This window comes from Melopsittacus undulatus, chromosome 3, assembly GCF_012275295.1.
Source record: "Melopsittacus undulatus isolate bMelUnd1 chromosome 3, bMelUnd1.mat.Z, whole genome shotgun sequence".
NCBI classification, from domain to species: Eukaryota; Metazoa; Chordata; class Aves; order Psittaciformes; family Psittaculidae; genus Melopsittacus; species Melopsittacus undulatus.
Window position 1 is genome coordinate 27,043,888 of NC_047529.1, and position 72,089 is coordinate 27,115,976.

Sequence of the window (72,089 nt, forward strand, 5' to 3'; positions counted from 1 at the left end):
TCAGCTTCTTGCCAGCATTCTGCCACTGAGATAACAAGACCCCACACTTTAAGGCTCTTCTTAAGGGTACATGATAATTTATTTCCAGATGTTGCAAAACAGCTGTATAGAAGTGGAGCAAGCAGTGAAGAATGAGAATGGAATGAGGAGGGTTGCAGGGGAGGTTTCAGTTTCTCATTGCAAGCTGGATAGGAGATAGTTCTTTCTTTGATGCTCATTTCTCTGTCCAGCAGACTGGGACAGTGGAGGAAGAGACCCAGTCCATCAGAAAGGAGGGGGAAACAGAGACACTCCTAGGGATGCAACTAGCAGAGCAATAGGAAAGCCTTCCCATTACCCCCAAGGGAAAATCAGGACCTCAGATTGTATGAATACAGTGGAAGACCAGGTGTTGCCCGCCAAGAAACATTAGTATCACTCTTCATAAAGGAAATATATGGGAGAGAGATTGCTATCTGTCATGAGGGGAAAGGAAAAGGCTGAAAAGCTGACCTACAAACAGTGGATGACACACACAATGGGGAACATGCAAAAGAATGATGACAGCCTTAGGCATGACTTCAGTATAGCCTAATAATTTAAAGGAATGGATTAGTTGAGAACATCCCATAAAGAGTGCACAGTGTTTTCAATTAATACTTAGGTATATACCATGATTATAAAATACCTTAGGGCTATCCGTTTTTAAATGATGCGTCTATATTAATCTTGGGTTTTTTTTTCACTAAGTGATGGCTGCTGCTGACTGCTACGAATGTTCTGCTTCAGTAAACTTTGATTTCAGTTGCAGTTGTGCATTTATGAGGCAAGATTATCATCATCCAAGTTTCCAGGGTTGGGAATTCGTTTGAAAAATATGGTCTATTTGCATTTAATTATCACATATTTACTGAGGAAAAATATAAACATGCCTGGTTTATGCAAGGAATGGAGCCAGTAATGTACTGCAGGCTTGGGATTGTGCTTTTTAATATAATCAAACTACTGTTATAAATAATTCACAGTTTCCACTGTGGAAAAAAAAAAAAAACAACTGAATATGGTTTTCCTGATAGGTTGTTAAAAAATGTCTAAAAAAAGCAAGGATATTTTTCAAAGTATTAAAATTACTGAGACAAAGTCTTCATATCATGTGAGATACTATTAAAATTCACCTTGAAAGAGGATGTAAAGGGGGAAAAAAGTTCCCCTTATGAGAAGTAGCTGCCAGTTTCAGCTGCTAGAAGAAGAAAAAAAAATATTCTTATAAGATACTAAAACAAAACAACAGGACAACAAGATGAGGAAATGTCAAGTTAACTTTTGGAGAACAAACCTTCTGTCTATATAGTTCTAATCACTGCACAGAACTCTTACAGTGTCCACAATATAACTGCCCAGAGAAGCTGTGGCTGCCCTGTCCCTGGCAGTATTTAAGGCCAGGTTGGACAGGGCTTTGAGCAACCTGGTCTAGTGGAAGGTGTCCCTGCCTATCGCAGGGGGGGTTGGAACTGGATGATCTTTAAGGTCCTTTCCAATCCAAACCATTCTGCCATTATAAAAAAATGGAGATGAGGGATTCTCAGTTCAGAAAGAAGAAAACAATGGAGATAAGGGATTCCTACATCAGAAAGACAGAATTATTTAACATGTATTAGACAAGAGAAAAAAGACTCATAGCACTTAAAAATTCCTGCTTGAGTGATTTTCTAGTCCATCTGCTGTGGTGTGCTCTGTACAGGTTTTGGTGGGCTGAAACAGAAAGTACAATCAACTTCTTTTCAACAACAGACTTTCATCTTTCCACAATAAGCTGGAGAGACTGTCATTGACAGTTACCAAGCTGTTAGTCAATACCTAACCAAAAACCTCCTCTTTCTATGCAACATGCTTCACTCAGATTGTGCTAGGCTAGAAAAGATAGACCCTGTAGGGTACTGATGGGTTTCTGGGTGGGTGCTGGCTGCTAAGCCAAGCTTGGGGGCAAGTATATAAGACTGAAGTGAGGGGTAATATACTGATGAGAAGTAAAGCTGAAGATAGGCAGTTAGTAGACAGTTGTGAAACATCTCCAGGAGCCTTGTGAATGTGGCTAGAACAAGATAAACGGCTATTTGGACTCCACTGATAGTCTAGATACTTAGCTCACATGTAAACACCTACACTGTCAGAGACCTAAGCAAGTGTCATGATTTTTGAGATGCGGAAGATGTGCTGGTGTGACAGACATGACACAAGGTCTGTATTCTCTCAAGCAGTAGCTGAAAACTAGGCAGGTTAGCCCAAGGAGTCCCAAACAGTGAGAGGCACCTATGTTTAGATAACTGAACCCCACAATGGGTGAGGAACATATGTGTTGCTTAGTGGCTCCAGAAAGGGGCCCTGAAGCCAGGAGGCACTCATATTACCAAGGTTATGACATATCAACAAAACGGGGAGGCATCCCATGCACTGACAGCTATGGAACGGGCAGTTGATCCTTCATGACAGTAAATTCAGGAATCAGCATAAGACTTCTCCAGAGAGCAGTCATTTAATTCTGATAATCCTCTGCTGTGATACTGCTGAATTAGAAAAACAAATAATTACTGCCTAAAAGTCCAACTTTAAGCAATTGCAAAGTGGATTTACCCCTTTTCAGTTTGATTTTATTTTGAGAGTCCTAGAATGTTTGTTTGAAAATTGTTGTAAATATATTTATTACTACAGGTTTTATTTTTATAACTGAACAAACTAATACTAATGCCAGTTTCAGTTACTGCAAAAACTATAATATTCCTTTTCAATTATTGCTATGTAATTTCTAATTTTTATTTTCCAGCTTTCTTCCTCACTTTTGTATGTTGTGGACGTTGTCAGTTTTGTCATGTCTGTCAACAGTCTTGAACTTTGGGTTTGGTGTATCGTCAGATAATGATTTCTCTACACTGGTATGTTCTTCCAAAAGATTCAACACTCAATGAGATGCTCATAGTATGAAACAGATCCAACATTATATTTTGCTAAACATTTCAAGAGCCTCTGTCATTGCCCTAACCACATCATTCCTTGCATTTGAAATTACTTGAATCTATCTGACTTTATACAAATTAAACATAGTAAGGGTGTATATGTTTTCAAAAGCAAGTGAATTTATACCATCAGCTGAAATTTGCACTAGAACTTCAGTCCTAGGTTTAAAAGACATTATTGCATAGCACAGGGGTTTTTTAGTCTTTTTTTTTATTCAGTTCACTGCTACTGTCAATAGGTCCACTTAGGTGTAAGACTCATTCATATGAATAAATACTTACAGTTATGTCCCATGACTTTAGGCAATTGGCCAGCTGATTTTTGATGACTTGACATTTATAGAACCCATTCTCCTCATGAACAATAACATTTATTGTGCTGAGAGTCAGGAACTAAGTATAACAGGAACCAGCAAAAGATGGTTGAAATTAAAACAAGGAAAGGAAGGCCATAGTGTAGAGCCATAGCTGTTATTTTATTTCCCTTCAGCAATACGAGGGAAAAACAGGACCATTCCTTCATCCATTCTTCTCTGAAAGAAAACCCACAAACCACCACAAAAACTACACATATGCAGACCACAGAAACTCTAGACCCAAGATCCTGGTTTGCAAAGATTCAGCTTCTGCCAAATGGGGGCAATTAAGAGTGTCGGATGACTCTAAATGAAAGCAAGACTTAGCTGAATATGAAGTGTCTCATTCCAATATCCACTGGTACTAAAGAGAGTGACATCCTGAGGATCGAAACCATACCTATTGTATGCATAGCATGATATGCAAAGGGAATGAGATATGGCAGCCACATAGAAAAGACAACAAGGAAAAAAATATCACTTTCCTCTTCTTTTTTTTTTTCACTTTTCAGGAAAAAAAAAATAGTAGATTAATCCCAAACATTTTGCCCATTAAAGAACCAAATTCTGAACAGATGTAATGGATTACTTTTGAGGAATACTAAGCAGTTTTAAAGTTTTTAAAAATCTTTAAATTTTAATTTACGAATTTGAAAGAAATGTAATTCAGTGGACCTATAGAGCAACTAAAATTAAATTCTGATCCCCGTAAGCTCAATGACTGGGCTTTCATTCCTTTCAACAGGTCCCAGAGTTTCACCACATAACTTCAAAAACCCATGCAGAAGCTACATGGCAGATTCAGCCTCATTTTTTTTCAATATTGGTGAATATTTGGCTAATTCACTTATGATATTCAACCAGAAGAATCTTTAGTTCTCAGAAAATATGTAACTGATTAGAACTAAGTGGGCATAAGAAGCAGAATGTATGTCTATGGTTTATGTTAGTAAGTTGATTTTTGTGATTGCCATAGTGCTGTACGTAAAACATAAAATTGTAGGTCATAGAGAATGCCTAAAAATAGAGGTATCAGCATGAATTTAAACTGGAATAGCTGGGATATCCTGATGCTGGTATAAGATAGAGCTTTGTGCCAAAGACAGTTTCTTTTTTAAAGTGTGCATTCTCTTACAGCATCTGGGCTGAGAAAATTGAAGTACAGGTCAATGCCAGCAAACTTATCCTTCCACCTGAAAAGTACCTTGAATATGTACAGCTTCATATTTAATTTCATTTTTGATGGTGGTTAGTAATTAGCAACATCCTATTCAGATGATCCCATAAAGAAGTTAGTACTTAACTGTATCGACCAGGAAAGATTAAAACCATCTTTCTTGTGAGCTTCCTGGCTCATGCTCAGGTAGAAAAATATCATAAGAATTCCCTGTCATAGAGCACTTCACAGTCCTGCTTTCAGAGGTTCTTTGAAACAAAAGCTAAACAGCTGTGAAACAATAAGCTACAAAACCACCAAATAAATAAGCAAAAATTCCCTGATGTGTTCTGATCTTATTCAATTCAGGTTGAGTAGTTTGGGTCATTTCTTCTTTTATCAGCATGGTTCACATGTTGCTACCAAGCATGTTTTGATACAGACTATTTGCAAACTATTGCTATATAGAACAGAAAAGCAAAGCAAAACTGTTAGAACAAGTGTATTCTTACTGCATGCATGTCAGTCCTACCTCATCAAAGAAAAGCTTTATTGTTTAACAGATTGAGACATACTAAAGCAAAATCAAGAGACTTGCTGTCTGCTAAACAAATTATTGACTGGAACATTATAATTTATGCTGATTGCAAAAGGCTAAATCTTGCAAAATCTAAATGAATTTCTGCTACAGTGCATTCAATTTTGATTGAATGTAATAAGAGATGGGGACACTGGTTGTGCTATAGCATAAAGCCTGAACTGTCTTGAGGCAATTATGAAAATTAAAATTTGTCCTCTGTTTTCATGTGTTTCTACAAACATGTGGGGAATAGAAGGGGAGGGGTGATATATTCCTTTAAAACCATGAATTTTGAAGGTGAGAAACTACAATATTTGCTTTTCTATAGCAATAATTTTATTTGTCCGATCACTGCACCCCTCAATTCCTGATTCAGGAGACACAGAGCCATTCACAGGACAGCAAGAAGCACAAAGGGAGCAAATGTGAGGTAGAAATGGGACGGGAAAAGGAAAGGGAAGGAGAAAGGGAAATTGGAAGGGGAAGAGGAAGTGAAAGTAGAAAGGGAAAGGGAAGGAGAAAGGGGAAGTGGAAGGGGAAGGGGAAGAAGAAGTGGAAGTAGAAGGGGAAAGGGAAGGGGAAAGAAAAGTGGAAGCAGAAGGAAACAGGGAAGGGAAAGGGTAGAGGAAAGGAAGGCAAAGGGGGAAGTTGAAGGGAAGGACAAAATTAGTAGGTCCAGATCAGGAAGATGCCAGATAACTGTGGAGACTGAAGTTCTTTATATCCATTTGCTGTATTCCTTCCATCCAATTTTCTATCTCTTCTCCTGTTGGCATTAATGCAACCAGTCACCTGAGTCATAACTGCCCCTGAAGTTCCTCAGCGTGAAAGGAAAATCTGTGTGATGAGGCATTTGCAACCTGCTCCTTCCTCTGCTTAGCCCTGTTTATATGAGAGGAGCTTCATGGAGCAATCTGATGAAATCATGGCGTGTCATGCACCATGAGAACAACTTGTTCTCACCTAGCTGAATGGAAGAGACTGCAGAATGGACTCTGGTTTTGTCTATACATAAATGCATTTATGTAAATACATGAATAGTTTCAAATTGCATGCATGGATAAAAATATATTTGTAATGTATGGTATATATGACGTATGATTAATGGTATGTAATATTAATGTAGCTGTAATATATTAAATAATACCTTACTTATAAATATAAACAGTAATATGAAATACGTACAAATGGAATTAAATATTAAATAATTATGTGGTTAATTGTTCAGTACCATTGCCCAAATGATAGTGAAAATCAGTATCTGGCACAGCTATTTCCAAACACAGATGTGAATTTGACAGACAGCTATGTTCAACATCTCACAGTCCAGAAATGGGATCACAAGTCCTGGGGAGTAAAAAAAATCACTCCTGAAGATTCCAGTGTGAAATGCCATCTAAGTGCTTTTCAAATTGCCCTGATAATGTGCATAATTTGCATCATCTTTTGTTTCTGACATTTGGGATGTTTTGTGGAGGAATATTGAGTTGCAAAGCAAAAATGTATATCAATAAAATCACTAAACCACAAAACTTTTAAAAGCCACTGCTCTTAAAAGATATAATTTCTGAAATGTGTAGAAATTACAGGGAAATTTAGTCTCCTGTTCTGTCCTTCTGGAACTCACTTGAGTGACCAGTGAAAGTCAGCCTTTGATGTAGATACCCAAAAAATGGTGATGGCATTTTTTTGCCAATTAAAAAATTAACATTTTTTTCACAGGAATAGTACCCATCCAGGGCTGTGTTCCTTTCAGGGGTCATATAAAGCCCCAGCAGTTGAATGAAATAAGATTACAATGCAGTAGTTGTGCTTACAACATTCCTTGGCTTCTGCAGTTCAGTTCAGTTTCAGCACCAAAAATAACAAACAATTCAGGCTTCCAAAACACACACAGGTTGTTTAAAATTGTGAACTTCAAAAAAATAACACATCTGAAGATACTTTCTGCATTTTTGTCATTTTAGCTTTACTGTACATAAGAGACATAAACACAAAGTTTAAACCAGGGACAGAAGAAAAAACTCCAGAAGATGTGGTCTTGAGAAAAATCCTAAAACTACAAAACTTTTGTTAAAAGGTGAGAAAAGGCAGCACTACAATCCAAGCTGGAAAGACGTCATGTGTGAATCAGTGAAAGTCATTTACGTGTTGATTACAGCCTGGAAACTGTGCATTGCTATGGGAGGTGGGAAAAGTGACACAATAACAACAACAAAAGAAAAGATTATGGAACATATCCACCTGTGGTAGGGGAGAAGAGAATGCTCTGCATTCCACTGTGTCAAATTTCACATTTTAATTTAAAATAAAAATTTAATTATTTTTCAAAAATAAATAAACCTCTACTTTCCAACCCTCACAACCTCCTCTTTGTGAAGGTTGTACATTCTAAGTAGAAATATGAAATGAAAGAGGTCCAAGAAAGAAAGAGAGGGGAGTTTTATAATTAACCTACTATAATTAATAAATCAGTAAATGTGTATTGGATTAACCTCCAGCAAGTGCCAAGTAGAGGCAATTTGCAGCAATATCCCTTCACAATAGCATTTCATATATCAAGAAATGCCATGCTGGTTTTTAAACAAGAGGACCACATGCTTCACCTTGTGAAGATACTGAGTTTGCCCTCACAGCACTTTTTTTTTCACATGACACTATCTAAAGTTAGGGTGAGGTGTGTGTAGCAAAAATGGGCAATGCCACAGCACTGCTTCTCAGGGCTTCTCTAAACTACAACCCTGTGCACCCTCACAGTGCTGCAGTCACAGTGCAGCTGTGGGAACCCCAGTGGCAGCTTTAGTCTGATGCTCAGGTGGGTCTGCCATTGCTAGCTTCAGGTAAGAAGATGCTTTGAGACCCCAAGCAAGGGCTTTGCAGGCTGCCTGCAGCCCAAAAGAGACCCTTGGAGAATTCTTGCTCTGGAGTATTCAGCTGGGTCTAAACATTGGAAATGAATTGATATGGGCAGCTCACTAGAGTGGCACAGGCACCTTGCAGGCAGAGCTTCGTGACGATGACTATCATGACAAAGCCTTGTTCCTGGCAGCATTTCCACTACTAGTCAGGACTGATCACAAATAAATACATTTGCAACATGATCAACAGCAATAAACCAAACAGAACTCCACAAAACATTCGCGTGGACCAGGAAGGATTGCTGTTGACACTGCCACCCCTTGTTTGGTTTTGTAAAGCAGTATACCATGCTTATCAAACCAGTAAATTTAAACTTCTCAAAAATCTCCTGCTCTTTCTTTTTTCATAAATCTGAAGAAGGTGATTGCTTGCTCTGAAGTATAGCACTATAGTATGTAATGTAATATAGTGTTGGATATATTTAAAAATATTATTGCTTCAAAAAATCCTTCAGAAACTATACTGGATGGTTTCTCTTGGACTGATATTCCAAGGTATACTGGAAGCATCTACAATGACAAAACAAAACCTCAGTTTATGAGATTTTTATGTGACCTTTTTTCAGAGCAAGACCATAAAAAGAAAATTATTCCATTGTTTTCATTTATCCTTAATAGATTATCTTCTGAGTACAGCTGCTGAAGTAGATTATATTTTGCTTTCCTTTCAAAAGCGGGTTAAAACCTTCTTAGGTTCTGTGAGAAATGGGGTTTGAAATATTAGGTCAATTGCAGCTAAAGTTCATCCATAAAATTTGTTCCCTTCATACAAAAAAAACCCAAAGAATTCAATTAGAACAGAGCAGATGCCTTGTCTGAAGAATAGGAAGCTGCTGATCTCATATAATAGAACATATTGTACTTGATCTTAAAAATATTCAACCATTCTACTATATTACTTTTACTTCAGTAGTCAGAAGGATCCACAGTCCTAGGCATATCCAGACTTTATTATGCTGCTATATACAAACATGGAGAAAAAAACTGACTTTGTCCCAAAGAACTTTCAATCTAAGCACACATTTTAATAGGATTAGCGTATGAATAGCTACACTCTACCTCGTTATCTACTTCTGCATATAAAAATACCGGTTTCTTAGACTTTGTCAGGCTAGAAGTAGGTTACAGCTCTCCTGATTTCTGGTGACTACAAGCCTGACATCTATATTTGAGCTAGATGGTTTGGCTTCTGTTTTAAAAAATAAGAGTCCCCAGGTGGTGGGTGTAGGGTGCCACTCATCTGGTTAAATATCAGTGTCTACCTTGGGATGAGATTAATTGCTCTCTAGGCTACACAGGTTGTGCTGATGGGATATCCATGAACTGTATGGGAACTGAGACATCCTTCCTGCAGAAACCTAAAGCTCAGGGGGCTGAAACCTACACAAACTATTTAAGAAATCCAAAGATTGAATGAGTTTATTCCCTATTATTTCTGTATGTAGGCACGTTAACACAATTTTACAATTCCAAAATTCAGATATTTGTATGGGTAAGGATTTTCTGAAAAAGCAAAAAGTGTCCTGCCACCTCCCATCCGCCTCCTTCTCAAACAGCAGGCACAACATGTTGCAAACCTCCAGCCTACAGAAGTGCCAAACCTTTCCCCAGCTCTTCTTGCTGAAAAAAATAAGCTGTGATGCTCTGAAGCAACTGGGGAATATGCCACTATTTCCTATTTCAGCTTCCTACCCAGCTTGGTGCAGAGGCATGTGAGAAGCAGAATGGTACAGTCCTCACCCCAACCTCATTCAGGATTGCTCATTTGTGTGTGTGCACACACACCCTTACACACACATGCAGGCATGCAAACTCATCCATCTCCACTTTCACATAGGATATTGTGTACCCAAAAAAAGAAAAAAGAGAAAAAGTTCTAAGCCTTTATTTTATCAAGAATAGAGTTTTGGAACAGTCACAAGTGTAATTTGTCATGGGTGATGGGGTTGCAACATCAGGTATAAACCAGCCCATCTATAGAGAGCTGTCTTGAAGCAATTCATGTACTTCAGTACCATTGGCTAAAGGTGAACAGACTGCCAGGATTTTGTTGCTAATTTCTGGGGAGGAGAGAGTAAAATATATCATTGCTAGGACATCATATCAAGGTGGAACCTTAACAATTGTAGTCCTTGATACTCTGCTGATAACTGGGTAATGCAGAGATGGGCATAAACGAAATGCCTGAGCTGCACTGATAAGTAAATGGGGGTTTTATATGCCATTTTAAATCTACTATTAGACTTTTTTCATTGTTTATAAATATGGATTTTCACAAAAACAATGAAAATAAAAAGAAGACCCATTCAAAATCCCACACTCCTGTAACAGATATGGGATGGCTCAAGCTGTAAACCCAGCTCTGCTCATCAGATGGTTAGCCACACTTATCATTTGTTGTGTCTGCATATTTAAAACCCAGAAAGCAGACACATTTCAAGTTACCATCATGATACTATTTCCATTTTTGCTTTGCAAACCAAAAAAATAATGTTATATCCTCAGCAAAAAATATAACACCAAATAAATATTATGTAAGAGCAGTACATAAATAGGTTATAGAAGGGCAGAAAAACATCATAAAGGGAAAGTATTTGTGACTCATTTTTTCTAATTTTTAGGAGTTTTCCTAATATGCAGTGTACAATTAAAATAAATGGAAACTTTAAGAAATATTCTACATAAGGCAGAGTCCAAAAATGCAGAAGGTTATGCAAGGCTAACTGTAAAAATAAGCAGATGAGTCCTCTAAAATAATATTGCAACATTTTTTGGCTTCCATTTATTGGTTGCCATAGGATTTTTACTCAGTGAGCAACTGCTAAACACAAAGGCTGCCTCATACCATAGCTTGGCTTTTAAGAGTAGAAAAACATTAACATTGTTTAATGAACACACTTGTCTTGGTAAGTATTAGCAAATGCTAGGAACTAATTTTCCTACTGCCTGAAACCAGAGAGATTTGCAAGAGTTGTGCTCATTGCGCTGTGCCTGATTTGAACCTTCCTCTCTGACAACACACAGATCTCTCTCCCAAATAAGAAGCAACTTATTTTTGTAGGATGTTGTGGGGGGAGAAAGTCTAACAGTAAGCTGGTTAAAGTGCCACAAAAGAAAGGATCACAAGGCACTTCTAATAAGCTATTTGAGTTACACCAGCTGCTGCTGGAGCCAGAGTGTATCCTCTGGTGGATGCTAAAGGAAACAAACGGGAAATGCTTTTCTAAAGTATTTACTTAACAGGTGGTATTTTTTGATTTCACTACGTGCACACCCTACATGGAAGTGTAACAAGAGGAAGATAAAATAGTGACATGCAATACAAAGTAAATGTGTTTCCTCTTCATCTTTTATTCGGTTTCCCAGTATCTTGATCTACCAACATTCATCATACCTATTTTTTATTATGATGGCTTGTGCTCTCTCTGCAGTTGGGTTTTTCTGGGTTTTGTCCAGCAGCTACATAATGCAAAATGCTGAAAGCAGCCCACATGTACCCATGGCTGAGCACTTGCTCATGTATCACCAAAGGATCAGCCCTCCTTTGGCCTGGAACCCTTCTGGGCCAGCAACATTTGCAATATGCTTCACAAATGGCCATTTCTGAAGATAGAAGAGTATTCTCCCACATAAATTACAAAAATTTATTTACATTTTTTAAAGATATCCAAATGTTGACACCTGGAAAACAAACTTGTGAGAGAGTAATGTTCTGAACCATATGTTTTCAGAAGTTAAGGTCTTCTGGACCACCCTACATGGATGACCGGATAGATGTGCCCACCCACTGCCATCTGAACTGCTTGAGGGCACCCCAACACACTGAGTCACATCTGCAGGCCTTGTGTAGATGTATTGTATTCCTGGTGTTATCTCAAAAGGAATGACACATTTCTGTGTATGCAAATGATTTGGGCTTCTGGCAAGCAGGGAGGATTAACCCCATCTAACTTTAGATATTACGGCTCAGCTAGTCACACTGAGCTCATTTTATAGTCATCAGAGAGAGATACAATTGACAAAATTTAGCTGGACAAATCCCACCCCCAATTTTCACTTGTGAAAGCCGTAACTCCCAGCTTCAATAGCATTAGATGGCCTGAATCTTGTCCTTGTCTTCCCTGTAGATGTAAAACTGGCAGTGAGTTTCTTTGCCCCTCTTCGTGGAACTTGATTTAAGAGACAGGAGGCAGAATAAAGCTTGGTCTTGTCTATACTGACTCCAGAACTGCAGTCTGCCTCCCCTGCTGTGCTCTGACAGAGTAACCTTTTGTTGTGAAAACAGTCTTGGAATAAGCTTTGAGATACTCTAAATAACACGGTCTTCAGTCTAGTTCTGCAGCAAAAGCATGATGATTCCACCACAATGAAGCCTACAGCCTGCCTCCAGAAAGGTCTTTCTTAGGTCTCTGTGGACTATATCTGCTACTGATGTAGCTGACTGGAACTCACAGTAAATTGATGGTGTCAAGAATTTGCAAAGAAATATTGAAAGACATGTTTTAAATACTTTTTCCATTTCTCTGAACAATTAGTATTCAACAGCTACAATGTTAGAAACATTACTTATGGATGGGAGATACAATATTTAGATTCTCACAATCCCATCTACACTTAGAAAGAAGATGAGAAGCCTTCTACCCTTTAGAAAAGTCTGATGCTTCTGAGATAGATAGCCTTTGGATATAAAACACACATTTCTCCCTTGCTTAGATGGTGTGTTCACCATGGTGCTCTCGAAATGCACTCTGAGTGACCTAGCAGCACAAACCCCAAGGTAGAAAGTGTTACTTATAATTGCAGTTGTCTGAAAACAAAAGCAAAATGTGTTGGCAGAATAGAAATTAGAACATAAAATTGTTTAAACATAATGACTGAGGTATTTTGGTCTTTGTTCTGCAATTCAGAAAAAGCGATTACCAAAAGTCAATGGTTGCTTCCATAAAATACCCTCTATCTGCTACATTTGTTATCTTCATGCCTTATTTATCGGCAAAACTATCTCAAAAGTAAAATTTTAACTTCTCTAATTATTACTAGCTGCAGAAAATGTTATTGAAAGAGAACTGTAGAAGAAGCAGAACGATATGCTTGTTAAATCATGGAGGTACATCATCAACTGATTTTGAGGCATTTGGCAAATCAGTTGTACAATCCCAGTTCACTTGATGGAAAGAAATAAGGCATGGGATTCCCTTTGCTCAGCTAGCAAATGAGTAGGAGTCAAAATACCACTTGGCCATTGAACAGGCCAGTGTGCAATTATTCTGGAACTGGTGAGCAATGTTTCTCCTGCAGAAGGGGCAAAGGGCATTATCTTCTTTACCTTTACCTATGCAACAGACTAATCTGATAGAAAAAAAAAAAAAGGAAAGGCACAACCATTCTGTACCTGAGGATGCTCTGAGGACATAAACGTAACCTTGACCTTGTCCTGGTTTCCTACATGCATCTAAATTTATCCTGGAAATATTCCATCCGGCAGTGAAATGTGGGTTATACTCATGGCCTGATCAATCAGCAGAGATAAAATCAGATGATTTTGACTATTCCAGTTTTATCAGCTGCAGACAACAGCAAAATGTCAGTGGATTTCTCTGAATAATGCATTTCATGCTGCCTGATGTTCCTTTCTTAAATTAAAGGCAGCACATTGCTAACTTTCTGACAAATCTTGCTGCTGTCCTGAGGTTACATGAGATCACTAGTTATTCATGTCAGCAGCTTCTCAGACACAGCAAAGACTCGGCATTCTACACAGTACCAAGAAAACAGATTTCTCAATGTTTCTCACCATGCTAAAATGAGGGAAAAAGAGGTATTTTTTATCTTTCTCTGCCATAAAGTCTCTTTTGCAATCATGCTATTGCTCTTCCAAGATATGTTCCTTTGACTGAATTGCAGAGTTTCTAAAGAGTAACAACTGGTAAAATGTGCATGTACTTACTCATCTTTAGCATGTTGATTTGATTGACCTTGATTTGAGCTACCAAGGAGAGTATGCACATTATGTAATTTTTGAAGCAACATTTATTCTAATAAAAGGTTTGTATGTAGTAAGACCTTTTTACCCTAATACAGCTGAAGACCTGTCAGAAACTCAGGACCCTGAAGAGCTGCAATTTTTGCCCACAGATACATTCCATCTTACATCTGCTCTAAAGGCTGTTCACATGGACTAGGCACATTTCTTGCTAATGTGAAATCTAAAACACTTAATTAACAATTACAACACTTTGAAATTACTAATAATTTGCAGGTATGATGATTACATAGGAGGGAGTAGAATACAACAAAATATGAAGTAAAAAAATGCCCATTGGTGACCAGTATGCACAAACTCCCCCTTTCCAGCAGACAGATATCAAGATTTTAGCATTAAACCGTAACTGCATGGAATCAACCTTTTTTTTTCACCCGTGATATTCTAATTCTGACTAAAATATATGCCTAAATTTTATCCTTCTTTTCAGTGACTGAATTAGATCAATTTTTAATCATAAACTGTCATGATAAACAATGTTAGTTAGTTCATAAACAATGAACTAACTTGGAAGAAAAAGAGACAACTAAAACAAAGACTGGATTTCATCAGAGAAGTGGTCATTAGCTGGGATCAGTATTCTTTATGGGGCAACGAGATTCCCCTCTTGTGAAAGCACACACAAATATCCAGTTCAGGTACTAGGACCAAACACTGAAACTGTCCTTTAAGGGTAAGCATAGAACCTAAGTGTGCACTTAATGACATCTTCATATAGTATAAGTGTGGGTTCTTGAATCAGGTCTCATTATGAGCAGAAATAGACACCTACCACTGCCCATACCTTGAAGACCTTGGCTTATGACTCATAGAGCACACTTGGTTCCCCAGCACAGATATTTATAGTTTATAGGTGAAAGTGTCTGCTTTTAGGTGTACATTCAGTCACAACTGAAAGAAGATACCTGTTTTCTGTTGCTGCTTTCCATATCTCCAGCACATTCCCACAGACTGGGGAAGTGGAGGTAGTGGTGCTGCTCTGAGCTCACTGCAAACACACACACTCAGATGAGCAAGCAGAAGAGAAGATTAGCATTTACATTGCTGTGTCCCAACATCCCTTTTCGCTGTCACTTTTACTGGCTTTGAGGAGAAGAAAAATTCAGACAACAATTTCCCTGTGTGGAGGGGATGCCCAACACCCCCCTTCTCTGCTTGACACTGATGTTTTTAAAGATCAAGATGAGAAAAAGTCAGGTCCAATGGTAACTCCACGGATTTTTACAGGGGCCTTATCAAGCATGAAGTGTTTCAATCTTTCCAGGACTGACTTCAGTGTCAGAGGACGAGTTGGAAGCACAAACATACCATTTCCTCCTTTGTGTGGTGCCTTTGCAGTATGCATTTCGCTAACTTAATCAGATGAAGATAAACACCTTGCAATATACTGTATAACTGACGTCAGCTTTTTGTATGCTTGGAATGATGTCAGCACCAGCTTTGCAACTATGCTTTAATCTCCTGAGCAGAAATAAATGCAGCAGCTAACCCATTACTTTCTACAAGCTGCCACACTAAGATTACTTTATTTTTCCCCTGCTGGCTATGGATGTTGTGCAAAAGAGTCAGGAGAGCCAGAACAATGTGATCCACTCCCATACTCAGCCATTTTTAGTCAGAAGTCTAAAGAAACTTAAATTGAATAACAACTAGAATAAATAACACTTCTCAGCACACAAGTCAGGCTAATTTAGGCCCTTAAGAAATGGATTCCACTCATTTACATCAGCACAAATAAAATCAGATGAGTTTCTCAGGATGTACACTACTATCACAGTAAAAACATTTTTCCTCACATTTGCATATACTCACTAATATATTTAAAACTTTCCAAGCCAAATACGGCCTAGAGTTTCAACCTTGTATAGAGGCTTCTGGGGAGGCATCTCAGGAGGATCAGTGCTTCAAGGGAATAGCCTAAATTTTCATAATTCAGAAGTCAAAAAAGCAGAAACAGAGGCATGAAAACTGGTCCCAAGAATGTAACTACCAAGGACATTGGGGAAACCCAAAAGTCAGTGCCAAAACTGGCCTGATTTTAGTTGTTGGTGTTTTTAAAGAAAATTTCCTCAGTCGTTTTTCATGTTCCAATGGAATTACACCATATTACAGGCCATTTATACCCTGCTTTACTTAAACTTTGATTTCAATTTGTCCCATCATGTTACCAATTTTCGGCATTTGCTTCTACTGAAAGAATAGGAGAGTTACAAGCTAAAGTTGTTAGCTATTCTGTCAGTTATTAAATTAGCAAGTTCTTTCATAGAAACCTTAAACAAAACTTCAAGAATTAAGAACTTATCATTACTAATTCTTTTGGTATTCATTATGCTATTAGTCACAGAGCTCACTCATACATTTCCAAATTTCAACATAATCATTTCAGGATGAGGAATATTATTTTTCCCCCTTCCCAATCATTTTTCCTTGGCATCAGATTTCATACCCTTTCTCTCTGACTGCCAGGTTTGGGGTTTTAGGGGCTTGGGTTGAGCTTGTTAATTATTATTTTCTCTTTTCAGATACACAGGTTTCCCAAGGTTATTTCATCTCTAAGAGAATGCATTTTTAATTGACTTGTTTATCCCCATAACACACACACACCTCACTACGGCTAAGGGATCCGGTTATATGACATCATGGTGCCAAAGGAGTAATTGTCACTTGTTTATGCAGTCCTGAAGAAAAGCCTGTAGCTTGCAATCACACACAGTGCTGCAGTGGCAAAATAAATGCTGTGGTAAACAACAAATTAAAAATAATAACTTTTTTTTTTTTTTTATTGTGTTGGGTAGAGGAGACAGAGGTGCTGGGGGACCTCCATCCCAAAGTCTGCCATAAGGTCTCATTCTATGAAATGGCTTTGTTTGTAGACATGTCTTTTTACCCTGCAGAAAGATCACCCCCTCCCCCCGGACCAGGAGGCAGCTAAACCCATCTGACAGTCTCTGCACAGCAAAATCCCTCATCCCACTGCAGTTGCTGCCCAAATCAAGGGTTGAACAGCACTAAAGCAAGCTTTGGAGGCGTTTCTGCAGCAAGCAGTGTTATGCCCCTACTCCACTAACAGCACCCATGAAGCAGGAATGAAGAGTCAGAAATCAGCTGTTTGAATCACAGATTCCCCCTCTCAGGTTTCACTTTAGGAACAAGGAAGCTCCAAAAACAAGGCATCCCCCTTCAGCGTTTTATAAAGCTGATTTCAGCTGCCAAAGGATTCCTCCACAGCAACACCAAGAAAGCTTTTGCCTCAAATAAAAAATTCATTGCAAACGAGAAATCATTAGTCAGCCACATTTTTCATATAATTACTGGCAGTGAAAAAGCAAACCTGCAAGTTGCTGTAAAATAAGGTCTAACTACTTCCACCCAAACAGAACAGAAGCCATTCACATAAGTTTTAGTGGGGGAGAGGGAAATTCTCAGCGCTCTTCCCCCCCACCTTCTCTCTATGACTGATTACAATCTGCTTTCTTCTTTAAAGCACATTTATTGTGGGAGTTTGATTTGAAAGAGCTTCAATTAATTGAAACTTTGGCTGCAGGCATGCAAATAATTTAAAAACTGATCATCAAAAGAGTTTCTACATGTTAATAGCATTTCTGGTTAGATCTGTAATCGAGTTTAATTCTCAACCTATCAACTGAAATATTAAACACATGCCAGAAATTACCTAGGATGAAATCATGTAGTACGAAGTTAGCTATCCTGACAGTAATCCCTGTGCTAGCAGTTTGTATGTTGGAGAGGTTTAGGAATGGGGAGGAGTTTCTTTAGGGCTGATCATCAGCCACCTGTAGTTTTTTCAAACCAGTGAACTGCTGAAAAAAGACTGTCCTGGTTCAAATCAAAGGCCAATTCAAAAGATCTTTTCCTAATGGGCCAGGATTCATCTTGTCCTGTCTCATGTTCACAATGCACCTTACTACTCCACATGCATCTCTAAGTGTTCTCACTACCTGCATCTACTAATTATTATCCAAGATGCATGGCAGAAACAGAATCTGGTCTTAAATAAAAGTCTGTAAATTAGATGGTGCTATTACAGATCCATCCTACCTGAAGTTGAGGTGTAAATGCAAGATGCATTTCTCTAACATTTTGGAAAGTGTAAGTGCCAACTTGCTCCATTGTGGTACCTTTCTTCATCAGCCAAAGAGCCGCCAATCACCAAAAAGACATAGTTCTCACTACATTTCAATGCCCTCCTTGAACAAGGTAAATGGGCTCAATAAGTGGTAGGGACAAGCCAAAAGAAAATAAACAAAATAAAAGCCAGTTTTATTCATAGCAAATGGTAAGATTTTCAATGAAAAGGCTTACAGTGTTAAATTGCAAATATAAGTTGTCTCAGCTCACTGCTCTGGCACAAGCTTGTTAGGCAGCACAAAAAATACCAGCTAAATGATCCTAACTGAGCAAACCCCTGCAGCACCTCAGACATTCAGTAAGAACATCGGTCACCACTGAAATTTAGTTAAATATGCACAATTTTATTTATTGAAGAGATTAGGACAAAAACATTAAACCAAATACATGACAAAGCACCAGAGGCAGTAAAACCCCACCATGCACATCACCAATCTTTCCTCCTATAAGGTACTTATAAAATAAAAAAAAGTCCTTCTTGACACAGCACCATCTTCAGAGTGTAAAAACATTACTCCTTTATATTCTTAGTTACCAAAATAGAACCAAGGCAGGTCAGCTGCAGCTAGCTTTGTCTCTTGATAAAGAACTGTGAAACATCCTCTTGAGAGTGGGACCATAACTTTCCTGCAAGGCAGGCAAATAGCATCCATACGTCAAATGCCAAGTAGCTGTACGCACATGCCACATACTATAATTAAGCACAAATTCAAGTAACATTTACATACTACAGAGTCCACATGTACCTACCCAAAAAACATGACCACTTCACAAAACGTATACAGGCAGTAATATCAGAACAACTGAGGTACTGGAAACACAAATATTTATGCCAAGAGATTTCAATATCATACAGCAATATAAAAGCAGTAATAAAAACATTTGCCAGTCTAAATCAAATAAAGCTATCTAGAAAAAGAAGCTAAATAAAAAGTTATTTAGGGACAGAAATACCTGAACAGAAAAGAAGTGTGTTAACTACAGCATGTAACATGTCATCCCAAGTCAACCCGTAATTGAAGTACTGGCTTAATACATCACTACTGTGACATTTTCTTCAATAAATAGAATAAGTCTTGACAATACAAAAGGTGCATATTACTGTGTATGTTTCAAGAGGAATATCTGTAATATAAATGTTCAGCTTATTAATACCCTCTTATTTCTTATTCTGGACATAAACAAAAATCAAACCCAAACAATTCTTTTCCCAAGTTGAAAGGAACTCAAAGAAAAAAAAATCCAACACAATACTCTTCTTCAATAATAAAGAGCCCTCTATTTACACATGGGCCAGTCAGTTAAAGAAGAGATGGGTTCTCAGATAAAGACACAATTAAGAGCTTTCTGCCCTCTCTAGTCATAAACGTGCAGCATGGCAGATATGGAAGCCAGTATCTCATATCTTTAAAAAAAAAAGAAAGAAAAAAAATAATAAATTTTTCTTCTCCCCACCCCCACCCCCCCATTATAGCAGTAATGCATCTGGAAGTTCGAGTTATAATAGCTTCCTGCAACAAACCATTTGACACAAAACAGAACAGCTTCTTAAATGACAGTTACTTCCCCTTAAGGGAACAAAGCATTAAAATGTCATTTCCTGACAAGAATATTAAGTAGTTTATATAGAAGAAATGAATTGAAAATAGTTATCAAGAGACATGAACTGAAATTTTGTTTGTTTTTAGCACCCACTTTTCATGTCCATCTTTGTGCACCTAATTTTTTTTCTTAAATTAATCCCATTAATTATTAGACATCTGATTAAAAAAATGTTAGCCAATTATACTTTCCCTGAAAAATGGCTGAAGTTAAATATCTAACAGTGCGATGCCAAGATGTGAGCTGAGGCGAAAAAGTTTCTATTTGTTGTGAGTTACCACTATTTTTAATGGAACAGAAATAGGAGTGATACAGCTGCACCAGGATTGGCATGTGCAGTCTCCTTGGCTCCAAAAAGGTGAGAAGCTACAATTGCTCCATGCTGCCTTTTCTCCTCCAAATCAATCTAACCTGATAGCAAGCTCCCCCCACCCCCCCCAGTCTGTCCCCATGCTACATTTGTTTTATTAGCTCCTTGTAGAGGTTCCTTCTCAATTTGAGGACCTCTGAGTGTCTTTTGCTACCAAGCTAGGCTGATGCAGGATGTGATTTAACACGGTCAGGAAGGGCTCCTTCATGTGTCCATCTCCAGGTTGTGTACCTTCTGAACAACAGTCTTTGTGCTCAGTTAAAGAATGGGTCCAAATCTTCTTCCATGTTGACATCAGGCACCAGCTGATCTGATACTTCCTTAGCACCATATCCTGAATTTGATACATTAAAATCTGTAGAAAACCATGGATGGTCCAGAATTTCCTGTGAAGTCAGCCTTTCCGATGGCTCCCGACGCAGTATGCTACGTATGAGGCATTTTGCCTTGGGGGACAGAGTTTCTGGAATGTTAAACTGCCCACGACGGATCTTGCTGAAGAGGGAACTAGGCTCTATGTCATGGAAAGGATAGCGTCCAACTAGCATGGTATAAAGCATGACACCTAGACTCCATACGTCCGCTGCTTTGCCAGAGTAGCTGCCATTTGTGTTCAAGATCTCTGGACTCACATAGGCTGGGCAGCCGTGCTTATCAGAAAGAGAGTCATCATTTCCTCTTAAAATATAAGCATCTTCTAGGCTTTCCAATTTCACTCTAGTCCTGCAGGTAAAAGAAAACAAAAAATCACTGAGGTAGGCAAACATCAAAACACAAATTCCTGTCTGTTACAATCAGACATACAGGGAACATTGCCACACATTTACAGAGCAGTAAAATTTCAAATATAGTTATGTCCAGTAAACTCGTTAGTAAAGTCTTAAAAAGATAAAAGCAACTGTCATATTCATGTGCTTGGTAAATTTTACATAGACACAGTTTCAAAAGAGGAGACATAAACCTCAAGATGTTTTCTGTGTTGGCTGCACTCTAATGTACCTTAATGTAGGACTTATGCCCAAACACAAGCCTAGCCCTGACAAGGTAATTTTTACACCTTCACAGTAGTGAACAGTTGCTTGTAATTCCACAATGTTCAACAGGAATAAAATAGTCAGTCTGACCCTAAATCATCCCTCTGACCAACCAGCATTTTTCTTTATTCCAGCATTAAGGAAGAGCAATTTTAACAGATTTCAGTCTTCCTAAATAGACCTTTGGGCAAGGAGAGATCAGGTGAGCTGCATGCTGCCAGGATTAACAGCAAGGTTATCTACCCAGCTGAACCAGAGGAGCTCCTCACATTGGAATGACAGAGAGGCTAGGAAAGGGCTTGCAGAGATGACAGGGATGCCTTATCTAGACTGCAAACTCCTTCTGCCTGCAAAACACTATGAACTTGTCATTGTGCTGCAGTAATTATCTCTGCAAGAGAAATTTCTTCCCTTATGGATATCACACAGGAGCAGAAAATATGATGCAGAGTTGCCTGCCATAGCACTAGATGAACATAACCTTTCTTCCCTTTTCATCCTCACTGCCAGCATCTGTAACTGTATTTAAAAATCTGTCCCTGTTAAAAGCATCCAAAAGGATTTTCAATTAGCCTTTAGAGCATTTGCTAGCAATGGTTGGTTTTGAGAGTGGAATCTCTACAACACAACAGGACTTGTCCAGGGCATCTGGATGGAAGAGGGACCTAGCAGTGGTGCAGGCTTTCTTTTCAACAACTCTGGATCATAATTCAGCTTTGGGTATTATCATCCTCGTCCCTCAACCTCCCCAGGCTGTATGGTCACTCTTTTAGCCCCGTTCCCTTACAACAGACTGGCAGGGACTAAACACCCCAGAAAGCAGTACTCACGTCTCTTGACTGAAGTACATCATTTAACAGTCATTAATAGAGACAAGGAGAGCCCTGTTTCTTAAATGTTTATTGAAGACAACATTGCTTGGACTTGAGCTGCAAAGACAGCTGGGCCAGCTTTGACTTAGACTTGGTTCCAGGGCAGCTCAGCATTATCTTCTCTGAACCAACAGAAGAGCATTCTACTCCACGGAGTACTCCAGAGGCAACTGTGCCATAAACTCTCATAATGACACTTGGGCTTTTTCAACAGCTAGAGACATTTACCAGCAGAGGTGAAAGTCCCTTTGGCAACATGCCTCAAATCAGGAAGTCATAAATACAGAATTCAGAATACCTGGCTCCCAAGCACAGTGTGTCAAGGCAGCTCCTTCTCTCCTTAAATAGGCCAGTGTTTTCTCCTCCAGTTCGGATGCTGATGGGGTTTGCACAACACATCTGCTTCCTGATTAATTACCCATTGCCAGCCTAACAGCACTTCTCCTGGCTATGGACAACCACCTCATTAGCACTCAAACAATTCTTTACTGCAGCAATACCTCACACAGGAAGCTGTTGCAAGGAGAAACATAACTACAATTATCAATATCACAGCAATCCCCTTCTGTACACAACTCAGAGGGTCCAAAACAGGAAGGAGAATAACTAGAGAACAAGTAATTTACGATGCTCAGCTTTGACAAGTTCCTGCACCTGCACAACATAGAAAAAGCAGCGAGAAGAAATGCCCAGAAGAAAAAACAAACCAAAGAGGGCAGAAGCCAGAGAGGAGGAAATGAAAAGGAAGCTAGGGACATAAGCTGTGGTTCCATTTGCATTGCCCACCTCAGTTTTTCCATAGAAAAGTATGTGTAGCAATAAAACAGTGAGGCCAGCTACTCAAACATGCATTAAGTCGCTGAACTGCCAAACAGGAAAGCATCGACTCAATCCCACTAACAGAAGCTGAACGCACACACACAGGGAGTAAGCAGCTTACAGGAGGGAATTCACCGCACACACATGCTCCCCTGCCATCCCAATGTCAACAGTGCAGGGAAACATTGAAACTTTCCCATCCTATTTCACATTTCAGAGAGCTGCCAAAAAAAATTAGAGAAACAGTTCAATGAGAAGCTTTTATGTTACAGAAAATTACTGGAATTCCCTAATCTTTTATTTTCTACAACGGATGCTGAACAAAACCACGAAGAGCACATTGCAAGGTGTGTCAAAGAAAAAAAAAAGACTTTTTTCTCCAACAGAAATAATTTTTCAATAATAAACCAGAAGCAGCATACAAAAGCCTTATCCTTGCCTTGCCTTGCTTTTTCAAGGTGCTGCAGCCTACAGCCCTCCACACATGCTACAGTGGGTTTTGTTTAAGCAAGCAAATGGAACAACAGCTGGCCCTTATCTGCCTGCTCCTACATAAGCTGTGGCCAAATGAAGCAAACGCTCAAACCAGGTTTTTTATCCTGCTGAGTTGACAGGCTTTGAGGAAACAAAAGGTCCCAAATTAAACAAAACCACAACCAACCTTCGGTCCTCCTCCTCACTAGTGCCCAAACCCTCAACAAGTAACAGCCTCCTCTATAAAGTAACAACTGCTGAAATGGCTCCTCTACAACGAGGTGATGCTCCAGTGCAGGCATGGCACTGGACGCACAACTCCACGCACATACACCTTTTCCCTTGCAAACTGCAGGAGCTGCATCTCTTGATGTACTACCAGGTATACAGCCTCAGCATGACCTTGTCCCCCTCCCAATTATCACCAAAAGTAACTCAGGTGTTCCCCTCTCTGTGAGCCAGCAGCGCAGCTGGGGAGACCCACTCCAGCCCGTTTTCACCAGTGATGGATGACTTCCCATACCTCAGCCTTGCATACAGAACACAGCCTGTGACCGTGCTACGCAGGTGTAAACAGCAAGTCTCGCTCTCCTTTTTACAGTCATGTCACGTTTTCTCAAAGAGGAGCAGCCTGGCCCAGAAGCTGCTATTTCCCAGCTCACAGCACCCCATCTCTGTGAGAGTTTCCAGCTCTCACTAGCCTTCCCTTCCTCCACATTTCAAGCACTGCCTAAAAAAAGCTCTGTTTTCCGCAAGCCAGAAATCTTTTTTATTCTTTGGGGGGGGAGGGAGGAAGGGTGAGTGGACGGGTGGAGGGGAACAGGGAAGAGGGGAATCTAAATACACAGAAATGCAGAGACATGCTAGATGAGAAGCAATCTCTCTCCCCCGCACACTCTCTCTCTCAGAGGAAGCACTGAAATCAAATACCCAGGAAAAAGAATAAAAGCCAACAACAACAAACAGACCCTCAAAATTACAAGTAGTTTCTGAGAACACAGAACATCCACAGCAAAGGGTGGGGAGTGCATCCAACTGCAGGGTAACCGGACAAGCCTAAGTTCAACACTTGGCAGGCAAGGAGAGAGATTCAAAACAGAACACTGAGATGTGAAATCGCAATCAGCTTCAAAGTGCCTCCCATCCCAGAGCAGAAAAAGGACAAACAAAAACCCTTCACTTTTTTAAAAAAGTCACATTTCTAAAAAGCTCTCATTCTCTAAATAATTAACTCACATCAGTCAGTTGAAAGACCCACACAAGAGGAAAAAAAAAAAGAAGCTTCCCAAAAGCATCAGCATTTGAGTTTGACCATTTAAATGGTTGCAACAAAATTAATCCCTAAAGTTCAAATGTAAGCTACTGCCAAAGCCGGATGAGAATCACTTTGTACACATACTGTAGGGCAACAAAGACTTTTGTCAAGGCTTACGTAATTACAGTACATAATTTCAAGTTTTAATGCAGACCCTGAATAAGCACTTGGAAAAAGAGCATTATGCATCTATCAGATCATTGATAAAACACTGCATTAGTCTAATGCATTAAAAAAAAATACAACCCTGAATCATGGCTATTTAAAAAGGGGAAGCTATTCTGCCTATGAATGCTTTCCCATTACTGGTGAATGAAACCACAGAAGTGCAATCAGAGGGCAGCAGCAGCACTCGGACGGGAAATGCGTCTTTGTCCCCATAGAAACCGTCAGGGAAACCCATGAAAAACAATACCACTCTGAATTTCTTATCAATATGCCATTCATTACTTGACTGCATTCAGACTTTGCTCTTCAGTAATGTAACAAAACCTAATCAATTAAATCTCTTCCAGAAGATTCTTCAATGCAACCTCCTGAGTTAGTACCCATCTCTGGCAGACAGCTTTGTTGCACATCCTACACTTTTTGCAGAGTGATTCGGCTATTCCTCCCGGCAGAGCTTTGGGAATAACGGCAAACTGCTATCCTGCCTTTTGACACTGAAGCCAGGACTGTAAGAACTCAGTGTTCAACTTGTTCTCCAAAAGCAAACACGATTTCCATACCAAAATCAGTGGAATTATTCAGAGAGCCCTAAGCTCCTAAAGTTGGAGGGGGGGAAAAAAATAAAAATAACCTGGATCATTTAAAGCAGAAATACTGACTGAGAGTTTGGGAAAATATTCCACTGCAGTGAATAAATAGTGAGTAGTAAAGAAGCCCATGCCTGAATCAATGGAAACAGTTGCTTCCATTCTGTCTCCAAGGCCATCTGTCAGGGAAATAACACCTGAACCACAGCTGAGCCACTGCTACCATTTTGGAAAGACTAACAGCACACCAGACTCACAGTTTTAGGACAACAGCATACCCCAGACAACATCCAGATCAGCTGCTTTGGGAAGACTTGGAAGAAGCCATACTGCTATGTACACTCCAGGTACACCATTAACTTCCTATTCAGGCTGGACTAAATGATGATCATGAGATGATCCAGGTTCCTGCCTCACACCTCCTGAGAACAACCAACCGTCATCCAAAACAACCATGATCATCATCTGAATTGCCATTCTATTATCATAACTGCAGGCAAACACAGAACGGCAACTTCTAAAGGGAACAGGTGTCTCCCAGTACTCCCCCTACACAAAAAAATTAAGGCACCCAAGCAAAGCTGTCTCGTATTTCAACATTATTCTGACTGAGGCCAGGAAAACTTTCTCTAGGTAGAGGCACTCAAGCCAGCAACTGCCCAGTAGATCAGGGATTGCTCCTGTGTGGCAAATAATTTATAGGTCATTTAATCAAGGTCAGTGGGTAGCACCCCATCATAAAGACGAAACGATCACAAATGCAATCACACCATTAGAGTCACAAGGAAGGGAAAAAGAAAAAAAAAAGAAAGAGCAGCTCACCACTGGAAACAGTTATCTTTTCTAATTGATTTTTTTAACTAAGGGAATCTCTCCTAAATAATGCAGAAGTAGGCTGCTGTTGCAGACACAGTGAGATGGGGAAGGCAGCTAAAGAAGCTCTGTGCAGATGATTTGCAGCTTGGTGCAAAGGCTTGTTCTGAACTCAGAACTACCCGATCTCCTCTGGGGGCATCAAGGCACACGGGATCATAGGGGAAATGTTATGCCATCAATTTAAATCCTGCTCCTTTCACCGTAAGATCCTTTCCAGTGCATAACAGCACACAGCCTGGGAATTCACCACGCAACATCCTACACAACTTCAGAGGAAATAAAAACTAAACACTGCACAAAGGCAGGCAGACAAACTGTCTCTTGCATAATAAAAAAGGTTCAAGGATATATTTCTAAAGACTACCGGGACTTGCAGGCAGAACAGGTTTATAGGATGAGCCTTGTTCCTAAGGGAAGATTCCCTCACTGGTACTTCCTCAGAATGAGGAAGCCTCTAAAAATTACACATCCCCCACCCTTCCTGAAAAGAAATGCTACCAGGACATGAAGCCCAGACCCACACCCCCTTCCTGATCTGCAGGCTTAGGGCTTTGAACTTGTTTTAAACTAGATTTTTTTTCTACAAAATTCCACTTTAATGCTCTGAGATCACCCCCTTGCACACCTCCAGAAAAGGCTGGGGCCCCAAAGACCTCAGCTTTGCAACACTCAAATAGGACTGCTGGGAACAGCCTGTCTTGTAGGCCATATACTGAGTTTCATCTGTGCCTTAACTACCTAAGGAATCAACATGTTCCTCAGAAGTAGGTACAGGTTATGTGTATGTTTGAGTGCAGGTTCTCAAATCCAGTGCAGACCCTTCCACAAAGGGTCTTGTTTCCAACACTGTGAGGAGCCCATTATCTGATAAGCACCTGGCTCAGGGCAGCTCTATCTCCTCACTTTTAAGATCGCATTGAAGGTCAGAGTTATAAAAGACTCTGCTGTGAACTGTATGCTGTGTTCACTATCTTTTCTAGTCTTTTCATGCAATGCACAGTGCAGCTCCATAGGAAAAAGAGACCAAAACTTTATTTTGTTAACATACTGAAAGTTGTGAAAAATGCCTTACACTTTCTGAGCTTGCAGTAAATGCTCAGCACCTCCAAGATAAAGTAGTGGCATTATTTCACAACCCCACTGGAAACCTCTCACTTAGATGTCTGTAAACCTGTCTCCAAGCAATATATATTTACCAAAAAGCGGGTGCTTAAGATTAAATACATCCCAAGTTGGCTCCTGTTTACAATCTCCACCTTTCCTCTCCCTCCCAAGCCTGAAGCAATCTAACAGTGTGGAAAAGGCAGCAGCAGAATTTCACCATGACAGTCCAGAGCAGCTGCCACTAGCTGGGCTCCCTGCCTCCCCTCCTGGCCCCCAGCACAGATGGCTACAGACAGCCTCAGTGTCTGCTCTAAAGTCAACATGGAGTGTTTTGGATCAAGTCTGTGGATGGAGCCTTCAAAACAACCAGCCATTGAACTCTTAATGCAAGATGTCTCAAGCGACATCTACTTCCAGGGACTGCAAAGCACTTGTCATCAGAGAGCTCAATACTGTGATAGGTATCTCATGATGGGCACCCAACCATGCCAAACACATCTGGCACTGCAGTCAACACATAACACAGCATTCCACCAGAGGCCCCTCTCAGAAAGCCATCTGTGTGCTGGGGTGGCCAGGGAGGACATGGAGACAACCTGCAGCAGCGCAGCCCAGCCTAAAGGAAGCCCCCAAGCAGGACTTCCCTCCAGTTTCAAGCAGGGCACTGGGCTGCACCTCTATGACTATCTATGCCCTTGGGAGAAGACTGAAGCATTTCACAGGCCTGGTGTGATGTTTGAGGTCTGCAAAGGGCCTCCCACACCCTACTGGGAAGGATACAGGACACCTAAGAAGTCCAAAGTGCACTGCTTCCAGGAACACCAGAACAAAACAGAGGGAGCATGAACCCTTCTGTGGAAAACAGTTATGCAACTGCTTCATCCTCTACCCTAAGTCTGACAACAGAGATTTGCTGCCTGTGAAGAAATTTGCCTTCCTTCCCATATTCCAGCAATAATAATTTCTAGGTTGAAATCTGACCTATGACTCTCTACTATTGAAGAATTTACGCTCTTTGGTCCTGTGGCCCCATTCAGGGTAATGTGAAGAGGTTAAATGACAAAACAGATGAAGACTAGTTTTATTTTTAATCTTCTGGTATTTAAAGAGCACTTCTATTTTGTTTGATTTTCTTCCACTTTAGGACTCTTTCTAGGACTTAGAAAGCATTAACTTACCTGTTCACTGTGGAATTGTAAGCAAAACAGCACGTTCTAACACCACAGGGAAAAGCAGCTGATGGTATTACAGCTGGGGAGGAAAATTACTACCAACTATAAGAAAATGAAACGTCTACTTCAAAAAAGGTTGGTAGATACATTCTATATTTATTTGTGGGATCAGGTATGTATCATTAGAAGTGCAAGCAACATAACTAGGTCATCTTAAAGCACCATCCACTCAAAAGTGAGCAACTTTAGAGGAAAAAAAGGAAAAAAATCTACGAGAGGCAAATAAATATGTTGTGCTAAAATTAAATTAGTGTATTGTACTGTCTGCATTCCCCTGGTGCAGAGCAAAAAGTGTCAAACTCCATTTATTGAATCCCACCTGCCTCATATTTACTCAAAGAATACAGGAAAATTTCAATATCCAAATATCAAAATTATTTTAATTTTCCATTCAACAAGTATGATAAATGTGCAAGGTCTTTAAGCTTCAAATATTATGTATGACAGCTAATATTTTAATACAATTAAAGGCTTAAAAATGTACTAAAGAAATTAATAATTCCCTGACAGCAAAAATGTTCTTGTATTAAGAAAACCACTGGAACAATCAACACAGAAATGCTTGATTTAATTCTGTGATCTTTGAGGTGGCTCTTTCTCAAAGCATCTACTATGTATCAGACTGATGAACTGCTTTATTGGCTATAAACTACATATAGTGCTATTTTTAGCACAATCCAAAAAATCTTGTCTATTTTGCAACATGGTTGTGGAACAACAGCTAGGAGAAGGGCACAGTCAGTCTGCCCAAGGGCCTACTACAAGGACAGACTGTACAAGGAAAACTGTAAATATCATGACATGAAACACAGCAAAAATAATTATAGGCAAGAGCCCCACAACATTAGCACTGACCTGGTTTAACATCCAGGACAAGAAAGAGCTACCAACAGGGATGGAAGCAGAAAACACAGAAAAACACGTGTTTTATTTAGCTCATCTCCACTCTTTCAGATTCAAGTTTTATTTAGAAGTTAAAGGACCCAATTTTTAAAGTATTCAAAAATCTTACATGTACCTTAGAAAGTCTGGTGAGACCCAGCATGGCATTTTCCGTATTTTCAGCTCTCCAAAAGTCACTGCCCTTATTTAATGGATGTGCTGCTGCTTTTGAACCTAGTCTCACAAAACATTTCCAGCCATGCTGTAATGTCTTAGAAGTTCTGCTTCATCAAAATCAGCTGCAGATTTAAGGAGCTTAATTCTGAAACTGTAGTACTAGAAGACTGGCCATTTCACCTATAGCTGATGAACAGAACCACAGACACACCTCCTCCCCAAAAACACAACCTTGACCCCAACCTTCTTTTACACAAAACAAACAAAAAAAACCCACTGAAAAGAAAGACCTTAGGTGCTTGGCATCATTTTAACGGAATGCAAATTACCCTGTCTTCAAAATTTCTGCAGTTCAGGACTAAAAGAAGCTATAGATAAAGTACCTTGAAACACAGACAAATTGGTTCTGCTTGTTTTTGCACTGTGGAATTTTTTATTTCATTTTAAGTGCTGATGTATTTACACACAAGCAGTAGTAAGAGGTAGCACATCATCACAGTCTACCTTTGACTTAGCACATCAAGAGAACGTCACTAGTAAAATTAGGATCCCTACTAAATGCTCAGCACTACCAGGCTCCAACATTACTTTCTCCCTCCTTCCTACCTCCCAGCTCATTACAGACATCCCAAGGCACTGCAATTTGCAACATCCAAATAACATGCATTCTTAGCTGTGACCTGAGTAGGATCACTGAGCACTCATGATGCTGCTAGATCAGGAGCCTGAATCTTTGCAAATTCCAGCTGTAATTTAGATAATAGGAATGGGGTGGAAAGAATTTCAATGCTGTATGCACCCATCTGTGCAAAATTTCAGGAGCTCCGATTTCAGTTCAAGCTACCAGAGTATTACTGAGATCAATTGAAAGAGTATGCACTAAGAAATGCTTTAACTGATTTATTTTTAAACAAATGGAACTGCTTCCTTATATCCTTCACTTTCTCTCTGGCTTCTCCAGTCTGACAGCTATTAGCTAAGAGCAGATGAGTATCTTACTCAAAATAAATAAATAAATAAAAAGTGAGTTTTCCATTCATGTGTTGCCTGCATGCTGGATTTCCCATCTTCTACCAAAAAAAGCTGTGAGTATTCAAGAAGAGAAAGTTTCAAACCAGTAGGTACTTAAAAGCCAACTGCAGAGAAGACAAAATAGACTTCAAGAAACAGGGAAAGAACCAAGAAATAGCTCTGCTGAACAGGCAACATGCAGCACTGGAGTTCATATATATTTCTCAAAACATCATTTTCACCTCTGTCTTTTCTCCTTGGTTCATTACTGGTGTCAAATAGAAGAGATCATGTATATCCCCATATTCCCAGGCACTGCCACTGATGGCAGCTTCTGAAAGGCAGGCTGCTCAGCACATGGGCATCCTCACCAGAAGCAGCAGCCTCAGAGAACATGAGCTTGGAAGGGTGCAAGCAACACACAAACACCTTTGTGAACCCAGAAGGATCAGGAAGATTTTTCAGCATAAATATAGCATCAGATTGAAAGTGATGACTGATTACAGCCTGATGATCAGAGGATGTGAAAAAAACACAGTCTCTGGTTCTATTTCTATCTCACACTATTTCATCTCTGTTTATTTAGCAGAGGAAGAATTACAATACCACAGTACTTACAAATGAACATTACATCTAGAAGAAAACCACATTGTGATTATCTTAAAAATAACCAACAAGTCCTATCTGACCTTTAAAGTGAATTATTGTATAAGACACTGTTCAAAAGTGAGTAACTGTGATTTTGCAGAGGACAGTTATGTTAAAAACATTCATAAAAGCAAACACTGCTATTATAGTATGCACCACTCTTCTTGGGTGGCTAAAGGATTTGGCCCTGTGCCTCTTGTTGCATTCAGTTCCTAGTGAGCAGCAGGGTAGGAGTTCAGAAGTATTCAGCACAGGCCCATGTCTGCTCCCACTGCACTGCCCTGGGCTCACGCTGCCTCCACTTGGAGCAGCTTTTCCAAATCCTATCCTTCATGCAAAACCACACGAGTTTATATATATCCCCAGGAGAGAAAAAAAAATAAAATCCATTTTAACATTAAGGCTATCAGCTACAACAGAAAACAATCCCTTCTTCAACTAGGGCACAGGAAAAAGAGAAAGGTGCTTGGTGACAGCCAGCATGGCTTTACTAGGGGAAAATCCTGCCTGACCAATTTGGTGGCCTTCTATGACAGGGCTACAAAAGTGATGGACAAGGGTGGAGCAGTTGACTTCATCTACCTGGACTTGTGCAAAGCGTTCGACACTGTCCCACATGAAATCCTTGTCTCTAAATTGGAGACACATCAATTTGATAGGTGGACCACTCAGTGGATAAAGAACTGGCTGGATGGTCACACTCAAAGAGTTGTGGTCAATGGTTCAGTGTCTGGCTGGAGACCAGTAACAACTGGTGTCCCTCAGGGACCGGTGTTGGGACCGGTCTTGTTTAATATTGTTGTCGCTGACATGGACAAAGGAATTGAGTGTGCCCTCAGCAAGTTTGCCGATGACACCAAGCTGTGTGGTTCTGTTGATACGCTAGAGGGAAGGAATGCCATTCAGAGGGACCTTGACACACTTGTGAGGTGGGCTGATGCCAACCTCATGAAGTTTAACCATGACAAGTGCAAAGTCCTACACCTGGGTCGGAGCAATCCCAGGCACAGCTACAGGTTGGGCAAAAAGGAAATTCATGGTAGTCCTGCAGAGAAGGACTTGGGGGTGTTGGTCAATGAGAAAATGAACATGAGCCTGCAGTGTGCACTCACAGCCCAGAAAGCCAACTGTATCCTGGGCTGCATCAAGAGGAGCGTGACCAGCAGGTTGAAGGAGATGATCCTGCCCCTCTACTCTGCTCTCGTGAGACCTCACTTGGGAGTATTGTGTGCAGTTCTGGTGTCCTCAGCATAAAAAGGACATGGAACTGTTAGAACAAGTCCAGAGGAGGGCCACGAGGATGATCAGGGGACTGGAGCACCTCCCATATGAAGACAGGCTGAGAAAATTGGGGCTGTTCAGCCTGGAGAAGAGAAGGCTGTGTGGAGACCTCATAGCAGCTTTCCAGTATCTGAAGGGGGCCTACAGGAATGCTGGGGAGGGACTATTCATTAGGGACTGTAGTGATAGGACAAGGGGTAATGGGTTGAAACTTAAACAGCAGAGGTTTAGACTGGATATAAGGAAGAAATTCTTTACTGTGAGGATGGTGAGGTGCTGGAATGGGTTGCCCAGAGAGGTAGTGAATGCTCCATCCCTGGCAGTGTTCAAGACCAGGTTGGATGAAGCCTTGGGTGATATGGTTTAGTGTGAGGTGTCCCTGCCCATGGCAGGGGGGTTGGAACTAGATGATCTTGAGGTCCTTTCCAATCCTAACTATTCTATGATTTTGTGCAAGTTTCCTTCTTATCTGTATCAGAGGTGCTATAATGGTGTTTAATTAATAAACTTTAAGTTCTGAAAGTGCAGTTTACATCTATCTGCTTTGCATTTCTCTCTGAATGGACATTAAACTAGTTTCACTTTAGGATTTTTTTATCTGAAGAGAAAGAAAGTGTAATCATATATATTGAGGCCATTGTAGAAAACCAAGAAATAGCTATTTGCGTCATAGAGAATTGCCTGAACTGAATTAAGAAGTGAAAATGTCTTTTATTTTCAGTTTGTAAAGAGATTAAAAGGAGTTTATTTTGCAAAACTCAGCTTGTAATAAAATGAAGTAAACAGTATAGATGGTTCTCATTTTTATTTTAAGGCCGGGAACTTCTGCTTCCTGACTGAACTGTGTGTTAGTTTTCTCTAACTCTCAGATCACAGACATACTGAACCTACAGAAAACTTTTGTGCCTTGGCTGTTACTTATAACTTCCCCAGAACAGTCCCAAATGGAATCAATAATGCACTGGGGTTTTTTTAACAAAGATCTCAGAACATCCATTTCACTTCAGCAACAGTCTGAACAAGCTTTCAGACAGTTTATAGGATTTAACTAAAACAGAGTATCTCCCAATCCTCTACCAAGGCATGAAGAAGTACAAAGGCAGGCTCTGCCCCTGTTTAGTTCATTTTTTTCATAATGGTCATCTTCCACTTAATCCCGCTGTAAAAGCCTGACATTTCTCTGTCAGCATTTATTACTCTGATGCCTTACATAGAAGTCACAAGCAAATACATGACATAACATAAATAAAATAGGTAACAAGGAAAACGATTGGAAGTTTCCACAGATACAAGAGTATAGCTATAGCTCAGTATCAGAAAGAGCACTTCAACAATATGCCCAGAGCTTCCAGCATTATTTATTTCCATGTTTTCCTTACTACTTCCCCAAATCATTAACACCCAATTATTGAGAGGAGGGTGTGCAGGGAGGAGATAAAAAGGTAGTTCCCCAAGTACCACAACAGCTCTGATAATACAAACAGGCACCCACAGAGAAAGGCAGTTTATTTTTACTATGATCATATAATAGATCAGCCTATTGTCTCAGAAGCAACCTCCAGACCCTTCCAGCACAGAAAACAAGAACCCTGTCCACAAAGCAGTCACTGATGGTCCTTCCCTCCAATCTGTGTCAGCATTAACCATATGGCTGTTCTTCCTCTTCATGCCTCCTTACTGGAATGACCCATTCCAGTCTACAACCTTTTTTAACATACCGGATCTTTTGCACCTTTCCCCTTTAAACACCAGCAGCATTTACAATAACAGAGCTCTTACACCAGATATCTATGCAGAGCCTTCCTCAAGCAGACATTCGCTCCTTAGGGATGACGGTGCTCCTCAAGACACAGATGCAAACATCACTCTATACTTACTTTATTCCAAAGCCTAAGTCAGAAGACAAAATGGCATATCCATCCTATGATTGTTTAGTTTCCTCTGCAACCCCAAGCGTAACACCTTATTGTTGCCATATCATCATTTCTAGCACACAAAGTGCACAGCATCCCACAAGCCTGAATATCTTGACCTCAGGCACCCCCACCTGTAACATAAGGGAGACTCTCACCTTTCTTCATCCTTGAAAATAAACTTTCGCAGCTTGAGATCTCGCAGTACCAGTCCACCATCATGGCAGTGTGCAACAGCAGAAGCTATTTGATAGAAGAGTTTGGCTGCTTCCTCTTCTTTAAGCTTCTTGCAGGTACGAACAAACGAATGCATGTCCCCATAGCTCCTTTCAAAGAATACATACGCTTTTGTCTCCCCAAGAATTATTTCAGTAATTTGGTTGATATTTTTATGCGCAGGCAGACAAAAACATGGTGCTAATAACTCCTGGTAGCAGCCAATATCAAACACCTACAGAAAAAATGACAGCAAAGCCAGGGTTAGCAACATGAAGGACAGCGAAGTCATGGTACGTCTAATTCTATTAACAGAACCATCTCCAACTACAATTTATGCTGCTGCTGAAGCTGCACTGATGTAAACAGGATGTCACAAACTCACAGCACTGAGGACAAGAAAAAACAGACTATACAACCCTACACAGAATATATGTGTAACCTTGACAGGCTAGTCTTCAAAACTCATAGCAGGAATAGTTTCATTAGCTAATAACTGATCAAATTTAGAAGGTAATCTAAATTAAATGGTAAAGACCAGCAACATATAAGGGCAGTACTCAGAAGGAAACGTGTTTACCTTCTATCTACCATCCAAATAAACTCGCAGAGAGCACAGCCAGTAGCTTGGTACTGAGAGAAGCTGTCATATTAAATCCACACGGATACACATGCCTCTCTCTTGATTTTATTAACTCATTAAAGCCTTAAGGATTTTCAAGTTTAAAATATCATCTATTGCTATTCATACTTACTTCCTGCCTTTCTTTCATCTCTGACAAACAGCAGAGTCACTTTCACTTTCAAAGTCTCAGTTTTACAATGGCTGTTTATAAGATCAGAAGGACAACCAGGAAATAGCCCTGCCTTTTGGAGTGCAGACAAATATCCTTCAAAAGGCAAAGACAAAACCACTCTGAACTCCCTGCATTTTAATCAAGTGCACCATTAAAAGCGGAGTGTCCCTTTACTAGTAAGCATGTTATCACTGATCTTATGAATGAGCTGTAAGGATTAAAAAAGCTGCTGGGAAACCCAAATATAAAAAGTTACTATAATCTAGTGGTGATGAATGAATCAGTATTTGAGTCAATTGAGAAATGCCCACATTACAAGAAAGACTTCATTGAGAATAACAGAACTCAGTGTGCTGAAAGAGAATATAAGCAAAGTATTGACTGGAGTGATTTTTATTTTTAATTGTACCTGCTGCAGAGGTACTACAAAGAAAGGGATTAGCATTTCCACCAGCACAGAAATTCAATTAATATGTAACTTACTCTCAGGTGTTTTGTTACTTTGGTAAAAAGAATTTAAGGTAGCAACGTGTTATTCTAACTGAATCTGAAAATGAAGAACCAGTATAGGTCTCTAACCAACTGGTTTAGACTGCAATTGTTTTCTTCTACTATTTGTCTTCCAATATCACGTATTTGTATCCTTTCCAATAAGCAAATTTAACAGCTTTCTTTAGAGCTTTTAAAAAGAATTCAAAACCGAGTGAGATACACTTCAATCAAGATTTACCTGAGGCTTCAAAATCTGTCATTTAATGCTTCAGACAACAATTCTAATAAACTCCTTCTGCAGAAAAGGACCCAAACCCCTAGAAACTAGAGAGGGATAACCCCTTCTCACACATCTCTTTCTCCCCCACCCCAAACCTATGCTGCTATACTCCAGCACAGACAAAAACAACCTTAAATGCAGACTGCCAAAGAGATCCAACATATTTGACGGGAGGTAGATTAGCACTGAGGCATTCTGGTGACATGGTGCGCCAGGGGAGCAGAACCGGGGTGGGGAGGGGGTGTTGCTAAAACCCCTGGTGTGTAATTCATTCTAGAGGAGAATTCATTGATGTTTGGATCTCAAAACTCGTAATTACTACACTGTAAATGAATGGTTCCTCTACAAAGTGGACGTTATAAAATAAAATTTACACAGGGATGTTCATGTAGTTTGAACCCTCACATCAAAAAATAAATAAATAGCCTTTCTAAAATTCTGATAAAAATTAGTTACATTTTGTGATTCTCAGACTATGTTAAATAAGTAGATCTGAATATATACGAGTACTATGCTTGAAAGTAGGGAGATGGAAGGGCTATCATACTGCTACAGTCTAGAATACCTTTTATAAAGGGCTTCTTTGTATCCCAGCTTTTAAGATCCCTGGCCTCAATTCAGCAGATGTCCAATAAGCTACAGTTTGATTTAGTTGCTGCTGGGAACTGGAAGTGAGAAGTTACCATTGTTTGGATGCCACAGAGCCTTGAAGCAAATAACGGCATCTGTACAGTCGGTGGGTGCAGCCAAATGAATCTTGAGAATCATCAGTATGTGTCTGTTATCCAAACCAATGTTTCTGCAAGCAATCTCTAAGAGCATCTTCAATAAGATACCAGATAGCAGGTTTCTTAGCCTGAAGGCTACTTGACAAATAGCAGTCATGATACTGCAGGCATTTTAAAGCACGCATTATACTGAGTTCAGGGCTGACAACTGCATATACAAATTAGAAATTCAGGCTAAGATCGTATTTTTGGAGCACAGCTAGAAGTAATGCCTTGCACATATGGAAAAATTGATACTATTCAACTGTCAAGATCAGCTCAAAAATGTATAGCTTAAAGGGAAGGGAAAAAAATTAAGTCCACTCTTTGTGAGCTGCAGTTAATACTTGTTCATACTGTCATCAAACAGTGCCTTAATCCTGCAAGCCAAACAGGAAACAAAGAAGAGCATAGCCCCCACTTTACTACTTGCTATGCAAGTTCACCTATAATTTCATGCAGAGCAGCAGCTTTGTGGGATCTGTTTATTCATGAAAAGATGCCAATGTCCTAGAGTGCAGCACTGTACTACTGCACCAAGCAGGGCTTTCATTCTAGAAATTCTCATGTTCTGTTTCAGTTTAGTAACAAAGCATTCAGTTCAGCATGCAATATGGGTCCTTTGCAAAGTCACAGGCCCTTTTTTCCCCCTAAATAATCACACAAAGTCGTAGGTTGCCTTAACATCAGGTTTTATAACTCAATCACTAAGCATATTTAAACTGAACTCTGAACTTCAATCTTTACAAACAGCAAACAGAAGCAATTATTTTCACTTCCCTGTTACAGGCTAGTCTGTAACTTCTTATGACTCAAGTATGAGAAAGTATGAAACAGAAATACCAACATTAAACCATGGAATATAAATAAACTGCAATATGTGTACTTTTCTGTTGTGCAGTTAGCTTGACACTAGAAATTTGCCAAAGGCAGCCAAATGGCATAATTCCATAATTTGGGAACAATACAAACAATGCAGCGTGTGTTGCAAGGTTGCAATCTGTTACACAGTTATAAAGAACTACTACTGGGTGTAGTGCCACAGTGCCTCAGTTTGCTAGGTGTAAGTCTGGCTCACTACAGACAATGAGAGTCACAATTTAGGAACAAAGGAAAATATTCCCGCAGCCCAAAAAGACAAGAATATCCCTCCACAGATGGTCACACCTGTGGGTTTCTTTTTCCCCCACAGCTCACCTTTGATTAGTAGGAGCAAATTGGGAGGAGGCAAGAAAAGGCAGGCGGGCTACAAAGAGTGGGATAGCTTATTTTGTCTGCTCTTCTAAAAATCGTAGGTGTGCAGGTTTTATTCTTGCTCAGTTGTGCAATGGGGGAGGATGCTGTTTGCAAACAACCTCCACTGTGAGGGCGCCCGGGCTGATTAATTCGATGTGGCTTTGGGGTTGTTTTTTTCTAATCACTTTCAAGACAAAGCTGATGGCAATATTTCCCCCTGCTTCTCCATCCTCTCGGATCGCAAAACTCACACGAACAAGTGATAGGAAAACCCGAGAAAGCTAGCAGGTCCCAACCCCTTAAAATTAGCTGGGGATTCCCTACTCCATTTTGAAAAGTGAGAGTGGGGAAGATGAGGCTTTTTCCTGACCTGCACTCACGTTAAGACCTACTTAAAAGCACGGCTCTTTCCAGAACATTATCCCCGGGTAAGGCGCAGAACTGGCTCCGGGCCACCGCTATAACGTGGCCATTGTCTAGAGCAAGGGAAAAGTTACAGGATGCGCCTTTAATCCTGCGTCCCTGCTTTTTGTTTCTCAACTGTTTAATAATTCAGCTACACGACCGTGCTCGGCCCTCCTGCAAGACACGGGAAACCAACACGCGACAGCAGGCTGACCCGGGGGGAACAAGGAGGAAAGGAGGAGAGGTATTACCTTGCAAACCAGCTCCTCGCCACTGTGCAGATGTACGGCTCGGAAAACGTGGTCTCCCTCGAGAGGCTCCAACAATAAGTATTTCCCGATGCAAGAAACGCAATGCGACAAGTTCGGGGTCTCCGGCGGGCTCGGGGAGCCTAGATTCGGGCTAAAACTCTGGCTTGGCTCGATGGACCGTATGGACGAGAGCTCCTCGAAATCCTGGGTTTTATTCCGCGGTCTCCCATATCGTGCTATCGTGATAGGGGTTGACCTTTGTATGTTCATGAGTATGGAGAAGACCAGCAGAGACGCTGCACCGGAGCCCTGGCGTGGAGCGCGGTCCCTCGCCCGTCCGGCTGCGGCTGCCTTTGTGTGGCGGGGGGGGGCGGGAGCGCGGCGGCGGCGGGCGACCAGCCTCAGCGCCGCGTCCTGGGCACAGGGAGAGAGCGCTCAGCCCGCGGCCCTTTGTTCCCGGCGGCGGCCGGGCGCGGAGAGGCGCGGAACAGCGCGGCGGGGCAGGGGCGCCCGGTGCTGGGGCAGAGAAGGCAGAGGCGGCAGCGCGGAGCAAGGAGCAGGATGGCTGGGCCTTAGCCGCCGCGGCTCCCGCGGGGCGCGCAGCACGGGCGAAAACAAAAGGTTAGGTAACGCGCTGCGCGCAGCGGGGACCGTCTTTTCTCCTACGGCGAGGCTGAGCCGCGCTGCCGCGGCCGGGCTGTAGATGGCGCGGGAGCCTCGCCGCTGGCGCCCGCGGCGCTCCGAAAATGCCCCGCGAAATAGCGAGGGAGCATTTAACTTGGAGCGGGCAGCGGCCGGGCCGACAAAAGCGCGCTTGGCGCGGAGGGAGGCTCGGCAGAGCCGCGCCGAGGGATGGGACAGCGGGGCTTACGCGCACCGCTCCGCGCCGGCGAGAAGAAACGTGCTGTCGTGGTCGCCTCGACAGAACAAAAAGTGCAACCACGGGCGAAGGAGGAGGCACACGCTCACGTTTCCCCAGCACAGCGGGATTTCTGTCTGGGGGCTCGTTGCCTTCGCGGCGTTTAAATGTAGTTCATGCACAAAGAAAAGGAAAACCAGCACGACGAAAAAGGGGCTGGGAGCTCAACAGCGAAAGGACAAGGGTGCGAAATAAACTGTAATAAATTGTTAAGAGGGAAAAAAAAAAAAAGAAAATAAAATACAGCGAGCAGGTTTTGTTTGAGCCTTTTTTTTTTCTTTCCTCCTTGGGGTAGGACGGGGGAGGAAAGGGATGGCCGCGCCGCTCCCCTTCAGTAAGGCATCGCCTCCCCCCCCGGTATCAATAGCTACTTACGTGGCGGGGACGCTGGCTGCCTCCGTGCCTCGCTGCCGGCCGCCGCACGCCCGCACGGTGCCCAGCGCGCAGGCTGACTGCCCCGCCGCCCGGCTCGGCCCCACCGCCCACCACGCTGCGCCCCGCCCCTGCCCGGCCCCCACCACCGCCTCCCCCCCGCTGCCGGCGGCGCTCGGGGTAAACAAGGTGAGGCGTTCTTCCGCAGCGCTGTCGGGCCGAGCCCGGGCCCTTGCACCAGTGAGCACCAGAGCGCACCGGTGCGCCTCCCGCCGCGGCTCCCCTCGCCAGCTGAGCTCCGGCGGGGTCTGAGCTCCAGCCCCTGGGGGGACTGTCCTTGCGCTGTGAGATGTTAACTAATTAATTGTAATATCATAACAAATTAATAAATAGCAGCCAGGATGATAATGGAGTAAAGGCCCCTAAAAGCAGTGCCCGGTCGCGCGAGCCGGGAGCGCTGTTTTTCTCAATGAAGAAATCGTTTGTTTTTTTTCCGGGCATCGCAGCTCTCCAAATACTTACGGGAGCTAAAGCGGTCGCTTCCCGGTGCAGTCGGGTGGGAGGAGTTCTCCCGACTCCAGCCTTGTCTTAATCCATCCCAAAATTAAAAAAGGGGGGGAGGAGGGGAGAGAGAGAACATAAATCCTTTCGCCCTACACAGAGAAAGCTATGAATGAGGTCGGGTTGACCCCGCCCAGCACCACTGCGGTCTGGTGGGGTTTTTCACCCGCCTCCCGTTCATTGTTTAAATAACAGGAGTTTGGGTATATGCTAAAGTTTGATGAGTGGCTCCCTGAACTACCGAGCCTGGCATTTGCTGCCTAGTTTTTGTCTGCGGGTTGGTTGTGAATCCCTCCTGGAGACCCGGGTTCTGTCCCGGAGCTGCAGCTCTGGTAGGATGATGGCAAAGGGCTGGCCTGGTCTTGGCTCCCTTTTTCCCACACCAACACAGGGGAGGGTCAGAAATGGGAGAAGGGTTGATATGGGGTGAGGACCTGCAGGTCTGGATGTTGCTTGCTTTGAAGAGGTAGGGAGAAAGAAGCATGCTAATAATGAAACAATCCTGACAGAGAAGACTGTTCTGCAAGTGCCTATTTTGGAGCAGGGGGAAATGCCTCTACCCAGGAACAGGCGTCTAAAAAGGCCATAAGGATTTTTCCAGCAGGGGCTTGTCTTGACAGGAGTCTTCAGAAACAGCTGTGGTGAGGGGCAGTTAGTCTCCCTCCACAGTATTTCACCTGCTTCATCTCTTGTCCTCCACACTAGGAGCTATACATGCTACCTGTTAGACAGTTATAAAATAAATGCTACTGAGAAAGGATCATTGTAATCTTAAATTTATCATGGAGAAGATGAGCTTCTGGCACAGAAGGAGCATGACCTGGTGAACGTCCTTTGGGTACTGGGGATGGAGGCAGAACCAGAGATCTGCAATGACCTGTAGAATGACCTGCAGACAGTCATTGCTATTTGTTGCAAGATGAAAAGGTGTTTTCCTCCCATTCCTCACTTATTCCCATCACCTCTGAATACTCTGTAACTTTTCAATACCATTTTTAGAAATGGGATGAGCAGTGCCGGATACTGAATCATTGCAAATAAGGACAAGCCATAAAGTTATGCAATACATTCTCCAGTCTCACATCCTCTGATCCAAATCAAACATTCTTTTCTTAGTAGATGGCTTTTTACACAATTTCTCCTTTCCTCTCTCCCTGCATACTCCTGACTATGACAAAGCATGAGAGACCTAGAATCTTGCATCAACCTTTGTTCTCTAGACCAGTGTTTTCTGTTTAACTTGCTTAGTTACCCAGGATCAGCTGGAGCCACAGTCCCTAGCAACTCCGGAAAGTCTGCCCAGAGCCTCCAAGCCCAACCAGAGAAAGGAGTGAAAGGAGAAAGGGATGAAAAAATCTAGTTCATTCTAAACCTGTGGTTGAAAACTCCTGATTTTTAATAGCATCTGAAGAAGTGATTCAGGGTGAAATAAGACACACTTGCCATAAATATTCAAGTTTGTAAGGAAGATGTTATACATTTCAGTTTCTAAGAGGCATGGAAGTATGGATGTAGTAGGAATGGCACAGTTATCCATTGGATGAATTTTGCTCATCCAGTATTTTAATAATGATTATTATTTTAATAATTTTTAATTATTTTAATAATTTTACTTTCCTTTTCTATGGCATCTTTCCCCAAACTTAACACTTTATAAACTGCTCCTACACTCAGATATGTCAATGAAAATATTGCCATTTCAGTCCAATGTTAAAGGAATAAGCTCTGAATGAACAAGTATTTATATGCCTCATAGAGACATTAGGTATACATAATCCTTTCCCTGGTTTTATTGATCTAAGTCTGTTAGTCAGCTGAAATTGTAGAGAAGGTCAGCATACATCATGTGAGATGTGAAAAGGAATAAGGTCCTGAAAGTCAGATCAAAGTCTGAACGCCAAGTCAGCAGTGAAGTTGTGTGTAACTGCTGCCTGTCTCACTCTGCTGTGGTGCTTCTGTAGGAAGTATTAACTAAGTAAGAGATACTTGATTGGTCAGAATGTCTGGGCCAAAGCAGTGCTGTTGTCTGGTCCAAGCATAAATGTCATGGTCACAGCACTTGGATACTGTTGTTTGAAATAAAATGTGATGATAGTGGCAAATATTTTTCATTACATTTTCTCATACAATTGAATGAGATGCATTTTCTGAATCTGCAATATAAACCAGTTACTGAATCAGCCAAGGAAGTAGCCCGCAGACTGGCATACAACAAAACTATCATGATCTCCCCGTGAGCTTTCTGAAGATACTGGTACATGTCAGAATGAAGGTTGCCTCATTTCCCCCAAGAGAGCTGGGGAGAATTCATTTTAGGACTGTTTACTGACTGAATTTTCATCTCTGGACTTCATTGTACTGATTTATGTTGTCTGGAAACTGTCACCAAGAGAGACAATCCCATTAGAAGTTTCTTTTAAAAAGACTCTGTGATTATCCACTTCTTTGATGACCATGTCCATTACTAATGTATTGAATTCCCTCTCTGAAATGGCTCTTCCTGCAGGAAATGCACATGGGGGGGTATTTTCCCTTTTCCTATTCTTCAGTGTACCAGGAGAAACTATAGAGGAGGCCTTCCATTTTCATGCTATGGAAAATATCCACCAGAGTCTCCCCTTTTTTGTATCCAAGGTTTATCTTCAGATGAACAGCAACAATAGATGTAGAAATTGGATTTTTGTGTGTCAGGGACTAAGAAAAAAAATTAAGTGAAAAGATTTTATAAATCTAACCTTGTGTAAAGAAAAATATCTCTTCTGTAACTCTGACTTATCTTTTAGCATCTGCTTTTGCGTATATGGACTCTGTGTGGACAGGAGCCAGCCCTCCCCTCCAAGCCACTAGCAGTCTTTCTTCCATTGATGTCAATGAGCTTAGATCAGAGCACAAGTCCTGTGAGTGATCAAAGACAGTTCTGCATAAAAAAGACTTCCTTTTACAGGTCAGTCTGCTCCTTGTCCCTTTAGAGAAAATATATTATCATCATACAAACACAAGCCAGAGCAAAAAGGATAATAATTTTTGAAGTGGGAAAATAAAGACCTTAATTTCATTTTTTGCTGATTTACAAAGTGCAGAGCTGAGCCTATTGGGAACATTAAACAACTATTAAGTGTTGAGAACTGTCATATTGAGAAGACAGTCTCATTCCAGCAAAATTAATTCAAGTAGCTAGCTCAAAATATGCTTGCAAGTTCCTCCCCACCAGTTGTCAGGGCTAGATCCCCATGCCAACTTGGATATGGTTTTCTATTTTTTGTAATTGTTGTTTGTAATAATTTACACTATAACTTTAGTATGTTAGTAAGGAAGGTTAAGCAAAAAGGTAAATCATGGAGCAGTAAAGGGACGAGTTTTCTCTCCATACATCAAAAAGGGCAATTCAAAGACATGGAGACAAGCATCTGTTTTTTAAAAAGAGGTGTGATTTTGACTTTTGGTATGTGAATTCATTTTTTATTAAATGAGCTGCCGTCAAGAGGTGACTTGACAGGAAATGTACCCATTTGCATGAACTGCACATGTGGGGCTTACATGTGTGTGCAATAAGGATGCAACAAAGTATGTAGGTATAAATACCTATGTGCCATATCTGTAGTCAGAATCAAGCCTTAGGCTTCATTCTTCACTCAAACAACAACAAAAAAAAGGTGTTATTGAACAACTCAGAACAAGATTTACAGCAGACTACAGTGCAATAAAAAAAAATAAAAGGGTACTCCACAGACTAATTTATGTACAGAAGCCAGTTAAATGAGATAGAGAGAAGCAGGTCCTACATTTCTGCAAACTGCCTTCTTGTTATATTGTCCGGAAATTGTAAAAAAAAAAAGCTCTTAACTGCAGTGCTGTGAGGTTTGCCTTCACATGTTTGTTCATCTGTGACCTAAGAAATGTCTTAGTTGACTGCAGGACAAATCTCTGTGTATGGGAGAGTGTTCCTCCTAGGAGGCAAAGCAGTCCTTGGCCCAGGAATAAATGATTTGTCTCTGGTTCTGGATCTCAGCAATGCATTAAATTTTTCAAAGGGATGTTATTACATACCTAGGTTTTAACTGTATCTATGGCCACTGCATGTTCGCAACCTAGCCATTTCTAGTAGTTCAGAAAGCCGCGTCTGTATGTCGGATGTGTTGTTGATGAGTCTCAGAATGAGCACAAGCAAATTGACCTTCTAAAGCACAGTATTGCCCTCCAAATCGGACCCTCAAGACTGCAGGCTGTTGGCTACCCCAGTCAGACCTCACAGTTCCCTGTTACCCCTAGCTCTCTTTATTTACAGATGGCATCATTCCCAGAAGCTAAAAAGTAGTTGTGTTATGCATATCCATATCAATGGTATCCCTCACTAATTGAAATCAATCTTACATGGGAGAAATCCTCCTCTGAATGATCCCTTCTTTTAGCTTTATGAAGTTACCCGAGGAAAAGCACTACCTCACTGGTCAGATGTAAGTGGTATGTTTTTCATACTTCCCACATTCTAAGTTATACTAGTATTGCTAAGAGGGTATACTCGTATTGCTAAGAGGGTGAGCTTATTTCTTTTGTAATAGGCCTGGTGAGTAGAGCACACCCATGGGTGTAAGATCAGGAACACAAGTGCTATGTTTGCACATTCCAGGGAAACCCTTGTATGCAAGGGGAGCTATGAATTACTATGACTAGTTATTCCTAACCTGTTGGTATTTAACGCATTCAATCCAGTTGCTATTAATGTCTTTTTTTCTTTTAGGGAGGTGTAACATCCATTTTTTACTTTAGGAATAACTTTGGGAAGTTATTTTACAGAGAAGTACATGACCCAAACCAGATCCCTCTTAGGTAGGTTTTGCTACCTCAGTCGCACCCATCAGCATGATGCTGGTGGAGGTAAATGTGAGATGAAAACGTGACAACTGGATATGCATCTAGGAGCTGTTCTCCAAAACCTCATTGCAATCTTGTGTTGACAGATTTTTTTTGGTAGCACTGAAAACCAAGCAGATTCTCAAAGCTGAGCTAGAAAGAAACACCACCCCCACCATTCACAAAACACCTTTTGATATAGAGAAGAAACTCCAATTAGATAATTTTCGATCCCATTTTTCACAAAGAAGCATCTTTATTTTATTAACTTTAAAATGTATGTTGATATAGTTTGCACAGTTGTGTTAACATGTTAAGGACATCAACTATCTTGAGACCATTTCTGACTCTTCAATACGGGTCATTAACTTACCTGGAATTGAACAAGAGCAGGACTCAAGAAGGATTAGACAGAAGAGTCATCCATCTCTATCACAGTGCATGGTAAATGTTTGCAGTATTTGCCTATCTTTAACCTAATTGAAATGTGCCTTCAGCTTTCCATTGGATTTCCTTGTATATTTTTCTACCAGAGCAAAACCTCCCTTATTAGATGGTGTTTGTTCCACATGAAAGCACTTACAAACCACAATCAAGTCATTCCCTAACTGTTACTTTGATACACTAAATCTAAATAGACTTACCCTGTGGAATCACTCCACTTTACAGCCTTTGTTTTTTCATTCATATCCTTGTGGTTCTTCTCTGAGTTACTTCCAATTTGCCAACATCCTTCTTGTGTTGCTGGCATAAGGACCAACATTATTCCAATAGCTTTTACCAGTGCCAAGTGCAGAAGTAATACAACCTCTTTACTCTCCTTTGATGCTATCTTTTGCACACAGGAAACGATTTCATTGGCCCTTTTGGCAACATGATTTCAGACAGGCTCTGGGGCTCAGACAGTTGTCTGCCACTTGAACCTTCAGTTAATTTTTCAGTCTCAGCTTCCCAGAAGAGTGCTTTTCTTATGTGAGTAAGGCCTGAGATGTTTGGTTTTAAATAGACTCTTTATGTTGTGTTACATGTGAAGCGACTGTTATTTCTTTTACACTTGCTTCTCAAGCAAAGCTGAAAAGGCATTTGCCCACTTCTGCCCCCTTCCAAATTTTGGTTCATTGAAAAATATTATTAGTAAAGGCACTGCTTTCTCCCACCTTGTTGACAGCATTATTAATAAGCAAAAGGCTCACAAGCAGTCCCTGCAGAACCTACTGTCTGATAGCCCCACATTACACTGTGCTGTTAGTTCTAACACTAGCCAGCTTTAAAACATGTTGGCTAGCCAGGTGTGTTCATCATGTTAGTTCTGATTCCTGTCAGAGTCATTTGTAATACTGTAAAGCAAATTCATCCCAAGTCAAAGTATACAATGTTACCACAATTACTTTTATCCACCAAATTTGTAGTCTTATAAAAATAGCACATTAATTCGATAAGATCTTTCTTCCATTAATCTGTGTTGATGGCCATTACTTAAATTGCACTGTTTTAAAACTTTATTATTTGACTTTCCTATCAGCCACTCCATCACTGTGCCTGGAATAGACATCGAACTGACAGACCTCTAATTACCTGGTTGCCCTATTTTGTCTGCAGAAATATTGACAAAATATTAACTTTCTTTAAGTTTCTTTAAGAAGGATGTTGGTTTAACCAGTGTGCACATCTTTCTAAATTGTGTCTTTTTGAAGATTGAATGAAATTATAATGAGTTGCTGTAAATTATTATTCGCATTTTTGTTAGTTTAAATTTTCTCCTCCAAGCTGGCTGATACATCCCTTTGTTTTTTCAGCTTTGTGGAATAGGAACTTTTAAGGCAATGAGTGGTTAGGTTTATCCTGCTTACATGTAAAACATGTAAAATACATTTTAAAAGCACATTAAACATAAAACACAAGTCATTATCACTTCCACCTAAGCAAACTCTACATTTTGTGATTAATATTTCCCTGTCAGGATGAGGTCTAGTGTAGAAGTTTCCCATGCCAGATACAGCTCTTTTTAAGTCAGGAAGTTGTTTTGTGTATTTTTCCTTCAAAATCCACAAATGCTTTAGTACTTGCATCATGAGACATCCCTTTGCTCTCCCTTCAGATTTATCTTGCCAAGTCTGAAAGTGCCATATATAGTGAAAGGCTTTTAAAAGGCTAATCAGGAAGGTCACCCTACACCCAGAGGTAGGGCTGGTTAGATGAGCCAATTCTGCATTGTTTGGAAGAAAGCTTTGTTCCATGCTATACTCTCAGTGTTACCACACTTCTGGCACTGAAGACTGAAGTCCATGAGAGCACTGAAATCAGTTTTCCTTGAGTGCTGTTTTGTGTTTCATCAAAATGTACTAGCCAGGGAGACTTACTGTCTGTCATGACTGGCTCAGTACTGTGCTGCTACTGCCCAGGTGTGTCCTGGCTTTCAAGTGATAAGCATCAGATCTGCCATAATCTGGGGAAAAAAAAAAAAAAGAAAAAGAATTGTATCATTTTGTTGCCCTTCTGCATGTGTGCTCTGGCTGCAGGTAGCAGAGGTCCCTTTCAGGTCCTGTGGAGCATGAAGAGTAGTAGCTCTGCAGGAACTAGCCTGTGCCTCTGTTTGCAAAGTGCTTCCTGTTTGGATTTCCATAAGCATGTTTTTACTCTCCATTTGCTTAAGTGATGACATCAGTCAGACAAAAAGGTATATGATCTTACTTAGAATGATCTTTTCCCATCTTCAGGCATTGGAGTTTTGTAGCTACACTAAAAACATAACAATGACCATACAAAGTCAGTCCAGTGGTGCATCTGGTGCAGTATCTTCTCTCTCACAGGGCAGCAGTGAATGTCCATGGGAGAGGACAAGAACAATGCAAGCATATAATGACACACCCTCATAGCAGTCTCTCAGGCCTCTCTTGCAGTGATTTGCAGCCTGTTTGCTTGCTGAACCAGCAGCAGTGCCTTTCTCTTTGATATTCATCAGCGGATTTTTCTTCAGCGAATTCTTATGATTTGCTTTTGAGCCCTCATGTGCTCTTAGCAACAGCAGCATCCTCTGGCCAGGCATTCCATAACTTAATTGTATATATGAAAAAGTAACTCTTTGTTTGAACTTATGTCATTCAAGCCTCCTAATTTCATTTGATACCCCCTCGCTACTGCTTTAGAGGAGACAGCAAACAGTAATTCTGTACTTACTTTCTCCCTGCCATTTATGATTTTATAAACCCTGTATTATATCCCATCTCTTTTCCCAGCTGAAGAATCTCAGTCTATTTTATAATTCCTTTTACAAAAGATATCATTTCACTGTTCCTTTTCTGTTTTTACTATACCCTTTGGGATGAGAAACCAGAATCCCACTCAGTATTCAGGATACAGCAGCAGTACAGATTTATAGTGACACACTGCTGGCTTCTGGTTTGTTCTGTATTTCTTTCTAATAGTTGTTGGTACTGACTTACTTTTCTGACCACTACTATTTGCTATGCTAAATGTGACAGTCTGTGACTATGGCTGTATTCATGACTCCAAGATTTCTGTGTCCCCTCAGTGATTAAGACCACATCAGAACCATTCTGTGTCCCCTCAGTGATTAAGACCACATCAGAACCCATTACTGGGTCATGCAATTAAGCTTATTTTCCCCCCTTGTGAACTGCTTTGCATTTATCAACATTAAATTTCCTTTGCCATTTTATTTACCCAGTCATTCTGTAGAATAAGGCCCCTCTGCAGCTCCTCAGAGTCAGCTTTCATTTTTATTACCCCACATGAGCAAACATTGCAGACACATTATTTGCTGCCATTTCCTGATCGTTTTGAATATAGCCTACAGGACAATATACATAGGAGGTGTTCAGTACTGAGAGCAGCTGACACCACAGAGAATTGCCAGAGCCAACCTCCAAGGCAACATATGGATGCAGTCCGTGAAAAAGGGCCAGACTGGAAAGAGAGAACTCAGCTTTCCTGTAAGTTTTTTGGAGCTTCAGAGATAGCCCTGGCTCCTTCGCCTTGAAAATGAAGCATGCAACTGAGGAATCTAAGCAAAATCAGAGTCACCTTGGGCTCCATGAGTAGCCAGCAGTGGCCTTCCTTAAGGACAAGTTAAATCTTAGGTGAGCTAAAGGCTGTCTCTTTCTGTCAAGCATAGGAGAAAATTCTCCATTCTTAAGCACCCAATTTATGTATCTACAATGAGATGAGATAAATCCAGACTTCAGTTTGTAGGCTTTATTTTTGTGAATTGTAGACTGTGCAATTTTACAAGCACAGGGAAAGCACAGTTATATGGTATCACCTAGGCTGGAACACTGGTTATTTGAAGCATGTTATAGCTGATCTATAACTCACATGCTTATTTTGACAGGCTGGCTCTTGTTAGTTTTGAATGGGTGTGGGAGGAAATAGCAGTGCATAAAACTTGCACATTACTAATACCATTGCCATATAAAACAAATATTTGAATAGGAAGTTTCAGAAATGATTCAGTGCTCTAGCTACAGAATATCCTACAGGATTTTTTTTAATAGTAGAGGAATTAATGAAAAGCAAATCCTATTTCTTCATCATGGGCATAGGGTGGTCCCAGTGCAGCAAAGCCAATGTGATACACTGTCTCAAGGACAGAAAAAGCAGCCTCTATGTATTGCTGCCCCCCTGGGTGACTGAAGCTTGCTTTGAAGGGACTCCTTGAGCTGAGAGGCTGCTATATGCTTTTTAAATGACTGCACCAGATCGTGTGTGGGTGCAGCAGACAGGGGCTAAAAGCCCTGTGCTGCAGTACAGAAGAAATTGAAAAGCCGCTCTGTTGTTGCTACTCTACCAACTGCAAAGGAAAACTCTCTTCCCACCCCTACAGACTAACCACATCCTTTGAAGGTACTGAAATTATTTCACTCACTTAGCCCACAGTTTTCTCAACATTAAGTCATAACTTGAAAGCTACAGGGTGAGGAGATAACTGTTACGTCAGTGACAACATTTCATTCAGGCGCTGTCATAAGCGGAAGATTTCTAGGTGCTGAAAATGTGGTATGACCACCAAACAAAGAAGCCAAAATATCACTTTAAAAATAACTACCTTCTCACTATGGCTTTATAGTTCACTGAGAACAATTTGCAGGAAGTTTGGTCTCAGATCTCTTTCTTATCTGAAGCATGACTCTTCACTCTACTTAGGATCAACCTGCAAATGGTTTGGAGCAGTTATTGTGTCTTCTTATGTCTTGTGCCTACTTTATTGCAAAATATCTTGGAGCTTTCTCAGTTTGTGTCTCAGATCTCTATTGAAAAATGGGGAAAAAGTGCTTCATTAACTCCTGGAGAACTGAGGCTGTTTCAAATGCAACAATAAAAGGGGACACATAAAATTGTGAATCTGAGACAAATTTGACACAACCCTAGCAACACTTAGGCAACCCTTGCTATGTGCAGTGACACAACATTGTTGAGCTTCAACAGGTTGGCCAAGGAAAATCTCTGTGTTTTTTTCCAACTTTTAGGAACTTTTAAATTGTTGATGAGTACATAATAGGTTTTGACACTGGAAAATCCACCTCAGACTGGAGAATGCTCTTTGTCTTTTTGAAATAGGAAAAGCCTGTGTCTCATATCTGTGCTTTGTTCCTAGAATAATTTTTAGATTGAAATGTGGTATACTACTATTTTCTACTTGCATCTATTTTAATGATCACATATATATGATACTGCAACAGGTGGGGTTATTTATACACATGAGAAAAAGATGTTAGATCTGTAAGTTGTTCAGGATCTTAAAATAACTTGCGTGCTACAGGAATCCTTTCTGTTAACCTTAGAATAGAGTGGAGGTGTGGGGAGGAAATGAACATAAAGTTATTTTATTTCTGTCTCACAAGGCATGAATGAATAACTGTTGTCACCTAATCTTTCAACGTGGGTCCCCAGTCTGTTGCTTACAGGCATTTTGCAATTACTTATTTCCCTGGCTTCCTCAGCTAGGATGGACAAAGGAATATTGAACAGATAAATTTTATGCTTTCAAGGTGCAATGGACCTGAGAAGTGTATATTTATTTTTTTTCAGGTTTTAGGTATGTGGAAATTAATGGAAATGATCCCAAGACTAAAGTAAAGCTGTCCCTTAAACTCAAAAGCTTGTAACATCCTGCAGCAATGATGCAACAGTTTGCAAGACTGACTGAATAGCCAAGTGTAATTCTGATCCCTATACTTTGCCAGGCTGTGACACTGGCAGAATTCCAGAATAAGCCAATTTCAGAACTGTGGAGCCTCCAAATATGATCTTCTGTCAGTCACAGAGATTTCAGCTCCAGGAAAGGAAAGATTGATCTGGCAGATTATAATCACTACTGTACGACACAGTGAAAGAAAGAATCTTTCCTATAGCGGAATGCCAGCTACTCTGGGACTAGTCATCACCTTGAACAGTTCTGGGAAGCAGCAGTGACTTAGCTCAGGTATCACTGTCTCATCCTGCTCTTGTGATGCAAAACACTGTTTTTTCAATAGGTGCTACAGCGGCAACTCCCAACCTGTCCTGAAACAATCAAAATGCCTCAGAGTTTCCAGAGCCATTCCCATCCTGGGCTTTCATTTCCCTAAGAGAAATAAAGTGAAAACTGATGCTCACACCTGATTTTGGGGCTCTTACTGTAGGACAGGCCAGTTTCTGGGGAGCATTCTGCCCTCCTGTCACATCATGGGGTGACATCTGTGCTCCTCCATGGTTCAGCTTGGGCAGCGTGTTGCAGTAATGGAGGCTTCAGCTCACAAAGCTATGGTTGCAGGAAAGCTTATAACCAAGAGGTGCAATAGCACCTCACGGCTCCATTGTGTTTCCATCTCCCATAGGACCAAAAGCCAGCATGCAGAGGGAGAGGAGTTTGAGCAAAGGCTGGTCATAAATTACCAAGGGAAGTTCCTTAATGCAAGGTGTGGGATGCAGCACCAGCATGGCTGCATTCAATCAAATAACTCTGGTAAGCAGACTGGCTGTTATAAGCAAATAGACCTGAATATATTTGCTCCAAAACATCTAAAAGACTGTGTTACTTAGGTATAATGACCTTCATAACCTTCTCCTAACCTGACTAATCAATACCCCTAATTCTTTTCCCTTTCTAATCCTAGAAAATCTTATAAAGGAATATACTATTTCTGTGACAAACTCAGATTTCTTGGATGGTCTTGCTAATGGAATACTTGGTTAGACACAAGCTTTATTTTTGGTGAACTTTATGGCTTTTGTCGACACCTTAAGAAGGTTAGAATTTCTGGTAAGGGCTCAAAACATTAAGGGAAAACTAAAAAGAGAGCAAGTTCTTTCAAGAGAATAAAGCTGATGCTGAGGGCAATTGGAATTAACTACATCAGTTTTCAGAGATTAAACACGAAAAACTGCAAAGAATATATACCAGTCAAAACTCTGTGTCATTAGAGATCACTTTTTTTTCCATTAAAATAAAATGATTTTTTTAAATGAATCTGAATGTGTTTGCTTAGGAGTAGGAACAAACAACTATTCCTCCACCTACCGCTCAGCTGCTGCTTTATATAATGAATGACTACTCATTTTTAACATTTTTAGTTTCTTATCTAAATGAAAAAAGTGAAAGGACAGTATTAATTCAGAGAAACAGCTGCCCATCTTGATGTCTGTAATTATCTATTACAGATTAATATTATGGGCAAAACTGTAACAGTCCAGCATTCAGTACTTCCTTATTACATTTACAAGCAAAGTTAGCTGACTGTTAAGGTTGACTAACTGTATTAGTCAAGAGGAATGCTGGTTTTTGTTGTTTATAACCTTATCAGACTCCAACCACTGAATTGAAAATACTCCTGCCAGACATCTGTCTCAACCTCTTTTTATGTGTTTCCTTTTGGAACGTTTCAGCTAAAATGGTGTTTTGGAAGGGTGTGTGGAGGAAGGACAATGGAGCCTATGTTTGACCTCACGTGTGTCATTGGTAGGCTTTTTCAGCCCTGTGCTTAAACAGCAAAAGCTAGAGGAAAAGAGGTTTGGGATATTTTTGTCCTGCCGCCAGAAAACTGGTTTTGGTGGCCCCAGGAAACAAATCTACCAAATCCTCAGTCTCCTGCAACCAAAATATTCTTCTTTTGCATATGCTTAGTACAGGTGAGACCTAAGTTCAATGAAAAGGCTTCTTCTGATTCTGACAAAAGTTACTAAGGCTAAGCAGGACTTTTGGTGCTTTACAGTGGATGCTGTAGGAATGGCAGAAAGGAACCAGTCCAGCTCCCTCTTCCTCCTGGACTCTCCAATTATTCTACATTATTACACGGGTATAAAATGATGGAATAGGTGCATATTTATGTTGCTTAAGTGCCCAAGTTGCTGAGCCACTGGGTTTCCCCTGCATCTTTCTCAATGTCTTTTGCATTTAGAGTTTCCTGGTGACATGCCTTCCAAAGAAGATCAAGGATGGGCCTGTGCTGTGTATGACCTGGGCATGGCACTATGCTGACCTGTGGAACTTTTGGGTCTGCATGTGTTCAGACTGTATGCAAGCCCTCCCCTTCTGAAGTATGCATCCAGACCAGTAGGTTATTGCTATAGAGAGGGTAGGGGATTTTTTAGGAGGGAATAAAAGAGATTTTGAAATTTAAATCTTTCAGCTTTCTTATTACTTGGGAATTTTAGTGAGTAACACAGTTGTCAACTGGGGTGATTAGCCTGGCTCATTGTGAATAGTGATCAACTGTTTGCTCTTAAAGAAGGCACTGTTTCAGTGACAAAGAAACCATACCATGTAATAAATGTTCAAAGCATTGACTGTATTTACCAACAGGTAAGAGGAAAACAGTACATATAGCAGTTAGATACAAAATGTCCCCTTCAAATTATAATTACCTCTCTCTTTCAAATTAAAGGGTCAGAAACCAGAATAAACGCCAGGAAATGTTCAGATTAAAGATCAAGTCTAGGACAGATTGATCAATAGTAACAAGGAACTTGCAGTGAAAATTGCAGTACATTAACAACTCGCAGGATACTTGCGGAATGAGGTAAATATTCTGAGAGGGTAGGGGATTTTTTTAGGAGGGAATAAAAGAGATTTTGAAAGTTAAATCTCTCAGCTTTCTTATTACATTGTGTTTACATAATCATATCCAGATGCTTTAGGCAATAGTTGCTTCCTGCGCTTACAGTTTGCTGTTGTCTCATCATTCCTTTATTAATGTTCTTGAGGATTAGTAAAACAACCAAGATAACTGTGAAGCTGAAAACAATTTCATGCTGCTTCCTATGCAATTTTTTTTCCAAGTAACAGTGTTATCTTTTTACATATCCTGGATTTTGTTACAAAATACATTGGGAGTTTTTTTTCTATAGGTATACTTTCAGTGTCAGATGTAAGCAAGGCACTGAACTCCTATCTCCTCAGTGTCGTGCATAGGTAGGATTCTGCATGCCCACAACTCTGCAGGAATAAGTTGTTGACCTTTTAAAGACTTCCATTCAGCCTTTGTATGTAAGACCATGCACACCTATAGTGGCCTTTAAACAACAGCACCTTTCACGCTATTGTCTGGCTAAAAATAGACAATGCAGTCACTATAACGTGATATTCACCAAGCAGCAAATTCCTCCACATGTCAGCAGAATAAAATGCACATAAATAAAATATTTTCTATACACTGAAAATAGCACTCCGTAATCGTCCTAGTACACAGTATGGAGTTATTGTGCAATGACAACACACCTTGTTGAGTGACAGTGCAGAGCTGTTGCCTTTTGCCTAGCAACATACCAAGGCATGGGATCAGTCTACACCCTGTCTTATTGCTCAATTAGGACCTGGCAAATGGCCCTTGATGTTGCTCTGGCCCATATCCACATATTTTATTCACCTATGTAACTTCACATTGATGTTTTTAAGGGTAGACCTGGTTACATGACTGCAGGGTCTGAGGCTGTTTGTAACTTAGATTCTCTTGCAGGAATCAGACCCATCAAAGGATAGAGGTTTTCTTGGCTAACATGGCATAGGTAGAGTTTAGCAGAAAGTCATGCTTCTGAAAGTCTTAGCTGTTAAAGAAGCCAAATAAGTTGAATGGAGTATTGCCATGTAAGAGTTGCACAGTAAGGAGGAAGTTAAAATTACCCCTGCAAGCTCCTTGACAAAGTATCCTACAGTTTACATATATAAAATTATATTTAAAATGGAAAATATGTATTCACAAGCATAATAGTTAGATCTCTAGAAAATTCTGTTTTGTTTTGTTTTACTTTAGGTATATTAGAAGTGTGTGCAAATGAAAGGCAGTGGTTTTAACGTGTTGTCAGCTGAAGGTTATCATTATTTAGGACTGGGTTGGTCACTCAGAATCCTGGGGAAGAAGGGATCGAAGCCTTTCTTCTTGTCCTGGAAGCCACCACCTCATCTCGTTTGAGTCGGAGGAGCTGCCATGTTGAATTCAATCTCTGTGTTATACATGTGTTGCACAGTGGGAACTTCTTCTGCTTAAAGACCAATTCACCTGCAATACATGTCTCATTTTCATGAAATAGTAGCTGCACAGAGTGAGGAATGGTAAAATAACTAAAACCACTATAAGGCCAAAGAATAAGTTCCCAGTTCCTCTGCATTTATCCTTAATTTTCAATCACATTTAGTATTCCTAATAGTATTTCTAATTGAAACAATCTTAATAGTTTCCTGGTAAAATTTGACAAGTAATTAAGGAGGGATTTCCTTCATCTTAAGAGTCAGAAGTACCTCACTGTATAGTCAGGGTTTTGAAGAGAATTAGACAAGATGTGATACAACACAACTCCCACTTGGTCCCCATTTCTCTTCAAACTGAAATGTTGCCTCTCCCAGTAGGAGCAGAAGCCAAAAGTCATGAAAATGCCACCTTAGCTGTTGCTACGTCTCAATGAAACCACATCAGTGAGACATTATAACTGATTCTCCAGCATCAACTAAGGCACAGACTCACAGTGAAATTCTTATGATGGTTGGGATACTTGTGTTTTGATGTGTAATCAGAAGTGAGCTCGTGTTGCATCCTTACTTCCACTGGGGACAGTTAACATTGTATCTCTGTCCTAAGCAGTTCCATATTTTCAAAACACTTTTACCAAGATTATAACTTTGAAATTTCTCTTTTGTTGAAAATTTTCAGGAGATCCAAAACCTGATTTTATAGCCAGGCAGATAGAACGACAGGGAGACTGATGGACAGGTAAGTGCGTCATGGTTCCATTGGTTCCATAGAAAACTAGATTTAAAAGTAAAAAAGGTTATGAAATAATAAACATTGTTTCAGCAGTTTTGTAGCTTTAATTAAGAGCAGAGTTATGCCTTCTTGTGAAAATCTAATTCTTAATACTATCTTAAAGTGGTTCCTAAATGAAACAGACTTTTAAAAAATTGAAAAAGATGCTGTTTAAGAGCCTATTTCTACAATTCTGTATAAAAGGACCATGCTGACACCTGTACAGTCATTATCTCTCATATATTTGGCTGAAAGTTTCTCTTGCAAGCAAGCACCCGGTGTTTCCTTCACAAAACTAAACATTATAAACACTGGAGGTTTTGAGTGCTTCTGTGTTTACAGTCTACAAGACCATCAATCTCATGCATGTATTTTATTTCAGCTTGTGGAAGATGGAACTTGTTTTACTCTTGTGGATCTGGCCCTTCTTCTGTCTTATCAAAAGTACTTCAAAAAGCTAGTGATTTATAGAGAAGGCAACTGTAGCTGCATCCAAAAATCTGGGACCAGAAAAATGACCTTCCTCTGTTGCAATTAAATTCTTCATTGCTTTGACTGGAAAAAAAATTTACAGGCTTACACATACCGTTGTTAGAGCTGTGTGTGACAGTCCAAAAGCCTTTCTTATTCTCATTAGAGTACAACAGTGAGTGATGAGGCCAAACCCTTTAAAACAAAGTTTTAAAATACAGATTACCCAAGTCATACATACGTCATTGAGAAACCTGATCCTCAAAAGCTCTGAGCACCACTGTGTTCCATCAAAGCACTGAAACTGACAGATATTAAGATTGTAAGGCTTTGCAGCATAGGATTTCCCAGCAAATCTAAGCAACAATTTCAGAGTCAGCACTGGTTACTGTCATCAGCATTACCACTGCTGCCACCAGTGCACTGCCAGCCATGCCTTTCACAGAGCAGTGGACATAATATCCCTGTTTGAAAATCTTCAGAAAAAAATGAGAGAATAGAAAGATCAGCATCTTAGGAGAGATAACATGCCTTGAAAACAGCTGTATTGCTTTTGCTGTGTGCTAGGGAATGCACTGCCTTAGAAATCAGGCACACACCTGCTGAAAGTGCAGGTTTGCTTAAGTAGAAGGGTTCATCTGGCCTTGTGCTGATTGTGTGAGTGCCAGTTCAGGGTACCAAATGTGCTAAATGTGGACTATCATACTCTTTTAGAAAGAAAATGTGGTGCGATTCCTGCTTTTATAGACCCATATATAATAGTACTAAAAAGGAATGTATTCTCCATAGATAATATTCTCACCCACACTACAGGCATTAAAAAGCCCTGTGAGGGCTGTCACTTGCCCCTACATGGAGATGCTTACCCTGTGTTTTGGAAGAAAAAGCTAGAACCACTCTGTACATCTTATTAATACAAGAAATCTCACTCTAGCAGAGAATGCTCCATGTTCATACAATTTATTCTTATAATATTGCTACTTTCAGTACCATCCTTTAGAAAGGTGTGTGAATTTATCTAGAAGATAGAAGTGTGCAGTTAAGCCCTTTGTTGGCATTACATGTTTCTGCATTAAGTGTTGTGATGGTTTCATAGTCCCCATCTTCCCTCTTTAAGTACGCATCTGCATCTTCTAAGAAATACCGAACATTTACAATACCAGTAATTTGTCAAGAAAATATTTGCTCACCTATATGATTTATAAGGGCCAGGCCTGAATTCTGTAGCCAGCTGAACATAGAGGTTACTGCTATTATAAGTTATCCCTGTGAGTTCAGTGCTACTATTCACTTTTGTTCAAATCCCCCCATGTGTATGTATTTGCAGTATCATGGCTTTAAATAACATCTTTGGCACATATTAAAGAGAGAAAACTCTTTCAACCTACATGCTTCCCTCAATCTTAAAAGTATACAGTGCTGTAAAGGAAAAATTTACTTAATTCCAGATATTGAAGACTTTTGTGTCATGATGCTAAAGTGCAGAAATGGATGAAGGGGTTAATGTTGGTGTTTTTCCATTTCATTGTAAGTGCAAACTCTTTTTGAAAGCATGTTGCAGTTGTTTATGCTCTAAAGAGAGCAATATTTTTAGCTTTACCACTTACAGTACTGGGATGTATTGCAAACTTTTTGATTAAGAATCATAGGCTACAAGAAAAGCTTAGAGCTGTAATGCCTCTAGCACATTTTTAGGCCGTTACCATGCCAACCATAAAAATTATGAGCAGAATGAATACAAGAAGTTTTGAGGTTTTTTAAATAAAATAGTGCAAAGTTAATTCAGGGTCCAAAGTTTTAGAACACTTTATTCTGTTGTGGAAGATTTATCATGATCCATATATAAACCTGCCAGTTATATCAAGAATTCATCAGCTGTCACTAACTTAGTTTGCAGAACTGCAGAGGTTTCACCAAAAAACTAAAGCATCTGGTTAAGCCTTTGCAGAGATTGGAATTGCTGTAGAATCATGAGAAAATCTTCAAGCAAAGAATAGCTCCAGACATTGTGCTTGAAAAGTGTATGTTAGGTGCATGTTATGTAGTGAAAGAGAATCATGGGATTCTACAGGAATTCCTAGATAAGATCTCCATGATAGTAGGTAGAAGTTCAGTATACATGGAGAAACACAAATGTGAACAAATAACAAGTATTCCAAAACCAATTCTTACAACATTTGAAAATCAGAGCTGATGTTAACATAAAAGACACCCAATCAAGTTAGGACTGGCAGCCTGCCCACATACCCTGGGCTTTGCGTTGTGGTGGTGTAAAGAAAAGGCAATAAACTTAGGATTGGAATGCAGTATACCTTGGAGTCTCAACTGAATTTTAAATACAAATTTTTTTTTCCTTATGTGGCAAAATCCATAATATTAAGATGTTGTTGTGTATTTTTATGTATTTACATATTTGGATGTGTTGGGTTGACCCTGGCTGGACAACCAGGTGCCCACCAAAACTGGTCTATCACTCCCCTCCTCAGCTGTACAGAGGAGAAAATACATAATGCAAGGTTCATGGGTCAAGATAAGTACAGGAGGAGATCACTCACCAGTTACTGTCATGGGCAAAAAAAGACTCGATTTGGGAAAATTAGTTTAATTTATTACCAACCAAAACTCAGAGTAATGAGAAATAAAACCAAATCTTAAAAACACCTTCTCCCCACCCCTCCCTTCTTCCTGGGCCCAACTTCACTCATGATTTCTCTACCAACTTCACTCCTGATTTCTCTGTCCCCCAGCAGTTCAGGGGAACAGGGAATGGGGGCTGCCGACAGTTCATCACACATTGTCTCTCCCACTCCTTCATCCTCAGGGGAGGACTTCTCACACTCTTTTATTGCTCCAGCATGGGGTCCCTCCCACAAGAGACAGTCCTCCATGAACTTCTCAATGTGAGTCCTTCTCATGGGCTGCAGTTCTTCATGAGCTGCTCCAGTGTGGGTCCCTTCCAAGGGTGCAGCCCTTCAGGAACAGACTGCTCCCGCATGGGTCCTCTGCAGGGTCACAAGTCCTGCAGCAAACCTGCTCCAGTGTGGGCTCCTCTCTCCATGGGTCCACAGGTCCTGGCAGGAGCTTGCTCTAGCACAGGCTTCCCATGGGGTCACAGCCTCCTTCAGGCATCCACCTGGTTTGGTGTAGGTTCCTCCCTGGGCTGTAGATGGAGATCTGCTCCACCATGGATCTCCATGGACTGCAGGGGCACAGCTGCCTCACCATGGGCTGCACCAAAAGCTGCAGCGAGATTTCTTCTCCATTGCCTGGAGCAGCTCCTGCCCTCCTGCTTCACTGACCTGGGTGTCTGTGGAGCTGTTGCTTTCACATATTCTCATTTTTCTTTCTACTACTGTCATTCCCCACAGGTTTTGTTTCCCTTCTTTAATACCTTATCCCAGAGGCACTACCACCATTGCTGATGGGCTCAGACATGTCCGGTAGCAGGTCTGTTTTGAAGCCAGCTGGAACTGGTTCCATCAGACATGGGGAAAACTTCTTCCAGCTTCTCACAGAAGCCACCCCTATAGCCCCTCTGATTACAAAATCTTGCTCCACAAACCAAATACATTGGGCTACTATGTTTTCCTAAAGTTAGCTGTTGTCAGAAATTGAGGCTAGGCTGATGAAGAAACAAGCCTTTTCAAAGAATAATGTTTGCTAATGTCAGCAATGCAAACTCATTCTACTGGAAGACAGTGAGTTTTGAACAGCTAATTTGAAAAAAAAGGAAGTTATTTATGGAATTCTTTCTCTGAAAGAGCAGTCAACTCCAAGTCTGCAGTCATTGAGGAGCACAAAGGAAAGATGAAAAGTGCGCAGTTTTTTAAAGCTGTGTATGAAAATTAATTTAATCTTACATATGCACTAATTTACCTCTGTATTCTAGGGCATTTAATTCTGGGTCAAAACCAAAAGTGGAAATGCTGTATTTTCCATGTATTTACATACTACATTTTTCAATAAGTCTGTTATAGTCATGCTTGAAGACCAAACTTTGTGAACCCCCCAAAGGAACTCCTGTGAAAGAACTAGAAATCTTTTAATATTGACTAAAATTATTTTTATAGATTTTTTTCCCTTAACATTCTATTCCAAAGATGTTATTTTCTATTAAATTTATGGATAGCCCTGTTCCACAAGGAAACAAGAACTTCCAGGGGTCTCCTGTGTTTGCTTCAAAGTAAGGACTTAATCTTCTACTCAACAGAAAGGCACTTTTAATACTAGTTTATCCTTTCATGTTTGGTATAGGATATTGGATATTGGATAACAATCAATGGTATTACTTAGGTATCCTTCTGTGAGAAGAGGTCCAGGCCACTGCTGAGGCGTGATCTTGGGTGGGTGGGTTTGAAGTGCATTTATGTAGTTGTTAAATATCTAAACTGGCAGAAAATCCAGCTGCCTTTCTTTATGCATAGCTTGACATGGAACAGGAAGAAGAGGCAGTGGTGGTAAGCAGATTTTGCAGTCCACTGAGGAAGACAGCCAGCATACAGAGGAATTAAAAATGTGAACTGCAGAACACAGGCTATTTTACACAAGTTAGATAAATGTTCATCTGTGTCTTGAATCAGGTCATGTAAAGCAAGAATAAGGGTGACATTTCCAGCCATACACTAGTGTGAGAGTAATTGTGGTTTAATAATCCACACAACATATGTGACAATAATTAATTAACAGTTAGCCCTTTATAGTGCCCGCAACCCAACATTTCTCAGTGCACACTTGGAGCCCTCTGTGTATTCATTTACCAAAGCTTCTGCACTTGAAATTCAAAATAATCAGTTTACCCTTTGATGAGTGAATCCTCCTGCTCCCTTCCACCTCCTCTCTCCCAGACCCCACAGAGCCTCAGAAATTTGGGTTATGGAAAAGTGCCAAATTGAATAAATTTAGTCCTGAATTACTGAAGTGATTGCATCCTCCGATTATCCTGGAGTATGAAATACTGCTCTCTTCTCACACCACATTGCCATTACTGTGAGCCTGCAACTACACTGGTCTGAGCTAAATTTTACTCTGTGACATAGAAATGAGAAGAGATTCTGGGCTTGGGTTTAAATATTTGAACAGGGTAAAAGCCAAGAAGGTTTGGAAATTATTTAGCCTGCTATTAGGGGATATAATTAGAAATACTTGGGTATAATTGGACTTGAATTAAATAAAGGGGAAAAAAAAGGCAACATGAAAAAACAGCCTTGCTAACAGTGAAATCCTTTATACATGGGAATAAGTAAAAAATGTGTGAAAACCACAGCGGAAATGAAATAGGTGACAAGATAGGTATTTTATCTCTGATATCATAGAGGTACATCTTACACTCATTGTTTGCCAAGCAAGGAAGAAAGGATGTCCCTGAAAACCCACAAGAACAGTCTGCAGCTTGTGATCATGGATGCCATCATGCCTGAGGTATCCCCATCTGGCCAGGGGTTGTTGAACAGGATGCATTGCTTCTCTCCAGACCCTTGTGGGTTTCCTTGTGTAAGGCACAGTGTTATGTTAGGTAGGATCTACAATGAGCCTTTTTTACTCATCCAGAAAAGCTGAGGTTGTTTCTCAGGAGGCTCTGTTAAGAGAATGGCATAGGAAAGAACGATACTTCTGCATTAGGCAATGACCCAGCAGAGAAAGTCCTGAGGCTTTTCTGGGGATACACTGAGAATTAAGGCTTTTTCACTCCATACAGCAAACCATTCACAACTTAGGCAACATCTTTGCAGTTCTAGTAACTGAAGCTTACAAAGGTCTGCCACAGACTTTTCCTCAGAAGGTTAGCAAAAATAGCAAAACTACTGAAAGAAGATTGTTAAGGTGAAAAAATTAAGCAGTCAAAGTGTACGTAGTTCAACTAACTTAAATTCAACTCTATGCAATCTTAATTCAACCCATTTGTGTGTTTTGATACAGTTCTTAATTGCATAATCACATACTATTTGGTGAATAATTCCAGACATAGGGCCGATTTGGGATTGTGTGAACTAAATAAGGCATGAGACCACACACAGTGAATAAAGTGGATAAAAAGGAAAATTGAGCAGCTGCCTTGTTTACTGAGTACCACCCACTAAATGAGGCAGTGATTCTGCAGAATTTAAAAAAAAAAATAGCACCTGATCAATATAATTAAATACTCAATTGTGATGTGGAAATCCAAGGAAGAGCAGGAAGTCTGCATGGGCAAATCAAGCCCCTTTTCCTAAATCTGCCATTTAGTCAAATCACACTTGTTTTGCTATTTTTCATGGGTGCCAACAATGCCTTCTCTCTCTCTCCCCTCCCAGCGACTGCAGTGCACCTACGATACAGTTAAACTTAATCCAACCTACCCTCATTATAACAGCTGGAATTGATTTCTCAGCCTGTTTTCCTTTCATACAGTGTTACAGCAAGGATGAAGTTCCATAACTACATGTGTAAGGGTATATATATGCAATATGTAGAACAAAACATATTTGATCTAGCATTCAGATAGTGAACATCACTCAGCACAAAAGTTTTTTTCCTGTTAAAACATTGATTGTCACACCATTCCTTTTTCCATTCTCTGAAATACAGAAGTCTTATGATGCATCATCTCCTTAGATATCCTGATACATCACTCAAAATTGTCATAGGAAAATTTCAAAATTCGATTTGGCCAGGAATGTTTTGGAAGGATCTGGAAAATTTAGCAAACTTCCTACCAAAAGTGTGTGTTTTCTGAAAGCCTTCCATTGAATATCTGGTTTAAATGCAAAGAAAAATAAACACACCAAAAAATCACTCCTGAATAATCAAGAGAAAAATGTCTGAACCTACATGTTTATAATTTTCAACATATCTTTGTCCCTTGCTTGATGGCTTTAAAAAACAATTTTCAAAAACCCCAGATCAGAGTTTCCAACATTAAAATCAATGTATATCTTTTCCTAGACCTAAAAGGGAATGTATAAATCTAAAGAGTGTATGAGAGGAAGTATAAGCCAATTCGAAAAGTAAACGCCAGGAAGCCAGCAGGGTGTTCCTGTTTGTAATATGCGAGTTTGCTATCAAGCTTTGGAAATCACATCATCTGTTTGTGCATAGCTTCCTCATTTGTAAAACAGAGATAATGTAAGATACTTCATAGATTTTATAGTGCATATTGAACTCTGATGGAAGTAATAGCAAAATATCTTTATTAATATTTGTCCATAGCTAAAAACCTATTGATGTCAACTGGTATTTTATTCAGGTCTCACTGAGACTTCAGTTCTATTGTTCCTGATTTCCTAAAATGTTTGGTTCTTCTAGGTGTAGAAGTGAATCCTCTGACATTTTAAGAATGAGTAGCTCCAACAAATCTACACAGAATCATAGAATCATAGAATAGTTAGGATTGGAAAGGACCTCAAGATCATCTAGTTCCACCCCCCCTGCCATGGGCAGGGACACCTCACACTAAACCATGCCACCCAAGGCTTCATCCAACCTGGTCTTGAACACTGCCAGGGATGGAGCATTCACTACCTCCCTGGGCAACCCATTCCAGTATCTCACCACCATCACAGTAAAGAATTTCTTCCTTATATTCAATCTAAACTTCCCCTGTTTAAGTTTTAACCCATTACCCCTTGTCCTATCACTACAGTCCCTAATGAAGAGTCCTTCCCCAGCAACCCTATAGCTCCCTTTCAGATACTGGAAGGCTACTATGAGGTCTCCATGCAGCCTTCTCTTCTCCAGGTTGAATAGCCCCAGCTTTCTCAGCCTATCTTCATATGGAATGTGCTCCAGCCCCCTGATCATCCTCGTGGCCCTCCTCTGCACTTGTTCCAACAGTTCTGTGTCTTTTTTATGTTGAGGACACCAGAACTGCACATAATACTCCAGGTGAGTAGAGGGGCAGGATCACCTTATTTGACCTGCTGGTCACATTTCTTTTGATGCAGTCCAGGATACGGTTGGCTTTCTGGTCTGCAAGCTCACACTGAAGCCAGCTCATGTTCATTTGCTCACTGAACAACACCCCCAAGTCCTTCTCTGTGGGGCTGCTCTGAACCTCTTCTTTGCCCAACCTTGTGCCTGGGATTGCTCCAACCAAACACACGTATTGCATATATTTCTTGACTGAGGACCTGTCATGCATCACATTGCAGGACTAGATTAATATGCTGTTTAACAATAACATTGAGATACATCCCTTCTCAGAAGAGTTACTAGCCTCCAGTTCAGAAATACATACACCACATGATAGGCAAAAAACCCCTGGGTACCTCTTTCCTTCCTCAAAGAGGTGTTGTGAGCCTTAATGTGGTATTCTTTGAGCTGCTTGGATGAAAGATGCTCAATGAAGTAAAGGTATTTATGTCTCATTAAACATGAAAAGAAGGATAAGGTGAGACTAGGAAACAAAGAAAAGAGAAAAAAAAATGTAGCTCTAAGGGGGATATGAGTCAGTAATGTCAGCCATGCCCATTTGTTGGGATAACTGAAGGTCTCTACATGTTATGCAACTTTGCTATACAGCAAGAAGGTGTTTAAACAGACACTGTACCTACCATAACAGTACATATAATGTTTAAAATTCCCTGTCTTTGCTCACTACCCTCACACACAATGTATCTTTGAACTGTTGCTGAATGGATAATCTATATTTCATAATTCAGACTGTCAGTATTTCCTTTACATAGTTATAACAGCAGGAAATATATAAGGCCTCTGCGGAACTTGAAAACTCTATTGCCTTGGGCCATATTTAATGTGTAATAAATTATTCAGCAACAAGGCACTCTTCATTCTATTTACAGTAAGTTAGAGCTAAGTGTGTGAGGTATACATAACTAACATGAAACAGTATTTACTGTTGCTGCCAAGGCTGAAGTGTTTTCTGAAGCCATTAGTCTCATATTCAATAAGCCAAATTGAATTGAAAAAGTAGCATAGCCTCATTGAATTTACCTTGAAAGAAAGGGAAATGGGAATAGTGACCTCTCTGATCTCCAGCTGAGAATCAGAAGGTCAAGGGATAAATGTTGTGGTATCTCACATTTAAGTAGGTTACAGGGTATTTCTTGCATTTACTTTTTTGTCCAGATGCGCATGGTGCTCGAGTGGTAGTCTGTCAACAACAATGTTGTTGGAAAAATAATACTAGCTTCTCTGACTGGATCCACCAGCCTAACATATGCCCCAGCTTTGTCACTCATGGCAACCAGAATAGGTGATGCACCATGTCTAGCCTTTACTCCTGATAAAAACAATATTTGTGTTACATGGAGGTTGTTCATTGAAATTTAGATTTTAGACACCCATTTGATTCGTGTAAGTTTTCAGATGCACAGACCTGACCTGAAACAGCTTAGAGAGATATATGTGTCTATGTATAACACTTTTCTATTAATGAACAAGCCATCCACCCCAGCTACTTTAATATTACTCTGGATGCAGCTAACAAGGTACATTTTCTACAAAATAGTAATGTAACAGGTGAGAGGTGGCTTTATTGAGTAGTGAGAGTTCAGGGTAAAATAATAGAAGCCAGAATTAGATTATGGTGTGTGTTGGTAAATTTTAAGACAGGGGTTTATGACAGATCAAGGGACAAAGAAGAAAACTTGTTATTTGTTGTCTTATATATACCAATTATTTGCTGATTACTTTGTACCCTCAATCTCAGGAAAGAAGAAAATCAAACTCATTATATTTCTTTTTAGGTTCACAGTTCCCATCAATTCTTTTTCTGAGACCCAGCTTTCTCTCTGTGCAGGCACTCTTTGAATTTCTGTGTGGAAACAAAAAGGGTATATTTCAACTCTGCTGCCAGCAGTAGGGTAAACCTTTCTTAGCAGCAATTTCATTTCCTGTACAATTTCAGTATATTATTGTACCTGGCTGTCCTCATTACTGGGCATGGGAAGCAATCAGCCTTGCCAGAAGAGTTGCTTCAGGAGTTCCACCCAAACCCTCATGGTTTATGAGGTAATTTGATATTTCTGATAGTTAAAAAGATATAAGTTATAAGCAAACCTATTAGCTTGTTAAAAGAAGAGGGGGAAAGTTTAATGTCTGAAATAGTCAATTCCTAGGTGTTTCAATGGACCATGAAGTAACTTCATCATTGCCTGACCATGGAAAGCAAAAGGTGGAAGACAGCTTAAGTGAAAATAAATAAATAAATAATAATCTTTTCATGTTCACTGGAGTCAGCTTCTCCAAATGTATGGTCAATAGCCTGGGCTCCTGAGAAAATGGAGACAGCCTGGGTTTTACTCCTTGCTCCAAGAACAGTTTAATTCCTATTTTTGGAATAGGAACTAATTTCATGTCTTCACACTGGCAAGTAACTTAATTATCTTTAATAGATACAGGCCCAATGGAGTATCAAACTGATGAGGAGAGAGGTGCCTGCTATGCATCCACACTACTGCAGTCTACAGTTGTGTAGTGAATGTCCTCTCCTATTAGGCAATAGTTTGGGTTTTAATTCCTTCTTGTGAGCAAAGGAACTTTGCTTATTTAGTTGAACACTAAGCTACTTAGAAAAAGTGAAGGCTCTGCCTTTGCTAGAAGGAAAGAGCAATCCTTTGGGAGATAGCAAAAAGTTTGTCTAGGTTGTGTATTTTTGTAGGCTAACTCATGAACCAGGTATTGAGAAATAAATGTGGCTGAGCATGCATAGGAACAGAACTGGCTACAGAGGAACTGATCACTGGCTCATACCTCAGGGAGTGCAGTCTTAGGCTTTCCATTCAAGTTAGACTTTGGGGTCCTTCTCTCTGATGTAGCCTAAAACATCTTTCCAAAATTAGCCTCATTAGCCCTTTTCTCAGATTGACAATCTGATTTCTCAGAGCTTACGTAGCACGAAGCAGAGAGTTCTGGGCCATGATCTCTCCTTAAAACTTAACTTGCAAAACTCCAAATTAAAGACTTTATTTTTACATGGAAAGCTGATGGCATGCAACTTGTCATCAGAAAAGAATCATTCAATGTACACTCTGATTCTCTAACTCAAATTCTTACAAATCTTCTATTATTTAAGAAGGATTTGCTAGTGTAATATGTGTAAGAGCAAATCTACTAAAATAATAAAAATAAAAATCATATATTTTGATTTTATTTGCTCTTATGGATGTGTATAAGCTTTGTGGAATCAGCTCAGCAAGTTTTAAATGTACTTACGGAAAGAAAAGTCTCTGCCTACCAAGTTAGTGGTGGAAATTGAGAATCCTTTGCAGCTGCTGCTGTGTTATTTACAATGCAAGTTTGGATCAAAAGATGGGTTTTAAAGAATTACTAATGCTTTAGTCTGCTGCCAAATATGTTCAGCTTTTAACAATGTTGAAACAGGCATTTCTACAGTGGCAGTTCCTCTAGGGTGATAAATCCCAGTTTATGTTCCATAGATGGAAGGTCTCCATGATTGTTCTGCCTGTGTTCATAAGCCAGAATTAAAAAAAAAAAAATCACACAAAAGGAAATCTGAAAATATATGTAGTATTTGCCCTCACTCATTTCCTCTCTTTCTAATTAAAGAATAGGGATTCTTCATTAAATGTCTTCTATTTAATTTTCATTACTAAATGCTCCTTTCTATTCACATGCTTGACATTACCGATAGCTGTAACCACTCCATATGTGTTTCTTGTGATTTATCACTTACTGAATCCTTTATTGCACTTCAGAATTGCTCAGAATTTCCTTCTGTCTGACTTCAGCAATGCTTTGCAAGAAGTTCAAGTGCTGGACAGTGATTGCTAAGCTGAGATTTTCTATGCAGCTCTCTGAGCTGTTAAAGTACCACTCTCTAATTCAAACTGAAATACATCAAAGAGCCTTGTGTACTATTGTTTCTCTACAGCTAATCCGTGTTTCTCAGTGATGCCTTTCTATTACACTGATTATAAAACACAGTTTTAAGTCAAACAAGATTAAAAACATAGTGCTGTGACTCCCAGCCTAATTCCTGACAAATCTGTGATGCACCAGATGCTCCTTCTGTCAGGATGAAATGATACATGGCTCTCTTTGTATTATCACTGCACAGACATGTTTACTCCACCTAACTTGCTCACATGGGGTAGAAGAAAAGAGTGTTTTAGGGAAGTGTGCATTTAGGATTGGAAAGGGTAACAGGCAGATTTCTTGCTTCCTCACTTCTTGGTGCCCTTGTTCACAGATATTTTATTTCTGTGGTACTTTGGAGGAAGGAAATATGTGGATATGTTGAGCCTTAGCTGTTAAAATTTCATTCTGTGAGACAGTCAAGAGATTCCTCCACGCACATAAAAGAAAGACAAGAGCTGTCAAATATCATGACATAAAAACACAATAAAAACTTCAGCTTTTTCACTGTGATGTTATTAAAGGAGCCAGGAAGAAGGCAAGTATCATTTCAAAATAAAACCAAAATCCTTTCCAAGTCACCTTCTCAATTCCAAGAGCAAGAAATTGTATTTATAGAGTTCATTCAATTAAAGTATGTGAGGTCCCTTAACCACTAGTAAGCTAAAGTAGATCTCGAGTGCCAGGATGATTTCCACATAAACAGCTCCTGGAGGGATGGGGATTGGCAGGGACACTGTGTGGCATTCTGCAACTCATCATTTAGTTAATATTTCAGGAAACATGATGTATGTGAGCTACAGGCCTGGTCGTGCACCTATCAATGTTAGTGGCAACATTTCTAATTATTTCATTAGGAGCAGGACCAAGCCTGCTTTCAGAGTTAGTTTCTTTCAGTGTTTCAAAGGCATCCAGAGGAATTGCCAGGAAAGTTGTGAATCAAGAGGTAAATCTGTGTCAACAGGATGAGAGATCCAGTTTGGGTCTCTGTCCCTGTTTGCATAAGGGTGTGTGTGCGTGTCATTTGTCTCTGTGTCTGTAGGCACATAGACCCAGACAGACCCATTATATACAAGCGGTGATTTGCTCTTTCTGCCTGCAGCCAGCATGAGATACCTTTTTTCATGTTCCAGCCCTTTCAAGCCTGAGGACAGTGTTGGTGCAGCAGCTCTGCAGGATGGTTACCAACAACTGTAAAAAGAACAATTCCCCACTGTAGATATGACCCAAGGCTATTTGTGTGACCTACCAGGGTGATATTTAATATTTACTCCTGCTCTAAACTAAGTAGGCACTAGTAACCAAGCAGAGGTCTGTTCACCTAATCTACCTGTTACAGCTCCACAGCCTGGGGCTTTTTCAATAAAAGCCTGTACCTGAACATCACTAAATGGACTCGTCATTCAGACGAGCTCTCTTACCCCTTTGTTAGTTAGGAGCAAAATAGGCTGCAGCAAATTTTTCTTCTGTGCAGGGTCCTCCACAATCTAAAACTATCTTCAATCAATACTGACCATAGGAAAAATATTTAATAATGGGTATAATATTTATTTAGACTTTAAGTTCCATCATAGATTTCCAGAAAAATAATTTTTAAGACTAAGTATTTAAAAAGTAGGGGGCTCTGTTAGGCTGTTATTGAAACCTAAGTGCTATCAAGTGCAAGTCAAAATGCCAGTATTGAACTCTTCTCTCCTTGGGTATATCTTCACCCATTTCGGGTTTGACCAGGTTTGGTTATACTACATGTCTTAAGTTACAGCTAAAATAATCTCTTTGTTTTAAAAGAATGTTTAATTTATACTTGGGAGGGGAAAAAAAACAACCCACTGAAATTATGTACTTCTTTTTGTGCTGATTTCTCTTTTCTGATTTAATTCAGGTCCTAATCACAATCTAGAAAATGTTTCTTAGGCCTTTGCTGAAAAGTGGCTGGAAATTCAAGATCCCTTGAATCAGCAGCAGTACAAGGGTTCTTCAGTTAATTTAGAAAACATAATTGCTTCAGCAAAGGTCATGAAAAGCATGACTCTGGAATATCAGATTGAGTCCAAACCTAAATGTTTTTATAGGTACAAATAATAGTGGATAAAAAAAAGTATTCTTACAGTAGTGACATTTCCTAGGACTAGAGAACAACTGAATCACTGGGAATTGGCAAAATAAAAACAAGAAAAAAAAAGCTAATATTTAATATAAATTATTGTTGTATTGCACAGAATACTATGGTGACAGCAAGCTAGCAAGGGTGAGAAACTGAAAGAAAGCAATGCTTTTATACTAATGTTCTGCATTCCTGGTATAGCCTTCCTTAACATAAGTGTTAATATTAAATATAATGCTACAATGTGCCAAATGCTTCAGAGTTGATATGGACTGTGAGTAGGCTCTGTATGTAAATGTATCATTGCAAGGGTATGTGAGAACACACCACTCCGCCTACACAGAGAAGTGTAAATAGATCCATATACTCCATATAGCACTTGATGATAGCATGATTCTCATCTATAATCATTAAATGCTTTCAGACCTGATTTCAAAGGGATTTGTCTGTCCTTACTGAAAATGCCTGTATAGACTGAGACAATTCTGCCGAATGCTAACACATGCTTTAAAGCTTCCCTGTATAAAATGGTTGGGGACTATAACACAGAGTTTGAATAAACCTTCAGGTTCGCTGATCATAGAATCGTAGAGTCATAGAAAAGTTAGGATTGGAAAGAATCTTAAGATCATCTAGTTCCAACCCCCTACCATGGACAGGGACACCTCACACTAAGCCATGTCACCCAAGGTTTCGTCCACCCTAGCCCTGAACACTGCCAGGGATGGAGCATTCACAACCTCCCTGGGCAACCCATTCCAG

General features: G+C 40.3%; 1 protein-coding gene across 1 annotated transcript; it reads right to left on the minus strand.

Moving 5' to 3' along the window:
* Positions 1–18,515: 18,515 nt before the first annotated feature.
* TRIB2 (tribbles pseudokinase 2) lies at positions 18,516–40,174 on the minus strand. Its single transcript, XM_005143308.3, has 3 exons — positions 39,002–40,174; positions 34,716–35,008; positions 18,516–20,887 (listed from the first exon to the last, which is right to left on the minus strand). The coding sequence occupies exons 1-3, from the start codon at positions 39,269–39,271 to the stop codon at positions 20,419–20,421; spliced, it is 1,032 nt and encodes a 343-aa protein (XP_005143365.1). The 5' UTR covers positions 39,272–40,174; the 3' UTR covers positions 18,516–20,418.
* Between the last annotated feature and the right edge of the window lie 31,915 nt (positions 40,175–72,089).

What these genes read in the sequence shown, in the direction of transcription:
- TRIB2 (XM_005143308.3), bottom strand. Translation starts at nt 39,271, where the DNA reads ATGAACATACAAAGGTCAACCCCTATCACGATAGCACGATATGGGAGA. An exon ending in GCGAGGAGCTGGTTTGCAAG is followed by an intron (nt 35,009 to 39,001) that starts GTAATACCTCTC and finishes TTTTTTCTGTAG; the next exon opens with GTGTTTGATATTGGCTGCTA. An exon ending in ATTTTCAAGGATGAAGAAAG is followed by an intron (nt 20,888 to 34,715) that starts GTGAGAGTCTCC and finishes TTTTACCTGCAG; the next exon opens with GACTAGAGTGAAATTGGAAA.